Source organism: Phocoena phocoena, chromosome 8, assembly GCF_963924675.1.
Source record: "Phocoena phocoena chromosome 8, mPhoPho1.1, whole genome shotgun sequence".
Lineage (NCBI taxonomy): Eukaryota > Metazoa > Chordata > Mammalia > Artiodactyla > Phocoenidae > Phocoena > Phocoena phocoena.
In genome coordinates, this window is record NC_089226.1 from 63,022,900 (window position 1) to 63,094,988 (window position 72,089).

General features: G+C 41.6%; 1 protein-coding gene across 1 annotated transcript; it reads right to left on the reverse strand.

Annotated features, from left to right (window-relative positions):
* Positions 1 to 2,819: 2,819 nt before the first annotated feature.
* RIC3 (RIC3 acetylcholine receptor chaperone) lies at positions 2,820 to 50,478 on the reverse strand. The gene is made up of 6 exons (XM_065882620.1): positions 50,355 to 50,478; positions 21,643 to 21,869; positions 20,368 to 20,443; positions 18,408 to 18,501; positions 9,078 to 9,223; positions 2,820 to 3,226 (listed from the first exon to the last, which is right to left on the reverse strand). Exons 1-6 carry the CDS (start codon positions 50,476 to 50,478, stop codon positions 2,820 to 2,822), a joined length of 1,074 nt encoding a protein of 357 aa, XP_065738692.1.
* Positions 50,479 to 72,089: the final 21,611 nt, after the last annotated feature.

A 72,089-nucleotide genomic window follows, 5' to 3' on the forward strand; every position in this document is an offset into this window, starting at 1 on the left:
TGGAGAAATGAAGACCAGGAGGAAAGAGACAGCAGGCATGACAACAAAAGCCAGTCCCATGCTTCTGGTCCTCCTGGATCGTATATACAAATATAACTGTCATCCCTGAAGAATAACATAATTCTGAAAAATCCAAAAAGGACCGCCTAATCTGAAATTATTGAAAAGTACATTAAAATTTTTGAAGTATAAATACATAAATATATTCCTGCTATACAAACCCACCAAGATCCAGGGCAGCAAGAGCTATCATGAGGTCTTAGTACTTCCAGCAGGAACTATTTCCGTAAGCCAATTTCCCCCAAAGATTAACATTCCAAAAAAAAGAGTTGGTTATGTGACACCTTACATACCAGCCTCATCAAAATACCTGAACATCGTCCTTTTACTTTCACACCCCACTGCTCTAACACCACTCTTTCTGCCAAGAATGTCCTTTCTCTTCCTTGCACAGCTGGAGTTCTTAGCACCCCTCAAGACCCACCTCCTCTGTGAAGTTTCTTGAAGTACTTTAGCAAAAATGATCTTTTTTTGTGCTCCTATAGATTTGGGTCCGTATCTCAGATACGGCATAAAACCTTGTACAATAAAAGTAAAGTGGCTACCGCTTATTGAGTGGTTATCCTGTATGAGATAGGATAGTGCTGTTTTACAGGCACTGATGATTTCATTTAATCCTCATAACTACCCTGTAAGACCTGGATTTTGACCCGCCAGCTTTAGAATGAGAAAGCCAAGGTTCTTGGGGTTAAGGAACTGGCCAGATTCTACAACTAGAATAGACAAGGATGGAATTGTGACCAACATTTCTCTGCCTGCAGAATTCTCGATCTTGAGCCCTTTTATAGTTCACAGTTCATTTTAAAAAATAAATTGGATACGGCTCCCACATTCAACTGAGTTTTTTGAAAGGTAGGAATTGAGCCTTCTGTTTCCACTGCCTAGCGAGCAGTGTCTGCTGAATGAATGAGTGAATAAGCCAGAAGGAAACAAATACATACCTCTAATCAGGGAATCATATCCTAAGGCAAAAAAGAAACTCGAAACAGGCTCCCGGAACTCTTCTCATAAATCAACCCCTCATTGTGAATGAAGAGAAACAACACGAAAAATAATTTATCGAAACAGCAAAGAGCACCTACATTATTTTTTACCTTCAGCATTACATTACATCTAGACTGTTTTCAGTCCATTTTAAACTGTACTCTTTACAAGGGAACCAAATGTTCCACACACAGACAGACAATATGCTTTCTATAGACTCAGTCTTCAGTGACTCTTCTCTGTAGTCATTAACTGACATTCACAGCAGCAGCTGATACACTCTTAATACGATCCTGCACCTGTGACAGCAGCGTGTCTGCTCATGTAACTTAACAGTGATTGAACTGTCTTCCTGGCCGCTTGCTCGTGCCAGGCACAATGGAACTCTAAAAGCCAAGGCTACCTTTACGTGACTTCTTAATTTTCAAGTCTTCTGCATTTCATGACTGGGAATATCCTCAGGAATGTGTCCTCTTTAAACTCTTAGGTCTTACCTGTGAACTGAATTCACCCATCCTTACTAGACAGAATACATCTTACCTCAAGGAGACGCATGACAGATCGCAGCTCAGAGATAGGCTTTTGGTTTGGTCACGATCCTTCCAGTCCTAACCTACCTCCTACTTTGCCCAGCTTTCTCAACAGACTCAGATATCCACATATGGAACAAATGGTCTCTTCCCGGGCACTGCTACGTTGGGTCCCTGCAACTTCCCTGCTGGGCTGGCCCTTGGTCTACAGGCTCAGTCCTCCTCGTTTCTGTTTCAATTGAATTTGTTGTGAGAACAAACTTCCCAGAGGGTATAACATTCAGAAACAGCATCTAAGCAAGGACTGCCTATAAGCGCATGGGTTCTCTCCCCATCACCGGCTCCCTGGCCTCCTGAGCATCTCACGGCAGGACCACCACCCTTCGGCAGGCTTTCCTGAAGCCTCAAACCTTGGCTCTGCAGGGCAAGGACTAAAGTCTCTAACTCAAGTTTCCTCTGGCCACTGAAGACCAGAGGTACAAAGGTACTTATGCATTTGGCAGTTCTGTTAAGCAGAACAGGGATAAAGGAAGCTAGAGATCCAGGCAATAGTAGAGCAAAACCATCCCCCAATAAGCCTCTAGGTTCATTCTCAGGTCAGTGGGAGTCTTCTACTCTGGAGAAAAGTGGAGATCTGAGGCAGCCTGGGTGCCCCTAAAAAGGGCCTTGCTGTGAGAAAGGGGCTTCAGTTAAGACGGCAGAGTCTTACCCTGCTCTGGCCCCACCATCCCCACTAGCAGAAGGTTTTCTTCCTGAGCTCAGCGTACTACTAACCTGCTCAAGGCCCACAGAATAAGGTATTTTGGACTCTGAAATCTTCACTCTTACAACCTTAAGTCCTCATCACGTATAAACTGATGTTTGTTCACAGGTAAACCATCTGTTACTCCTAACACGAAGAGTCAGACCTCTGCCCTGAGTGGTCCCATCTGTAATTACAATAGATAGAAAATTACTCAGTGGATCAACTCTCTGCTGGAGGAAAGGCAGGAAGAGAGAGAGGGAAGCTGTCTTGTGTTCATACTGGTTACTGTGATGTTTTACAGGTGACAGGTGTGTAAGCACCAGGAAGGACACATGATCTCCATGGCAGTGGCCTGATTGTCTATGATATTTAAACACAGAGAATGAAATACAGGGCACAGGGCCAAGGATGAAATCAGAGAGGAGAGAAAGGTCACCTTGGGACTAGAGTAATGGGCACCTCACCAAACTGGCACTCTAAACGGTGGGGGTCCCGCTTCCTCAGCACGCCCCCTCATCTGCTTTATCAGCACTGGCGCCTGGCCCTTCATCTCTCGAGTCGCGGGGCCACATTTCTTCGGTGGTCTCCTTTTGCTCACGGTAACTGTCTGCACCAAATCCAGCATTCTCTGCCAAGACAGCGGGATCCTCTTCTTCATGAAAACAGCAGGAACGTGTTTCTGCCTCTGGGTCACATGAGGTAACAGAATTATCTTCCTGAGCTCTGGGGTCAGTAGGCATTTCCCACCCCGAATGGCCTGATCCTTCTTCTTCTATCACTCCCATTCTTTCAGCTATTTCCTCGGCAGAGGGCTCTTCTGGGTCAGGGTAATCCACCAGGATTGTTTCTTGCCTATGCTTGATGCAATCTGAAAGGTCATAAATTGGATAGGTCTCTTCAGGGTAACCTAGAGAAAAAAGCAGTACAAAGTCTTACAAAGAATGTCTCTTCCAAATAAAGTGTTAGGCTCAAAAAGGCTTCTCAAGCAGCAGCCATCCTATCCCAACAAATCCATTCAAGAAATCTCTAAGAAGATTCTAACGGTTCTCAAGTTTCACTTGAGCAAATTCTTGGCGATCTGGCTGACTGTACCCCAGCTCTTTGAAATACAAATCAATTCAGTTGAAAATCCCTTCTTAAGTGCAGGGTGCTTGGGGCAGAGTGTTAAGTCTCACTCCTCAAGCTTCTGCAGTAGTGATGAAGATTAAACAAACAACATGAGCCTCAGTTTAAAAAAAATGTACCAAACACCAGATGGAGAGAGCATAGCTCAAGGCTAATGTTTATAATTTCTATTTGGAACCGTTTCCAAATCTTCCCGGGGTGGGGGGGGGGGAGGAGGGAGGAGGAAAGGAATGCTGAGCTCTTTGAAAAATACACGACAAAGCCTTCTACTAATCAAAACAATCGAAATGGCTTGCAAATGTCAGAAAGAGAGCATTTTAGCAATACATGTCCAAGATCCCGAAGGACAAGGACTGCATTTTCAGAAGGCAGAATTTCCATTGTTGGCTTCTTCCTCTTCACAAAAGGGAACAAAAGAAAACAACAAACTGGTAAACAAAATGAATCCCAGCAAGGATAATGAGAAAAGAGAAAATGTTGCCAAATTGAAGAACAAAATGAAATACATCTGTGTCAGCCAAGCCGCGCCTGAGCGGCAGATGGGCCATGCTGGAGCTCATATGCCAGTGCTGGCAACAGCAGCCATGCTCAGCACACAATGGGAAAGCTGGAGGATTTGGAATCCATTTGCACATTATGATAATTGGCAAATTGAACCCTGACATAAACCATCTTTTTGCCTACAAATTCTGAAAAGCAGGGGTCTTTTTTGGTGCCATGTAGAGTGTGGAGAGACATTTTTACAACATTTATAATTAGGGGAAAAAAACAGTCACACGGACTCATTTGTAGAAAATTTGAAAAACACAGACAAGTTTTAAAAAGAAAACACAAATCACCTAGAATCCCACCACTGACAACAATGTGTTGTGTTACCTCTGGCCTTTTTATCACATATAAACATATATCCTTCTCTTTTTTTAACAAAGAGGGATCATACTGTATATAAAATGTTGTACCCAGATTTTTTTCCTTCAACATTGTATCATGAGCCCTTCTCCATGTTATTAGGCATTTTAAAGTTGGCTGCAAAGTATCCCATCATACAGCTACGTAACTGACGTGATTTACCATGCCTCCTCTATAAGACATTTAGATTCTTTCCAATTTTCCATTATAAGTTTCATATTAGTTAAGATCCCTGAATATAAATCTATGTCCACTTCCCTGTTTCTTTAAGACAGACTTCTAGAAATATGAAAACTAGACCAAAGGGAATGGACATTTTAAAAGCCTTTTTTACACTCTGCCAAATTACTTTCCAGAAGAATGGTATAAATTTTTAGTCCTACCAGTGATGTAAAAAACTGTCCATCTTATCACATCCTCACCAGCACTAACAGTAGTATGTCAAGAATCTTGCCAATGCAGTTTTAGTTCCCAGGCTCATAGGTAAACTGGAGCTTTGCTACCCAAGGCCCTCACAGTCTCCTTTCAAGGGCAGAGGCTGGGGAAGTCCATTTGCTAGTTAGCTCCTAGCCACTGCATGCCTAAGAGAAGTCCATCCTCTGGCATGTTCCTGCCTTGTCCCCACCAGGAACAAAGCTTGCCGCTGGAATTCCATGACTGTCTGCTTTGGTTTACGAGGGGGAAGCCTGCTGAGGAGAATCAAATAGTGACTCACATAACTACTTCGGTAGCCCGTATCAGCCAAGGCACTGGTTACCCAAAACTTCATTAGAAACGAGCAAGCAACAAAAACTCACTGGTCCTACGAGGAAATCAGCAGCTCACAACAGGAACCAAACTAAGCAAACTATGTAAATAGCCCCTGAAAAAAGTCAGTGCAGGAAACAAGAGTTAATGTCAATCAGCTTATAACTGATGTTCCCGGTAATATTCAACAGGTGTTGAATGTATAAAACCAGCCAGGCTTCAATATAAAAAAGGGAGCAAACACAATGTAATAGAGAGCTGTTAGAAACTCATCATTACAAAAAAAATTTAAACTTATAGAGGAAGAAAAGAGTACGTTGAAATAAACATGACTGAGAACCAAATTAATATATTAGAAGTTCAAGGTGAGGAATTCTCCCAGGACAAAGATAAATATGGCAAAGAAACGGAAATCATGAGAAAAAAGATAAGCTGTGCAGAAGACCCATCCAAGACGGAATCTCAGAATTACTAGAATTCTACAATGAGAGGGCAGAACAGGTTAAATGGAAGCAATAAAATTACAAGAAAATATCCTTTAGTTGAAAAAATAACTCGTCTTCAGATGGATAAATGCTAGGTAAAAATACCTTGAAAAATCCATACAGAGACATATGCTGATGAACCTGTACAAATTCAAATTTTTTGTGGGGGGAGGGACTTAAGGAAGTATTCTGACAGATACAAAAATTAATCAAAAATTTAAATTCAAGAAAGAAGATACTGTATACAAGTGGTAAAAAATGAAATCAATTATCAATGTAAAATAATCATTGACAATGTGGTTAGAAATTTAATGCCATTGTTAAGAAATACTTAAAAGAGAAAAGGCTGTAAAAGCTAACATCACTTGTAGCTAAAATTCTACCTAATTTCAACAAAACCTAAGCAGTAAGTGGAAAATAAATATGATAAAAACTTTACCTTATTTGGGAACAAGGTTATATAATGAAGATTTGCAATTTGCAAGAAAAATGGAATTCCAATTTTCATTTCATTGATTACTAGTGAGAATGGAATAATTTTTCTTCTGTTTTGTAGCCAGTTGCACTGTTTTCTTTTGTGTACTGCATATCTAGGCAGATATCAGTGTTTTCTAAATTAGTCGTAGAACTTTTTGTATATGAAAGATATCAGCTTCTTTGCTGATATCATATTTGTTACGAATCTTTTTCCAGTTTAGTGCTGGCTTTGAAAACTTTATGACATTCTCTGATCTACAGAAAAGGTTTATGTGCACTATGTAAAACACTATCCTTTCCCTTATAATTTCTTGCATTGCTTTTCTAAACTAATTTTTTATTTTGTGTTAATTGTAGATTCACATCTGGTTATAAGAAATAATACAGAAATCCCATGTACCCTTTACCTAGTTTCTTCTAATGGTAACACCTTGCAAAACTATATGCTACAATATCACAACAAGGATATTAATACTGATACAGTCAATATACAGAGGTTTTCTATCACCACAAGGATCCCTTATGTCGCCCTTTTCTGGCCACACCCATTCCCTCCTGCTCCCACTCCCTCCTTAACCTCTGGCAACTACTAGTTTGTTCTCCATGTCTATCATTTTGCCATTTCAAGAATGTTATATAAATAGAAACACATCATATAACCTTTTGGAATTAGCTTTTTTTCATTCGGCACAGTCATCTGGAAATTCATGCAAGTTGCTGCAGGTATCAACAGTCCATTCCTTTTTACTGCTGAGTAGTACTTCACAGTATGTACGTACCAACACAGTGTTCAACTTCACCTGTTGAAGGACGTTTGGGTTGTTTGCAGTTTGGGGCTATGACAAATAAAGCTGCTATAAATATTTACATACAAGCTTTATCTGAACATAAAACTTTCCATTTCCCTGGGATAACTGTCCAGAAGTACAACTGCAAGGCTGTGTAGTAGCTACATATTTAGTTTTTTAGGAAACTGCCAAACTTTTTCCCAGTGTGGGTGTATTTTACATCCCCACCAGCAACATAAGAGTGAATCCAACTTCTTGCCAATTAAAATCCCATCAGGCTTTTTTTTTGTGTGTAGAAAGTGACACGCTGATTCTAAATTTATATGAAAATGTGAAGTGCCTAGAATTACCAAAATAATTTTGGAAAAAAACATAGTTGAAGAACTTGGGCTACCTGACTTCAAGACAATATAAAGACACAGTGATAAAGACATTATGGCACTGGTGTTAAGTATAGACACATAGATCAGTGAAACAGAATAGTAAGTCCAGGGGCTTCCCTGGTGGCGCAGTGGTTAAGAATACGCGTGCCAACGCAGGGGACACGGGTTCGATCCCTGGCCCGGGAAGATCCCACATGCTGTGGAGCAACTAAGCCCGTGTGCCACAACTGCTGAGCCTGCGCTCTAGAGCCTGTGAGCCCCAACTACTGAGCCCGTGTGCCACAACTACTGAAGCCCGCGCGCCTAGAGCCCATGCTCCGCAACAGGGGAAGCCACCGCAATGAGAAGCCCATGCACCGCAATGAAGAGTGAGTGGCTCCTGCTCGCCACAACTAGAGAAAGCCCGCGTGCAGCAACGAAGACCCAACGCAGCCAAAAATAAATAAATAAAATAAATAAATTTATATAAAAAAATAGTAAGTCCAGAATACACCCACACATACATGGTCAAATGATTTTCCATTTTCCAAAAGGGGAAGGGTTGGTTGATTTCCAACCAACACACCAAGGTAATTAAATGTAACAAAATAAACTGGAACAATAGGATATCAATATGGAAAAATATTAACCTCAGTCCTGATACCTCACACCATATATAAATAACTAAAAATAGATCACACGCCTAAATGTAAGAGCTAAAACCATACAATTTATAGAAGAAATCAGAGGAGTTAGGCAAACTTTGAGTTAGGTAAAGATTTCTTAAATGCACACAAAGAAAGTGAGTCATAAAAGAGAAAATGATAAACTGGACTTCATCAAAATGAAAAAAACTTCTGTTTGAAAAGATGTCACTAAGAAAAAGGCAAGCCACAGATTAGGAGGAAATATTTGCAAAATTCATAACTGACAACTTACATCCAGACTATAGAAGGAACCCTTGCAACTAGAACACAAACGACTCAATAAAGAAAGTGGCAAACAATGTGAAGAAACACTTCACCAAAGATATACAGATGGCAAATAAGTGTGTGAAAAAATGTTCAACATCGTTAGTCATTGGGGAGATGCATACTAAAGTCACAAGCTATATACCATTTATACACTCACTTGAATAGCTAAAATTAAAAAGACTGACGATACCAAGTGTTACCAAGGATGTGGAGGACTGCAATTCTCATACATATCCAGTGGGAAGGCAAAATGGCAGAGCCACTCTGGAAAGCAGACTGACAGTTTCTAACAAAGCTGAACATACACGTATAAAACGCCAAAACCTCATTCCTAGAGATATACACAAATACATGTTCCAACAAAAACACGTACACAAAAGTTCATAGTAGATTGCTTCATAATAGCTCAGAGCTGGCACCCAAACGTTCCTGAACTGGTGAATGGAGAAACAAACGATATCCAGACAACAGAAGACTACTCAGCAATCAGAAGAGAGCGAGAACCACTAATACACTCAACACGTGAAGCTCAAAAGCGTTATAAGTCAACAAAGCCAGAAACAAAAGAGCGTGTGCAGTATGATCCATTCACGTAGAAAAGGTAAAACTCCAGGGACAGAAAGCAGTTCAGCTGTTGCCAGAGCGGGAGGGGATTAGCAGCAAAGTGGGTGGGAACTTTCTGAGATGATGGAAATATCATGACTAAATCATCGCTATGGTATGATTATATAACTCTACACATTTGTCAAAACTTACCCAACCACACACTTAAAATTGGTGAACTGTACTGTATCTACATTGTACCTCCGTAATAAAGCTGACTTCTAAAAATTTTGCAAGATCTCTTTTCTGGGCTGATGGTTAACAAAGAGATAAGAAGACGCTGTTTACCTTCCCAGTCCTCCATGTAGGGGGCCTCCTCAGCCTCTTTCTCTGGCGTGGGTCTGTCAATGAATTTTCCTTCTTTCATGACCCTGGTGATTTCTCGGAGCTGATGCAGCAATCGTTTTTCTTGGTCAGAAGTCACAGCCTGTGCTCTGCTTAGAAACAGCAGACAATCCGGCCAGTTAGTGGTAAATACTCCTAGGCAAGGAACATAAACATCACTGCGATCTGTCTGGACTCCAGGAAGTTCAACAGCAACAGATAATTACTCTGGGAACTGATACTGGAACTGCAGAGCTGGGAACTAGAGATGTCAGTTCAATGTTTTGATTTTATAAATGGGAAAACTAAGGCCCAGAATAGATCAAGTGACTGTCCAAGGTCCCAGAATGATTTAATGTCAATACTGGGACAAGACCCCAGATGTCTAAGCCTTCAGTTCAGTGTTCTTTCATTACACCTCACTGCCCTGATTCTCTAATCTCAAGCAATTTCACCATTACTTATATCACTCCATTTACAAACAAGCCACTTTTCTCTGAAGTAATGTCATCAAAAGAAAATGTGCTCGACCATTTGCCTCAACTAGGGAAAAATATGCTACTAGGCCAACCCTGGAATTACCAGCCTGAATCTGTTTGTGCAGAAATGAAGATATATCCTAAAATTTCAGAGCTGGATCATTCTGACAAATCACCTAAACCAGAGAAATTGGGGAAACTGAGGCCCATGGAGGGTAAACTATACATCATCACACTGTTAGTTAATGTCAGTTCTAAAAGTAAAGTCTCCTGACTTCTGACAGCATTCTGGTGCAATTCTTTTTTTTTTTTTTTGCGGTATGCGGGCCTCTAACTGCTGTGGCCTCTCCCGTTGCGGAGCACAGGCTCCGGACGCGCAGGCTCAGCGGCCATGGCTCACGGGCCCCGCCGCTCCGCGGCATGTGGGATCCTCCCGGACCGGGGCACGAACCCGTGTCCCCTGCCTCGGCAGGCGGACTCCCAACCACTGCGCCACCAGGGAAGCCTCTGGTGCAATTCTTGACGCACAGTGCTCAAGCTGCACAGTTCAGAAAACCTGGGTGTGACCCCTAACTTAGCTGTGTGGCTCTGGGGAAATGTCTACACAAGTAAGATGAGGCTTCAAGGATAATGGTGTGACTCTTTGAGAGGGAAGCGCTGCATCGAACTGGCAGGCAAGCAAGGCCCTACTCAGAAGACTGAGAACTGTCTGCTTTGGGACCCGTTTTACCTAGTGGCAGGATTTAACAGAGGGTACTTATGCTCCTCTTAAACACCCAGAGCACCCGAGGTCACTGTAACACTCATGAAGAAGAAATGATACACTCTGTACCAGCCTCATGGAGGTGCCACCAGTCTTTCTAATAGTCCAGCCCCGAGCCTACGTTTCTTTTTACATTTAACCTACATTACGTTACCCTTAATGACTAATAGGGAAGAAGAAAAAACTGCTTCTCCCGCCAACATTAAGATGGCAACTAAGGAAAATGGAGATGCAACATTTCTACAGACCTCAGTGGGAGGAAAACAAAAGCCCCATGAGCTCCACTTTTTCTACAATAAATGGCCTCAAAGACATGAACTGAAGAAGCCTGTCTGTTCTACATGCAGCTGAACAGCTGCTTTACTCCTTCCCATCAGTACAGGAGTGCTGACTCACCCTAACTACTCATGTATTCTACAATCCCTAATTCTTACTGTTACAACAGCTCACTCTGTGGGAGGCTTCTGGGGCAGCTAGGTCACCCCTAGCTAAATGAGCCTATGTGATTATCACAACATCCTGCACACGTTACTTCTCTGGACTGGACTTGGTACATTCTGATTTTTACTGAAGGAAACAGTCTTAACTTTGTTTCCTAACTCATGGAAAATCGGAACCTTTAAACAAAAGGGGGATGGGTAGGCTAAAGAAGCAGAAACAGACAAGAGAAGCTTTCTTAGAGCATTCCAAACTAGAGTGTCTTCAGGGGTACTCAGTGTCCATATCATACATTAGGCAATTAATCATGGTCCACCTTACATCTTCTGATTTTATTGCAATGAAGACTTTCATGGATTTCTCATTGTCTCAACTTGGTTTGATACTCCTGGAGGGCAGTGATAAGCTCACAACAGGCACAGTGCCATGAACATTCTAAGTGCTCAATAAATGTGTTGGTTTGATTGGTCCCCATTTCTTCTACCTTCCTGAAATCTGGCTTCCACTCCTTCATTTTGCCAAAACTTGTGAAAATCAATGATCAGTGACCACTCTACGTTTTTTTTTTTTTTGCTGTGCAGCAAGTGGGATCTTAGTTCACCGACCAGGGATCGAACCCATACCCCCTGCAGTGGAAGCACAGAGTTGTAACCATTGGCCTGCCCAGGGAATTCCCCAATGACCACTTTAAAGTCCAAAAGTCTTTTTTCTCACATTTCATTCTTCTTGACTTTTCTGTACTATGGACCATCCTCTCCTTGAAATGTCCTCCTCCCTTGGCATGTGTGTTCCTCCCACTTACCTAACCATTCCTTGTATCTTTGATCCTGGCTCACTTTCCTACTCCCACATCCTAAAACATGGTTTTCCTGAAGGCTCAATCCTAGGACTCTTGTTTCTCCACTCCTACAGGCATGCCCTCAGGAAGCTGACCCAATTACACAGATTAAACCATCACCTCTACACAGACGATGCCTAATCTCTACCTCTAATCTTGACTTTACACACAAAGGCCAGTCTCCTAACTCCAGTTACCTCCTGGGCATTTCTACTTGGAGGCCTTGTCACTATAATAAAGTTAAACTTAAATTCACGCTTCAAAACCACGTCCTAGTTGGCCCAGGATCGTGAGCAGCTGCGAGAACAGGTAAGCTAGGTGAGGTTGGCTATGGCCGATTCCAAGATGCTAGAAAAATAAAACGTCAAGTTGGGAGATAACTCAGACTTTTGAATGCTACTGCTGTAAATCCAGAGGCATCATCAAGTTCTGAGTCCAAGAGTTTTTAAACACAGAGTGAAGAATGAAACAGTGTCTTCCAACACCATTCATGATGAGAACGGAAACCAGACCAGCAAAAGAATGCTGGCGACTGCCACACAGTAATTATATGCCTCAAGGATTTGGGGATCTCATCTTTCCCGCATGGCCCTTACCTCTTACTCCCAGCCAAGTGACTTCCGAACTTGTGTCCTCTGTTCTGACCTCAATACCCAAATTTCCTATTGTTGTTGCTTATCATACGTGGATGCTCTGATGGCACTTCAACCATATTCAAAGCTGAACTTATGATCCCTATTCCAAAGCCTTATCTTCATTCTTCTGTGTTTTTATTTTGGTTGATGCCATAATCTTCCTCTCAGTTTGGGCTGTAAGTCTCCAAATCATCCATCTCCTCTCCTTCATTTCTCTTATCTAGTCAGTTTTCCTTTGGAAAACCAATCCCTCTCCTGCTCACAGTGCAGAGGTTGAGGCCATCCATCCCCTCACTTCTTCTTCTAGAGTGGCCACGTGGCCCATGGCCTATCATCACACTCCACCCCCTTGGCTGCAGTGACTGATTCAGTGATATATACAGTTGGGCCAACTATACTTTCTCCTAAAACTGGATCTTGAACACAGTGAAGCCTGAACTGAAAATTTTTCATGTTAATTCACCCCGGCAGCAGTCCTTGAAGAGACTGTCTATTTGCTCCTGCTCCTAAATCCCGACAGCTGCTCTGGTTCCCACTCTTCCTGAAACTTAGATCTTCAGCTGTTCTTTTGATACTGTAAGCAACCCCATACTCTTCCAATAAATTCGGCCGCACCCCCCAAAAAACAAATTTTTGCTACCCAGAGTTGTCTGCCTGCAACCAAGGAATCCTGATACAGCCTGTGATTCTCTTTTCCTCCCTGAAGTCCCCTTAATCTGCCCCCCACCTCTTTTCTTCTCTCACTGGCCTATGTATCACTTTTGCTAGACCCTTTTCAATGTCCTAGCATACAGCCACCCTAGACTAGAACCTTTTCAATATCCTAGCATACAGCCACCCTAGACTAGAACCTTTTCAATATCCTAGCATACAGCCACCCTAGACTAGAACCTTTTCAATGTCCTAGCATACAGCCACCCTAGACTAGACCCTTTTCAATATCCTAGCATACAGCCACCATAGACTAGAACCTTTTCAATGTCCTTGTATACAGCCACCCTAGACTAGAACCTTTTCAATGTCCTAGCATACAGCCACCCTAGACTAGACCCTTTTCAATGTCCTAGCATATAGCCACCCTAGACTAGACCCTTTTCAATGTCCTAGCATACAGCCACCCTAGACATGAGTTATTTTTCTAAAGCACAGCAGATTATGCCATTTCTTTTCAAAAGCCGCCAGAGGCCCTCCACTGTAAAGACAATAAATGCCAACTTCTCAGCCTACCGTCCAGGGCCTTCCAGTCTGCCCCCAGTTTACTTTTCTAGTTCTTCCTCCCATGAGTTACCTCCCTAACCATTTACCACAGCCCTGGTGTACCCTACTCCCGTTACTTCGAACTACTTGCTATTCCAAAAAACGTGCCTGACCTCTCACCTTGTTTGCTGCTTGTGCCACCCTCTCCCTCTGGAACATTCTTCCCCTAACTCTGCCAGAGGGAATCCTTCCATCCTGTAAGGCTTATTTAAATTCTCTCTTTTTCTTGAGACCTTCTGTGGTAGGCAGAATAATGTCTCCTCACCACCCCCCAAATATGTCCACATCCTAGTCCCTGGAACCTATAATGATGTTACCTTATACATAAGGGGACTTCAGGTTGCAAATGGAATAAAGGTCGCAGATCAGCTGGCCTTAAAAAAGATTATCCTGGATTATCTGGGAGGACACAATGTATTTATGAGGGTCCTTAAAAGTAGAAGGGGGAGGCAGAAGAGGCCAAAGTAATAATGTAACGTACGAAAGTCTCAACCCACTGTTGCTGGCTTTGAAAGTGGAGGAAAGGGTCCATGAGCCAAGGAATTGTGGGCAGCTTCTAAAATCTGAAAAAGGCAAGGAAACAGATTTCACCCTGGAGCCTCCAGAAGGGAACGCAGTCTGGCAAACACCTTGATTTTAGCTCAGTGTAGGACTTCTAACATAGAGACCTATAAGATAACAACGTGTATTGTTTTAAGACATCAAGTTCGGGATAATTTGTTATAGCAGCCACAGAAAACTAATACACGTTCCCAGAGCACACTTTTTCTCTCTGAGATGCAGTTCCTTAAAGAGAAAATAATTGCTACTGACAACCATAGAGGGCTGTGCAGAACAAATCAAAATAGGTACCAATGATATTCTTATTATTGCTGAAAATGCCTGCTTTAAACTACTTTCTTTACATCTACCTCATTCATTCTTTCAACATGTACAGACACTGTCGATGTGCCAGCACTAGGTACGAAATTTGAACAATGAGCCAGCTCTAGGAATGCAAGTTTGAACAATGAAAATTCCCTGTCCTCAATAAGGTTACAGGGCATTAGGGAAGACAGAAAAGTTAACAGAAGATAAGGAAGTAATACGATGCTTACGTTATCCAGCAAACAGAGGTGGCCAAGGGAGGATATGGGAGGAACACCTAACCAAGTTGTGGGTTCAGGGAAAGACTCTCAGAGGAAAATGATGTCTAAGCTGAGACCTCTAAGACAAGCAAGAGTTAAAGTAAGTGTGTGTGGGGAGGCGGTCGGGGGCAACATCCAAGCAAAGGAAAAAAGTATATGCAAAATCCTAGAAGCGAAAGTGCCCAGGTACTTCAGAGGAACAGCAAGCAGTGTAGCTGGACCACAGACAGAGAGAGAGAGTAACGGAGAAAGGTAAAGCAATTGAGGTATGCAGAGCCACGTCACCTAGGACCATGTAAGTCATGTTAAAGATTCTACTCTTTATCAAGAGCAACAGGGACCTACTGAAGGATTAAAATAAAAGACGCAATCCACTGGTTTGGAAAGCAGAAAGTGAATGGAAAGGAGGCAAATTAGAGGAAAAGAAACCACATGAGACAGTTCTGACCTATGTCAAAAATAAAGGCATACTCTACTCACTCACTTACTCATTCTTCCATTTCAATTAATACTTTTCTAAAGCCTACTACTGGCTTGTGCTAGGCTCTGGGAATCAGAAGGAGAATCCCTGCCCTAGTAGAGTTTAGAGTGTTTTACAGGGAGACAGACTTATTAATTAGGAAGAAATGACAAGACATGGTGATTCATGAGATATGGGAAGTGAAGGAAAAGGTGAATCAAAGATGACATCTAATTTCTGCTTTGGGCAACTAAGTAGATGGAGGAGCCATTTGCTGAGATGGGGAACATTAAAGGTAGAATAGGTTCATCTGGGGGTAGATGATGAGTTCCACTTTGGATGTCCATTCACTCAGGGGACATTTACTGTTTGATGAGGATAAGAGTAGCTATCTATCTATGAGACATGGTCAGTAGGACCCTGAATATAGAGCTCAGCAAATGAAGAGAAGGATCTCAACAGGGAATGGCCATGATTTACTCTTCTATCATGGTAGTAAGTACAGATACTTGCATCAAAAGTGAATATCTACTCTTTTCCAATGGTATTTACTTAGCACCTACTATGTGAACACAGTGAACAAAAGAGACTAAGCCTGTCCTCAGACTTTACACCCCCACAACACCTGCCAGAAATCTGTGGCCCCACATAATGCTCAACATGCCTGCCAAGGCGTTTGCTGCCCGAGGCTGTACCCTCATTTCTCCTCTTGGGCCATTCCATGCTTCTAGGTAAATAATTACAGTGGGACATGCTGCTCCAGGAAGGAACTTGCACTGATCACAAGGACAAAAATGAGGACACCTCGATTCGGATTCCTAGATCCTTTCCTTAGTCTTTGTGTCCTTGGGCTAGAGAGTCTGCTTAATGTCAGACATAACATGGCACAATACCAACCTTCCAGGAGGCTTAATTATTTAAAAATGTGTGCAGACTTATATCGCTCACAGGTGAAAGCTGTCTGAAAAGTTTTGTTAGAAAGTATTAAAAACCTTTCCCATATCTTGATTCTTACATAAGCATTAAGATGAAGTATCAGAAAGAGCATATTTTGGGAATTTTAAGCAAAATCTTACAGTTACGGAGTGATATTATATAAAAGGACTTAGAAGGCTGCAAATGAACATGGCTTCTTTGTCTTAAATCCTCTCCTTGACCTCCAGAAGCCTGGCAATGTGATAAAATCTTATCTGACAGAAAAAATACTGGGGTATTTTGGGCTCTTCTAATAATCCTAGAAGCACAGACCTGTAAAAGAACAAATGCCACAGAAACTAAGGTTAAAGGCTTTAAGTATAAAAAGGAAAAGAATGTAAAACATGCAGCTACCTAGCCCTTGCAGTTTTGAAGGTGGAAGTCCCATAGGGCCTACCTGTAAGGATAAAAGGTTTTAGATTAAGGAGTTTCAGAGAGAAGGTCACCCTCCTTATAGACTGGAAAATGAGACATCTGGGAAAGAGAGACACAAGCTATGCTCTCTTGAGGGGAAGGAGAGCTGCTCCTTGGTTCCTGAGAGGTACTGTGGAAAATATTTTACACAATCATTGCCATGCGGCAGTGGCCTCAGCATGTTCTCAAAGAGCCCATGCTCCAGCAACTTACTGGGAATATATAACCTGAGCTAGGACCCGCTGTCCCAGAAACAATGAGATGGCGCAGCTCCAGGGGCAGTGGCGGTCGTGGCACGCAACTCCTCTGCCTTCGCACATAAAACGTGGAGCAGCAACCCTAGCTGGCACAAGGAGGACAGACAGTAGTTAGGGGTCACAGTACTGCACCCCTGGCTTCGGCAGTGGACAAATGGTATGCGTGGTGGGGTCATCTGGTTTGAGCTAAGGGAGTCTGAATAGCAGTGAATAGTGAGAAAATATCTTCACATGGTTTCTCAGCCCAAAGCCCAGGGTTGGATCTCCCAGGTGGGAGGCCCTGCCCACAGATACTCACCTATAGTTTTCCTGACACTTAGGTGTGGCCTAGTGCTTCAAACAGACCAGGGCACAGATATTTTCTGAGGCACAAGGGTCTATAGAAGTCTGGTACTTCCCCACCCAGACTGTGAATGGTACAGGATAAGGGCAGAAAATGCCAGGAAAGTATAGCTGCACAAATTGGTTTAGTCACACTCATACAAAACAGTCAAACATTAGATAATGTATATAAAGCATTAGCTTGGAGCTCTGTTCTTAGTAAGTGCTCAATAATGCCAAATAGTATTATCCACTCACAGAGATATACTCATGTATAGATATGTACACCTATCTCTACCACTGTGGAGAAGTCCAGATAGTCACTCTGCTTTCTGGACCAAAAGAAGGTCAACGGTCATGGGCCCAGATAGGCAAGGTTCACCCTCATAAATGTCATTTCAGCAGCAATGTAGACTTTGCAGGGAAAAGCCAAGCCAAGGGACTTCAATTCGAGGATGTTTACTCTTCTCCTACCTGGCCAAAGATGGGCAAGGCAGGAGCCAGGAAGCAGGGGAAACAGTATGGGGCACTGGTAGCACAAGGATGGCAAACAGAAGAGGCTAAGGTAGAGCAGTTTTCTGGGGCAAAGACTCCACACTGAGCCCACGGGGCTATAGTAGGGACCTTTCAATACATCCTCCTGCATGGGATTTTGCCGCTCACCCCCAGTGCTTCCTCCATTCTTGTCAGAAGGCCTAGTGCGAACCGAATCCCTCTTTGTTCTCAATCTCACATTCTGGTTTCTCCTCCCTGGCCTTCCTACACCCACGTTTTCTTAGTTGATGCCCACTTCCATCAATGCCCTGAAGCCACCTTTTCAGATCCTCAGCCAGCCCTGTAGCAAGAGGAGTGTGTTTTCGCTGCAGAGCATCCTAAAGGGCTAGTTTGGCTCCTGACACCTACTTCACACGTCTAGTTCTGCTCTGGAATAGTCAACACAAAACAAACGTGTACTCTGATCGTACTTGCTCTCTTCTCTCATTTTGCCTCAAACAGAAACCACAATATTTAATAATCTGGTTTTACTTAAAATTCTGCCTTTTTTTAGACAGCTAGGATATTGTCTTCCTTAAAACCCAGTTATTTTAGCCTGTAGTATCTGCTCACAAATTTACTCACTCTCACGATAATGTTGCACACCACGGAACATATACTCTTGAAAATGAAACTGCTTGAAAGTGTGAAAATGGACATGTTCAGTGAAAAATAATATGTAAGTGACAAATATGATAACAACGAAAGCAAGGGGGCCAGAAATCAAAGAAAAACAAAATTTTGAATTGACTCTCTAAATGGGAAACAGTCTGATCTCTGTTATGCGAAAACGTACCTCTCACCATTAGGCCCCACTCTGTTGATTAGTTTTTCCATGGCTTCCTCTGTCTCCTTCAGTTTTTCTTGTAGTTGAACGAGCTCAAAATTGGCTGAAAAATAAGCGTCAATCTAAGAACCATCACGTACAACTCCCTAAGCCCTTTTCTGAAACATGGCTGGCTGTGATGCTCTACAATAATCCAGGCTGGTCCTGAGATTCAGCTAATCCAATCAGGACACAAAGGGTACTAAGGTCTAGACACCAAGATCTAAAGGATACACATTTAGAAAGTGATGAATAAATCACTCTCTCACACACAGAAATATAGCAGGACCAGCCAAAGAAAATACCTAGGAGTGAAAAACATAGCCCTACACAGTCAGCCAAGAAGGAATGAAGATAACTCCTTTCTAATTCAAATGATACTTGAGGATGAAGTACCAAATCTGGTAAAGGACTTCAGAAAAGGTGTTAAGACCCTGAAATGAACAATATTTCACCTGTCCCTAGGATCTGAAAACTTATATGGAAGATAACAGTATAAAAGTTACTCTTCTTCAACAGAAGAAGTCTTGAACTAGGGCTGAGACCTTCCTGCCCAAGGTTTTCTACTTCAGTCATCTGGGGTGAGTGGTATAACCCTATCTCCCAGAAGCAGCTTCCTCAACAAGGGTCAGACAGGACCACAACTACTGAAAGTAATGTTAAGACCCTAAAAGTAGAACATAAAAAATCAATCACTCAATCAGTACATGAAATGAACTTTAAGGTAATAGGAAAATAAAATGTTGCTCATTATGTAGATAATCTAGTTATTCTGTTTCACACCCGAGTATCATTGTACACAGATATATTTAGAGAGTCACTATAAAATGTCATATTTCAAAGGCTTTTTAGTACTTGTACAACAAATTCTTATGCATGCAATTAACATCTGTGCCACAAAAATGCTTAGGTTATTTTTATTTTCTGTATGATTCAAAATTGAAGCGTAAGAAGTTGATATAATTGCTACTACATTATCTTTCTGTTTTAAATGCATCATGTGACAGGATACAGAATTTGCTACTCTTTAGTTCACAAGTCTTTAAAAACAATTTCATGATGCATTTACAATCACTTTCGGTATGACACTATTTCAATTAAGAATACAAAAATTCAAAAAAAAAAAAAAGAATACAGCAGGGATCACAGTCATTTTGCTGATGTCTTTCTTTTAAAAAACTCCGATGTGGCTTCAGTATCCACAAGATAGTTTGGCCTTCAACAACACAGCTTATCCTGCCTACTCTTCATGCCTTCTTTCCCACAGCTGCCCTCTGTCAGACTGAGTCTTACTCAAGCACCCTATCAAATAGGCCCTCCTTCATACACAGCTAGGTGCGATTTCCCAGAAGGCTTTCGCCAAGTCCCTTCCTTCTAGGTAGTAAATTTTCACAAGTTATTTTTCCCTGACATTCATCCTAGACTATAAATTCTCAGAGGGAAGAGCCATGCCATATATATTTCATTTTTCCAGAGAGCACAGAATATTCTAATTGGTCGGTAAACACTGGATGGTCATGTTTCAAGAGTCAGAAGTGTTAAACTCTGTCCCTAGATCTAAGAACTGACTCTGACAATGACTTGATCTCACTGCCTCAGTTTTCCTCTATGTGAAATAAAGAAATTTGCTATCAATATTCTGAAGTCTAGAGATGAGAAGTAACCCATTCCGAGTGTAAAATATTAATCTGCTAATATATAAAAAAGGGAACTGGTGGCTGTGTACTTTTTATAACTATCTTTCCCTCAAAAGCCCAACATCAATATGGAAACTTGAGAATTCCCAGAGCTAAGGTAAAAATCGGCATCAGATTAATCTGGGGCAACTTTTGAGAAATGCTTTTAAGACATATCCACAGATTGTCCCTCTGGCTGTATTACAGCTGTCTGACTCAATGAAACTTATAAATATACTGAAAGGGGCACTTACTAATTTTCCTGTGGGTGCTTCCAGGTGTGGCAGTAGAGCACTTCCGATCCTCTGCAGTACTTTTCCCCTTTGAGAGCTGAGAATTGAAGGAGGTACAGTACATCAACAGCAGCTCAGAACCTCAAAGTCATGGAACCCCTCATATTAAATGGAAAAAAAAAGGTTGGGAGAAAATCAAATCAAATAGCAACATTAGAGAAACATCTCAAAAAAAAAAAAAAAAGCCAACAGAAGGTTTCCAAGTAAAAAATTATCAAGGTCAAGGCACAAGAAAAAAATCTCTTCACAACCCATCTGCCTTGCCCATGCTCATCCAAGACTCAACCTGGGCTGCCTGCAGAATTCCTAGGCGAGAATGAAGTCACCTCTTACTCTAGCTAGGAGGGCAGCCTCCTGTTTCTACTTACAGTGCCCGGGCCCAAGCCCATGGCTGGCCAAAGTCTGCCTGGAGGTAGAACTTAACTGGGAGTCTACTTTTGAAAGGACCCAAATCGGGCTTCCCTGGTGGCACAGTGGTTGAGAGTCCGCCTGCCGATGCAGGGTGGTCTGGGAAGATCCCACATGCTGCGGAGCAGCTAGGCCCGTGAGCCATGGCCGCTGAGCCTGTGCTCCGCAACGGGCGAGGCCACAACAGTGAGAGGCCTGCGTACCGCAAAAAAAATAAAATAAAATAAAAGGACCCAAATCGTATCTCCCCAGAGCTGGGAAATATCAGGCTTAGTTTCAGGACGTGGCAGTTCTGTTTCAGGAGAAATTACTACAACTGATGTTAAAAACAGCACCTCACGCTCCTGCGGGTGAAAGGAGGAAAAAGTGGTGTTGGTACAGTCATGATTTGGCCTCACAGTGGCAACCTCGAAATCATTATGCCAATCTTCATGATAAAGTTCTTCTTGGAACACCTTTATGCCTTTACAGTTTGCAAAAATGCCCAATCAAGAAAAAGTTGGGGCAGGGTCGGGGGAGGGTAGGCTTTGAACTTTATTGCTCAGTGGATCAGGAACTAGAAGATTCAGGTTCAAGTGTTGGTTCTGCATTTTTAGTTGTGAATTCTGGGGCAAATTGTTCAGGTTCTGAGTGAAGACTTTCTCATCTGTAAAACTGAGATACGTGACAGCTATCCTAGGTACCTCATAAAGAGGAGGCAAGATTTAAAGAGATGATAGATTTGAAAAAGGGTTATGAACCATAAAGGGTTTTCATGCTGACAATGATTTTTATGATGATGATACTGGATTTTCACTGATGTAATACGATCAGGATGACTCCACTTACCTTAAATAAAATGTAGAGTATATACAAAAAAATCCCAAAACCGTAGATTGGAATAATCTGCCCCATCAGGCCTCTTCCACTACCTCCTCCTCCAGTGCCTCCACCTGGTCCTTTAGCCTTTGCAAAGGCCTCTGCAAGGTGAGACCTCTGGAAGCGAGCCCCAGAGGTCTGGCCATCTGAGGGTGCCTGGTGATGATGCATCATAGGCGGAAATCGACCCAACTTCCCTGAGAAAATAAGTTCATCAGTCTTTATTACTTCTACTATTTTCAATATGGCTATTAGGAAAACACCTCACGCACTGAGATACGTAACAGAAGTCAACTCAAACAAGTTCAAGAAAAAACGGGAACTTGATAAGGATATAGAGGCATCACAAGAGTATCACACATATAATAAATATGATGTGGCAATCTCTAGCTGTTCACCAAACCCATTTTCTCTTCCTTTTGGGTCCACAGGTGGATAACATTTTTCAGCTTCCCATACACTTAAATGTGGCCATGTGACTGAGTTCCAGACAAAGCAATGTGAATGACAGGTGCTAGTTCAAGGCCTGGCCTATACAACGCCCCACGTATTGAACTCCATGTTCACTTCCTTTCTGCAGGCTGGATGCTAACACCTACGGAGACATTGGAAGTCATGTGTTGAAAATGGCAGAGCTTCCATCAACCCGAGTTCCTGAGTAACTGTGGCACAGAGCCGTCCGCTGCCACCACCTCACCAACTTAGAACCATCTGGACCTGTTTATGTGAGTGAGAAATAAACTTCTGTTGTGCTAGGGCCATTGTACACTTTGGAGTTTATCTGTTAGAGTAGTCAGCCATCCCTAACTAATACACATAAGGAAATGCAATCTGATCTCAGAAGAGAACACAATCAGAAACTGGAAAGCCATCAGGATACCAGACAGCTACTCTCACATTCTACTTCAATCGTTCTCCCTCTCTGTGGGGCCAGAGGGCTTTTTTCTCTGCTCCTCTGTGCCTATCTTCCTCATTCTCATTTCTCCGCCAGCATTTCTCTAGCTTCTCTGTGAACATAAAGGAAGATGTTCACCCCCAAACCCCTCAATCTGCATGTCCTTCAAGGGGCCAGCAGAGACTGGTCATAATTCCAAATTCCCTGCATACCTTCTCAGCTTGGGTAGGTATGCAGCACTTTTTAATCAGCTGTAGCTGAGCAGACAGGGTTCATGTAGTACAAACAGGGTCACAGGGGCTCAGTCCTGTGAGTGGAAGTGCAGGGCTTAGAGAAAGGAGCGTGCATCAGTTTTCTCACATTTTTTTCCTCCATCAGGGGCAGCCAAACATTAACAGCGTCAAGCCTCCTCCAAGTCACAGGTGAGAAAGAAAGGAAAGACTTCTCTTCAAAAGGCCATGTAAACAGGCTTGTGTGGATAATCCACTGACAGAAAACACTAAGGAGCAGAGAGATCTCCCGACTCAGGCTCTAAAAATACAAACTACACAGTAAAAACTGTTGGATTTGACTTCGATAAAATTATGGATTCCTGTTCAATAAAGAATAGCATAACGGGGTTAAGATAGATGACAGGCAAGGAAAAGCTTCTGCAATGTCTAAAATTGACAACGGATTAAATCTCTAGCATAGACGAGGAATTCCTACAATTTGATATGAACATCAGAGGAAACCCAATAGAAAAATGGCCAAAAGATATGAGTAGGAAACTCACAGAAAGAGAAGTTCAAATGGTTAACAAGTACGTAAAGAGATGATCAAAATAAAACCAACAAGAAAAATGCTAATTAAAACAATGAGCTAGCACTTATACCTATAAGAAGGGCAAAAATTAGAATGGCGGGTAATAGTAGGTACTGTCAAAGATGTGGGGAGGCAAGAACTCTCATGCATTATGGGTAAGAGTGTAAACGGAAACAGCTAATCTGCTAAGTGATCTGGCTGCACTGAGTGACATTAAAGCTACGCCCTATTATCCAGTGACTCTATACTGGTGGGTAAATTCCAGAGAAATTCTCAAATAAGGCTGTCTGTATCCGAATTCAAACTATAGACTCTATAGACCTGTGTGAGAATGTTCACTGTGATGATGATGTAGCAGGGAGCCTGAAGTAACTTTGATCTCTGTAACTGTTAGAATGTAGAATCAAAATGGAGTAGATACAAATATGAAATTCCACGTAGCTTTTAGAAAACACTTCAGATATACCTACAGCAATATGAACATATCTTAAAAAGCAAAGCATTGAGAAAAATAAGCAAATACCACATGTAAGCTAAAGACACACTATAATGACACTACATATCTTTCAAGCAAATATGTAGGTATAAGGACATAAAACAAACACATTAGAGTGGGTGCACATGAACGGAGAAAGGAATGGGCATGTGGAGTGAAGGTAAAGCGTTAAAAAGAAAGTAACGAAATAATAAAGCAAACTTGCACTGGTGATGTTAATCAGGGGCTATGAACTGAGGACTATCTTCAAGTCAAGTCTCTGCTCCTGAGGTGAGAGAGATGGTGGGTGGGCAGGCAAGGAGTGAGACAGGCAGCCACTGGGCCTGGGGGCTGCCCTCTGCCTGTATCCTCTCTCGGCCGGGCTCCACCCCAACAATCCTTCTTTCCCTCTTGATACTGACTTCGGGTGACACGGAAGTTAGAAGAAATGCTTCTTTTTAAGAGGAGGCCAGCAACAGAAGCACAACTTCAGACGGCAGAAGCAACCTTATTCCGGGTACTGGTGACTATTTTGCTACTAAACTGGCAAGGATCTTAATATCTTAAATGGTCCTAGCTTTAAGGCTATAACGTACTTTGAACAAATGCCTAGCCAGCATCTAAGAAGCTAACGTTTCCCTTGAGAGAATCTGACACATCAGGTGGTTACTGCTCAATAAACTAGATTTAATATCTGTAGTGACACGTTGCTGAACTTCATTTAACTGAGAACTGAGAAGGCATAAAACAAAATATAAAAAATTAAAACCAAATAATGGCACAAAAGGCATTATTGTGCATTTCTGAAACTGAAAAATGATGATGCTAAACATCACACATCTGACCCCAAAACTTTTATAGATCTGTCAGCCAAGAAGATTTACTGGACCACTATTATGTTCAGGACTCTGTGCTGTAGGTAGGAAAGGAAGAGAACCATAAATGAAACGGAAACAATGGTTCCCACGTGAAACAATGCTTTTAAAAAGTAGTATATCCAAAACAAACAGCAAAAAAGGAACAGGGTACTATGGATCTTATTACTAGACAAACTAAATGTCTAAGTATTGAAAGAATGCAAAAAAAAAAAAGGGAGAGGAGTCAGATGGGATCAATCATTGAAGGGAGTGAGATTCAGAATAGAAGAGAAGCAAAGGCACACTAGGAGAAAAGAGGACTGTGTGCAATGAGAAAAAGATGAGAACAAAGAAATAAGAACAAAGAATAAATAAGGTTAACTACCAAATCCAATAAGGGAAGTAACAAGAGATAAGGAGAGGAAATTAGCGGTGGGTTAAATGTTAACTTGTGTCATATAAATTTAATACTGTGGATCTAGGATCAGGGAAATGATTTAATCAGAAGGGTGTCTGAGGAGGATTATTCCAGCAGTTGAGTAAGGACCTAAAAGAGAGAAACTAGGGTCTGGGAAATCAGCCAGAAGACAGCTATAGCTATAGAAAGGAAAGGATGGGTCCAAGGGCTTTTACCATGTAATGATCAGCAACATTTAATAATGAATGGGGAGTGGGGGGTTGGAAAACTCGAAGGTTGGTTTAAGATACTAAGAGAAGACAATGAGGAAAACTGGGAGGGCTTATGGTTAGGGGAAGACTGAACACCTATTTTTCACATGTTAAATTCTAGGCGTTGTTGGCATATTCAGAGGAAATTTTTATCAGACTGTAGTTAGGCTTGAGAAGAAACTCTGAGCTACCTAAATGACAAAGCTAATTAAAATTGCATGAACAGTTCCCATACCCCAAAAAATGGAGGGATATGTGTACTTATGTGCAAAAATAGGAAGAAAAGAAAACTGCGCTGGTCAAAGAAGACCAGAAGCAAACCAGTATCATAAAAGTCAAAGGAGGATAGACTTTAAAGCAACTGAGAAATCTAGAACAAACTGATAAAAGACTAATGGCTATCCCTGTTTTTAGACACAATGTATTCTTGGGAAAAGGATGGCCATCATATGTAATCTTGACTGTCCACCTATTTGGACAATAACAGAAACCAATGTACTACAAAGCATCATAGAATCTTCAGAGTCAGAAGGAGCCTTAAAAGTCATCCAGCCTCTCAACAAATGCTATGGGGACAAGACATTCACGCGCAAAAGAATGAAGTTAGACCCCTACCTCACACCATATTAAATTTCTAAAAACTAACTGAAAATAGATTGGAGACCTAAATTTAAGAGCCAAAACCATAAAAGTCTTAGAAAAATGATAAACATAAATCCTACAAAAAAACCCCCAATACATAAATCCTTGTGACCTTAGATTAGGCACTGTTTTCTTAGATAGGACACCAAAAGCACAAGCAACCAAAGGAAAAATAAGTGGACTTCATCACTGCAAAGACACCATCAAGAAAGTGAAGACAATCCACTGAATGAAAGAAAATATCATATATCTGATAAAGGTTGAATATCCAAAATATATAAAGAACTCTTACCACTCAACAAAAAGACAATCCAATTAAAAATGAACAAAATATCTTAATAGACATTTTTCCAAAGAAGATATATAATGGCCAACATGCACATGAAAAGATGTTCAACATCACTAGCAATCAAAGAAATGTAAATTAAACCCACAATGAGATAGAACTTTACACCCACAGGATGCTATAAACAAAAAGACATAATCGATGGGCCATCCCTGGTGGCGCAGTGGTTAAGAATCCACCTGCCAATGCAGGGGACACGAGTTCAAGCCCTTGCCCGGGAAGATCCCACATGCCGCAGAGCAACTACGCCCATGAGCCACAACTACTGAGCCCGCGTGCCACAACTACTGAAGCCCAAGTGCCTAGAGACCATGCTCCGCAACAAGAGGAGTCACCAAAAAGAGAAGCCCGCGCACTGCAACAAAGAGTAGCCCCCCCCTTGCCACAACTAGAGAAAGCCCGTGTGCAGCAATGAAGACCCAACACAGCCAAAAAATTAATTAATTAAAAAAAAAAGACATAATCTAAAGTGTTGGTGAGGATGTGGAGAAAATGGAACTACTGTACTCTGCTGGTGGGAATGTAAAATAGTGCAGTTGCTTTGAAAAACAGTCTGGCAGTTCCTCAAAGAGGTAAACAAAGTTTCCATATGACCCAGCAATTCTGCCCTTAGGTATATACCCAAGAAGAATATGTTCACACAAAAACTTATGTACAAAAAAGATCTTACTGTGATTTATGTCAAAGAGTGTTCTTCCTATGTTTTCCTGTAAGAGTTTTATAGTGTTCGGTCTTACATTTAGGTCTTTTTTTTTTTTTCTTGCCGTACGCGGGCCTCTCACTGTTGTGGCCTCTCCTGTTGCGGAGCACAGGCTCTGGACGCGCAGGCTCAGCGGCCATGGCTCACGTGCCCAGCGGCTCCGCGGCATGTGGGATCTTCCCGGACCGGGGCACGAACCCGTGTGCCCTGCATCGGCAGGCGGACTCTCAACCACTGCGCCACCAGGGAAGCCCCCTATGTTTAGGTCTTTAATCCATTTTAAGTTTTTGTGTATGGTGTTTCATATATATATACACGCATGTATGTGGAATCTAGAAAAATGGTACAGATGACCTATTTACGGGGCAGGAATAGAGATGCAGATATAGGGAACAGACGTGTGGACATGGTGGGGGTTGGGGAGGGAGGGTGGGATGAACTGGGAGACTGGGATTGACGTCTGTGCATTGCCATGTGTGAAACAGATAGCTAGTGGGAACCTGCGGTATAGCGCAGGGAGCTCTCAGCTCGGTGCTCTGTGGTGATCTAGATGGATGCGATGGGGGGGGGGGTGGGAGAGAGGTCCAAGAGGGAGGGGATATATGTATACATACAGCTGATCCACTTTGTTATACAGCAGAAAGTAACACAACATTGTAAAGCAACTATACCCCAATTAAAAAAAAAAAACTTGTACAAATGTTTAAAGCAGATGGCCAGATGTTCATCAGGTGACAAATAAAAATGTGCTGTATCCATACAATGGAACAGTATTTGGCCACAAGAGAGGAAGGAAGTGCAGACACATGCTACAGTATGGATGAACTTCGAAATCATAATCCTAAGTGAAGAAAAGCCAGTCATGCAAGACTCCATATTATATGATTCCATTAATATGAAGTGTTCAGAACAGGCAAGTCCATAGAGACGGAGAGTAGCTCTGTGGTTGCTTGCTGGGGGGAGGGAGGGAGGGTGGAGAGGGGGCAGAGGAGAGCGACCGCTAATGGGTATGGGTTTTTTTTTCTTGAGGGGTGACGATTCTGATGATGGCTGTACAACTTGGTGACTATATTAAAAGCCACTGACTGTGCACTTTAAACAGGTAAATTGCACGATATGTTATTTATCTCTCAATAAATTGGAAATTTTTTAGAAGAGTCATCTAGTGGTGGTCTTGACTCTGCTGAATACCATCAAACAGGAAACTCAGTATCTCTCCCCACAGGAAGCCCATGCCACGTCTGTACAGCTCTGATTGTTAGAACTGTCTTCTTTGTATTGAGTTAAGGGGTGAGCAATGGGAGTAAGAAAGGAGTGTGATATAGGGTTTCAAAAAGCAATACTAAATGAATGGTGATGTGGCAAGAAGTAGAGAAACATTAAAGTTGATTTTAAAAGAGATTATTGATAAAGAGATTGGAGACTAGAATCAAAGAAGCACTGAAATAGTAGAGAATCCTACTTTCAAAGGTAGGAGGGGGAACTGAGAGCAATGGAAGAGACAGGCTAGATGGTAAAAATATGTTTTCTATCCTAGGAGAAATCTGTGCATTTTATATTCAATGTAATAGTCCACATATTTACTACTGAACACTTAACAACATGCCAGGTACTGTGTCAGACACTGAGATTAAAATGATAAATAGACCAATTCCTGTATTTAAAGAGTTTATGAATAAGAAGTATAGTTACAACATGGTAACTGTACTGTAACCATCAAATCCAATGGCTTTTACTCAGCTCTCACTCTTAAGACTCCTCTACTACACAAGAAAGCGATTACCACAAGCCTTTCAATGAATATTGGATTAATCTGAACAAATTCTTGTCAAACTTTCCTGCCTTAATATCTGTGGCACATCACTCTCCTGATTTCTTCTTTCCCCACTGACTAGTCCTTCAACCTATTTCTTCCCATCTCTTTTACTGGTTCTTCTTTAATCCTCTCTCCCCAATGTTTTGTTTCAACCTTTGTTCTTTCCTTATTCTTCTTCCTTTGGTAAACTCATTCATTCTCAAGGCATACACTGTAATGTCCAAAATGTATAGCTCTAGTTCTGACCTTTCCTCTAAGCTCTTATCTCTAAATCCCATTAATATATATGTCCTTTTGTGTGTCTATCAACTCAAACCTAAAAGTGAAACTAATTTTCACCTTCCAAAACCTGCTCTCCTCCTGTATTTCTTCTTTGTAGAGTCACTCTCTCAGACCTTTAGGCTTCAGACCTATAACCTCCTGCCACCTGTGACCAAGGGTACACTTGAGATGGCAGGCTAGGGTCAGAATGCTGAATTTGGAACAGATTTTTCTCTTCACAAAGTTAACTGTTCTCAATAGGGAGCAACCTCACCTCTTGGATCTTGGTATCACCATGTTTCTTAGAACTGAACAGCCCAGAATGCCTAAAAAGTCAATGGCTAGCGAACACCTGGAGATGTCTAGCTGAAATGATTTTTTAAGAAAAAAATTTTAAAGAAAATACTCCAAGGGTACAAAAAACTACAGATGATAATACATGAGCACCTGTATACCTACCTACCACACAGATATAACTGGAGCCCCTTATGTCTCTTCCTCCCACCCTCACTGAAATAGCCACAACTCCGAATTTGGTTATTATTAGAATATGTGCTTTTAGACTTTACTATGTAAGTATACATCCATGAACAATATACAATATTGACTGAGTATTTTAAAACTTTATATTATGAATGGATGGTGGTGATGGTTGTATACCAGTGTGAATGTACTTAATGCCTCTGAACTGTATATCTAATGGTTGAAATGATGTTATATTTTAACCACAATTTTAAAAAACCTTTATATTACAGTATCACACTGTACTGATGTTTCTGCAACTTCCTTTTTGCCTTTTTCTGGCAAAATGTATACAGTTAATACATGCAACTCTAGTTCATCCACTCAAACTGCTATATAACATCTCCTTGTATATCTATATCACAATTTTTCACTATTACAAATGTTCTACTTTATAGCTACATTACAAAAAGGATTTCTGGGGTTTTAACTGAAGTATAGTTGGTTTACAATGTCACGTTAGTTTCAGGTGTACAGCACAGTGACTCAGTTTTTTTTTTTTTTGGCTGCGTTGGGTCTTTGTTGCTGCGTGCAGCAGCTACTCTGTTGTGGTGCGCAGGCTTCTCACTGCGGTGGTTTCTCTTGTTGCAGAGCACGGGCTCTAGGCACACGGGCTTCAGCAGTTGTGGCTCGTGAGCTCAGTAGTTGTGGCTTGTGGGCTCTAGAGCACAGGCTCAGTAGTTGTGGCACACAGGCTTAGTTGCTCTGCGGCATGTGGGATCTTCCTGGACCAGGGCTCAAACCCGTGTCCCCTGTACTGGTAGGCGGATTCTTGTTTTTTTTTTTGCGGTACGCGGGCCTCTCACTGCTGTGGCCTCTCCCGTCGCGGAGCACAGGCTCCGGACGTGCAGGCTCAGCGGCCGTGGCTCACGGGCCCAGCCCCTCCGCGGCACGTGGGATCCTCCCGGACCGGGGCACGAACCCACGCCCCCTGCATCGGCAGGCGGACTCTCAACCACTGTGCCACCAGGGAAGCCCTGGTAGGCGGATTCTTAACCACTGCACCCAGGCGAAGTCCTGAGTGATTCAGTTTTATATGTATACATACATACATACACACACACATATACACACACACTTTTTCAGATTCTTTGCCCTTAGAGGTTATTACAAAATATTGAGTATAGGTCTCTGTGCTACACAGTAGGTCCTTGTTGGTTAATCTGTTTTCCATATAGTAGCGTGTATATGTTAATCCCATACATATGGTAATATATACACAATGAAATATTACTCAGCCATAAAAAAGAATAAAATAATGCCATCTGCAGCAACATGGACAGCCCTAGAGATTAGCATACTAAGTGAAGTAAGCTAGACAGAGAAAGACAAATATCACAGGATATCACTTATATGTAGAATTTTAAAAAAAGATACAAATGAACTTATTTACAAAACAGAAACTCACAGACATAGAAAAATGTATGGTTACCAAAGGGGAAAGCGGGGAGGGGTGGGATAAATTAGGAGGTTGGGATTTGTGAGTTTGTTTTTTAATTGCTTTAAGACAAACAACTAAAGAGATCAGAACATTAAAGATATTAGAACATTAAAACTGCAGACTTTCCAAAATAGACAACAGCTGTGTTCCCTATCTCTATATGTACTTAAGTATTCTATTAAATGGACTTGACTAAATCCCAATTGTTTATTGAAAGCTTTCCCCATATTTAGGTTTATTTAATTATTAAAATTTCACTTAGCAAATCATTTAAGCTTGACTAAAAACTTAATGGATTTTACAGAGTGCAGTTCTGCTTTCCCTTGTTAATAACCATCCCTATTGCTAAAAACAGAAACTCTAGCACTGTTAACAAAAGAGCTTTCTGAGAGCAACATTAAACCATTTGCAGCATTTCATTCTTAGGGCAAATAAATCAATAAAGAACTAGATTACCACAGAACAAGAAAGGTCTTAATGTAGCCAGTCCTTTAAGATACGAAAGCGTCTCCCTAAATACTGAGGAAGTTCTTGAGGTCATATTTAATTCAGTATTACTTAAAGTGGAGGCTCCGACAACAGCTGACTGTTTCTTCCTCACCAGTCTCCTCCAAGGGCCCAGCTTATCCCATTCCCCTCCTACCTAACTCTACTTTGCTGACCACTGCTTTAATGTTTTCTGCTTGTCTGATCAGATTTTTTCTTCATCTTTTACCAACCTCCCCACTCCCAATTCACCCTACATGTTATTATCATTTTTGCAGTGCACGGGCCTCTCCCGTTGCGGCCTCGCCCGTTGCGGAGCACAGGCCTCTCAACCGCTGCGCCACCAGGGAAGCCCCAACATGTTATTAAAGGAGATACTTGTGTGTCTAAGTTGCTTAGCACGGGGCCTAGTCCATACATTCAACACATGTTAACTGTCTGTTACCAGAGTAATCCTCCTAAAGCATAATTCTAACTGGTCTTGCCATTCCTTTGATCAAAAGCTTTCAACGGTTCCCATGATGACAAGAGACTGCATCACACAGGAGACAGCAGAGGGAAGTATCAATAAAGTAAGTACCACCTTTTCAGTCAGAGTTATTAAGATCCTCGCTGTGTGTCCAACTATTTAAGTGGAGGTTAAATTAACCTTACTAGAGCTCATTTTCATCATCTATAAAATGGCTATCATGAGACCTACTTCTCAGGGTTGTTACAAGGGTTACAGATTAAATAACATATACAGAGCTCCCAGCACACACAGTAGGTATTTAGCAAATTCTGATCTTTTCCCTCCCTACAAAGTGAACTCCTAAACAACTGAATTCCATAATCTAGCCCAAAAGTACCTCTTCATGCTTCTTTCTCATTACATACTCCTGATTCAGCCAAACTAGACTTCTCACCATGCTTTGAGCCTGCCTTGTGATTTCTTACCTCTCAGCCTTTGCTTACTCTAATGGTTTTGCTTTTCCCTCCAACTCCACATATCTAAATTCAGCCTATCCTAAGCCCAGGCCAAATACTGCCCTTGTCCCTGAAGCATTTTCTCTTATCATCCCCATTGCTTAGAATACACTGTCTGAACCTCTTTAATTGCACTTATCACACCAGGCCTTATTCAAGAGTTCTATTTATGTGTCTTACATCCTCTATTTGAATGGATTGGAACAGAAACGGGTAACATCTTCCACTAAGTACCATTTCTACCCAATTTTAGCTAGTGCTGATTAAAACCTACAAATCATACCTGAGAATAAGAAAAGCAGCCTCTGATACCCAGGAGCTGGTCTGGTGTTGCTATGAGCTAGCCTGGCACTCACAGTTAGGTCTTGGTGTTCTCCTCTTACACATAAGCAATTTCAGACATGAACATCAGACAAGACCATTCTGTGACCATGATAGATCAAGACAAAAATAAGAACATTGTGTAATCTGTCTGAGCACACACAAAACATGAACACTGCCCAAACCAAAAAAATATCAAATAGCCCCTATTCCTGGATGATAAGTGACTGCTGCTTCTTTGCCAATTATAGCTATAGCTTTTCTTTAGACTGCTCTCTCTTGACATAAACTCTACTAAGATACCCAGTCATAGAATGTGCCCCACTTTCTGACAGCACCCGATCCACAGCAAAGCCCGACATCCTTAAACCTTCCTCAAAATCACCTAACATGGGGGCTTCCCTGGTGGCGCAGTGGTTGAGGGTCTGCCTGCTGATGCAGGGGACACGGGTTCGTGCCCTGGACAGGGAGGATCCCACGTTCCGCGGAGCGGCTGGGCTCGTGAGCCGTGGCTGCTGGGCCTGCGCGTCCGGAGCCTGTGCTCCGCAACGGGAGAGGCCACAGCAGTGAGAGGCCCCCGTACCGCAAAACAAACAAACAAACAAACAAAAAAAACACCTAACACAAGCCTAAATCCTATAGTAAGCCTTTTCTAACACTCTTACTGATGCTGCGTGCTTCCTCATGGTGTGCATCCTCCTTTGCTGCAACAAGCAATAAACCCAAGTTATTCAACTGTAGGTGCATCCCTGGTGCTCTGTGGCTGAAGGACAAACTATGAGCTTCTTTGATAGAAGCCTAGTATTTTCTTTACGCTTACAGGGCATGCTCTGGGTCTTGCAATGCTATACACTTTGCTGAACTGATCTGAATGACTTACACTAGGCCTGTGGGCCTTGCTGTAATCTGAAGACCCAGCCTAGTCACTCTCAGACCTAAAAATAGTTTTTTACTTCATTATCCTGAGTGTTTTCAATTTCACAGTTTTGAGAACAGAAAATGGCAGTCAGACTGATCGAGGTGCCCCACACCCTCCCACCTCTGAGTTTCTGAAATTGAAAATGTGTCTAATTTACATTCATTCACAGACTCTCAAATTGTCTCTGCTCCTCTTGGCACACTTCCAGAGTAGATGTCTGATGTTTCATTAAGAGAAAAGGTAAAGGACCAAAATAATCCATTTGTCTCAGGCACCTACATACCAACACATAAAGAGCTAATTTAAGATAACAAAGAATTACGTATATGTGTGTGTTACCTATGCACGTATAAATATGTATACACACATATACACATATATGTGTGTATGTATTTTCACATCTTGGAGAGCTTCAGACTCAGTGAGCAGGACTCACTTGAGGAGAATATGGTGACAAAAGGAGTCTGAACTATTCCAGAGGAACAGGGTTACTGGGGAGGGGCTGGTAAGGAACCCTGTTTACAGGCATTCAAAGTGAGACGCTCAATGGAAAACACAGGTGGGCAGGGTCAGCAGGAGAGATGCCAAACGTAACATTACGGTAGGAGTCCCCTAGGCCCCAGCCAACGGAGATGGAAGGTAGGACTCTCTTGAAGCCAATTCTAGCATAGAAGCAGCACACTGTCACCTTGGAGGGCTTCAGCTACTCTGGAACCTGTTCAAAGTCCCAGTCAGCTAACCAGGAACAACTGACAAGTTCCTGACCTAGTATGCTGACATCTTCACCTTCCACACGTACATAAGGTGAGTCAGGGAATGGTTACTCTGGCCAAAGAAGAAACCTGTTGGTGAAATCAAATGAGAACCATAGGAGAAAGAGATTACGCCATCTTAGAATTTGTGGCAAAAAGGTAGGGGGTGTGTGGCACAGGCTCTAGGAAGGCAGAATTAACAAGTCCTGAGAACAGAGACACGTGGTTCCATTTCATGAGACTCTAAGAAGAAAGCTCTTAAAATGCATTTTTGCTTGGGCATTTAAAAAATTCTTAAGCAGGTGGGGAAGGCAGAGGAGTAGATGTACTGGTAGCTATTCTAAAAGAACAGACAAAAAATGAACAGAAGAGCACATCAGCAATCAGCATGAAAGAGTAGCAAGACTTGGAAGAACCACATGAGGAGGCCAAGGTCCAAAACAAATTAAGGTTTACAAAAAGGCTAGCAAGGGCTTCCCTGGTGGCGCAGTGGTTGAGAGTCCGCCTGCCGATGCAGGGGACACGGGTCTGTGCCCCGGTCCGGGAGGATCCCACATGCCGCGGAGCGGCTGGGCCCGTGAGCCATGGCCGCTGGGCCTGTGCGTCCGGAGCCTGTGCTCCACATCGGGAGGGGCCATGGCAGTGAGAGGCCTGTGTACCGCAAAAAAAAAAAAAAAAAAAAAAAAAGGCGAGCAAAAGCAAAAAGGGTATTTTTATAGTGAAAAGGCAATTTGCTTGATGATAAAATGTAATGCTGAGAAAGCAGAATTTCTCAACCTCTATTTTGCTTCCATATTCTCTATCAAAGGGTATTAATTTGGGGTTAAATGGGACAGAATTAACAATCCTAGAGGGAAAAAAAGTCCCAGATGGGTGAGGAGGATAAGACCAAGTCTGTTCACTAACTTCTACCAGGAAAACTGGTAAAACTTGCACATAAGGTCACCGAACTAAAGAAAATTTTAAGAAATTATATTGATAAAAAGAGAAATCTTGAACAAATGGAGACAGATAATTATTGTTCCAGTTTGCAAAAAGCAAAAGGTGGATAGTGGACTTTTCAACTATAGAGAAGTGAATGCTTCTTGGATTCAATTCTAAAAAGGATTCTTCCTTTTTTTTTTTTTTTTTTTTGATGGAGTGGACATGGAAGGGAAGAAACTTTTTTTCTGGTTATATAAGAAAAAAAATGCATACCTATAGAAAATTGAGAAAGTAGAGAAAAGTATAAATAACAACCACCCATGTTTCCATGACCCAGAAATAACCACTGTTAAGATGATGACCTACTTCTTCCTAGTGAATACATCTTTACTTTTCATTTATAGTATACAATTTTCCCATATTATTTGGAACTCTTCATGAGGAGAAGAAAGAGAAAAGGAGATCCAAAATGTATTAAAAGAGATTATGGCTGAAAAATTCCCAAACCTAAAAAAGGAAACAGATATCCAGATACAGAAAGCACAGAGGGTCCCAAACAGGTAAACCCAAACAGACCTACACCAAGACATATTATAATAAAAATAGCAAAAGTTAAAGAGAGGATTCTAAAGGCAGCAAGAGAAAAACAAAGAGTTAATTACATAGGCTCCCCCATAAGGCCATCAGCTGATTTCTCTGCAGAAATGCTGCAGGCCAGAAGGGAGTGGCAAGATATAGTCAAAGTCCTGAAAGGGAAAAATTTGCAACCTAAGGTACTCTACCAAGCAAGATTATCATTTAGAATAGAAGGAGAGACAAAGAATTTTTCAGACAAGCCAAAACTAAAAGAATACAGCAATACTAAAATTATCCCCTAAAAGGAAATATTGAAAGATCTTCTCTAAATAGAAGAATATATAGAAAAGAGAAAATCACAACTGGAAAGCAAATCACCTAAATAAACCAGTACACAGATTTTTAAAAAATCAAAAAATTTCTGTGAAAGTGATGATAACCACAATGAACAGCAAAACGATGAACATGAAGATGTAAAAGAGGACACCAAAATCATAAAATGTGACGGAGGAGAGTAAGAAAATGTAGATTTTTAAAATTTCCTTGAGTGTATTTGAGCCTATATGACTACTAGTCTAAGGCAAGTAGATATGCAATGGGGTTAACATACTTGAAAAACAGGGTTATCACAAATCAAAAACATAAAATAGACTCACAAAAACCAAAAAGAAGAGAACGTAAGTATAATACAAAAGAAAATCATCAAACCACAAAAGGAAAAACAACAAGAAAAAGGGACAAAGAAGAAATATAAAATCAACAGGAAAATAATGTTTAAAATGGCAATAAATACATATCTGTCAATAATTACCTTAAACATCAATGGACTAAAATGCTCCAATAAAAAGACAGAGTGGCAGATTAGATTAAAAAACAAAAGCCTACAAGATGCTGCCTACAAGAGACCCACTTTAGGGCAAAGGACACACACAGACTGAAAGTGAGGGGACGGAAAAAGATATTTCACGTAAATGGAAATGACAAGAAAGCGGGGGTCACAATACTCATATCAGACAAAATAGACTTAAAACGAAGGCCATAAAGAAAGATAAAGGACACTATATAATGATAAAAGGTTCAATACAAGAAGAGGATTTTACGCTCATCAACATATATGCACCTAATATAGGAGCATCCAAATACATAAAACAAATACTAACAGACATAAAGGGAGAAAATGACAGGAATACAATAATAGTATGAGACTTTAACACCCCACTGACATCAATGGACAGATCTTCTCTGGACAGATCTTCTAGACAGAAAATCAGTAAGGCAACAGAGATCCTAGATGATACAATAGAACAGTTCACATTTTCAGGAAATTACATCCAAAGAACCAGAATACACATTCTTTTCAAGTGCACATGGAACATTCTTTAGGACTGACCACATACTAGGACACAAAACAAGCCTCAACAAATTTAAGAGTATAGAAATTATCAAAAGCATCTTTTCTGACCACAATGGCATGAAACTAGAAATCAACCACAGAAAAAAGAAATGAGAAAAAAGCAATTACATGGAGACTAAACAACACGCTACTAAAAAACCAAACAAACAATGGGTCAATGATGAAATCAAACAGGAAATTTAAAAATACCTTGAGACAAATGACAATGAAAACACAACCATACAAAATTTATGTGATGCAGCAAAAGCAGTTCTTAGAGGGAAGTTCATAGTGATACAGGCCTTCCTCGAAAAGCAATAAAAACTTAAATAAACAACCTAACCTACCACTTAAGAGAATCAGAAAAAGAACAAACAAAACCTAGAGTCAGCAGAAGGAAGAAAACAATAAAGATCAGAGAGGAAATAAATAAAATAGAGACTAAAAAACAATAGAGGGCTTCCCTGGTGGCAAGGTGGTTAAGAATCTGCCTGCCAATGCAGGGGACACCAGGGTTTGAGCCCTGGTCTGGGAAGATCCCACATGCAGCAGAACAACTAAGCCTGTGTGCCACAACTACTGAGCCTGTGCTCTAGAGCCTGTAAGCCACAACTAGTGAGCTCACGAGCCACAACTACTGAAGTCCACGTGCCTAGAGCCCGTGATCCACAACAAGAGAAGCCACCACAATGAGAAGCCCGTGCACGGCAACAAAGAGTAGCCCCTACTCACTGCAACTGGAGAAAGCCCACGTGCAGCACGAAGACCCAACGCAGCCGAAAATAAACTAAGAAAAAAACAATAGAAAGAAAAATCAATAAAATCAAGAGCTGGTTCTTTGAAAGGGTAAACAAGATTGACAAACCTCTGGCCAGGCTCACCAAGAACAAAATAAACAAAGTAAGAATTGAAAAAGGAGACATAACAACCGATACCTGCAGAAACACAGGAAACCATAAGGTGAACAATTATATGCCAACAAATTTGATAACCTAGAAGAAATGGACAAGTTTCTAGAAACATATAGCCCACCAAAACTGAATCAAGAAGAAACAGCTAATTTGAACAGACCAATCACTAGAAGTGAAATAGAATTTGTAATCTTAAAACTCCCTACAAACAAAATTATAGGACCAGATGGCTTCACAGGAGAATTTTACCAAACATACAAAGAGGAACTTATACTGATCCTTCTCAAACCCATTGGGAACATTCCCAAAGACATTCTATGAAGCCACCATCACCCTGATACCCAAACCAGACAAAGACATCACCAAAAAAGAAAATTACAGGCCAATATCTTTGATAAATATAGATGCAAAAATTCTCAACAAAATATTAGCAAACCAAATTCAACAACACATAAAAAAAATCATATGCCACAACCAAGTGGGATACATCCCAAGTTCACAAGGATTGTTCAACACACGCAAATCAATCAATGTGATACACCACATAAACAAGAAAAGACAAAAACCACATGGTCATCTCAGTAGATGCAAAAGAAGCATTTCACAAAATTTAACATCCATTCATGATAAAAACTCTTACCAAAGTGGGTATAGAGAGAACATATCTCAACATAATAAAAGCTATTTATGACAAACCCACAGCCAATGTAATACTCAATGGTGAAAAGCTGAAAGCCTTCCCACCAAATTCTGGAACAAGACAAGGATGCCCACTCTTACCACTTCTATTCAACATGATATTGGAAGTTCTACCCACAACAGTCAGACAAGAAAAAGAAATAAAAGGTATCCAAATGAAGGGAAGAGGTAAAATTGTCATTATATGCAGATGACATGATACTATATACACAGAAAACCCTAAGGACTCCGCACAAAAACTACTAGAAATGATAAATGAATTCATCAAGGTAGCAGGATATAAGATTAACATACAGAAATTGGTTGCATTTCTTTACACTAACAGTGAAATATCAGAAAGGGAATGTAAAAAAACAATACCTTTCAAAATCACACACCCCAAAATACAATACTTAAGAATAAACCGAACCAATGAGGTGAGAGTTGTATGCTAAAAATTATAAAACATTAATAAAAGAAATTGAAGAAGACTCAAAGAAATAGAAAGATATCCCATGCTCTTGGATTGGAAGAATTAATATTGTTAAAATGAGCACACTACCCAAAGCAATCTACAGATTTAATGCTATCCCTATCAAATTATCCATGACATTTTTCACAGAACTAGAATAATCCTAAAATTTATTTATTTATAAATAATCCTAAATTCTGGGTCCATAAAGGACCCAGAATTGCCAAAGCAATCTCAGAGAAAAAGAACAAAGAAGGAGGCATACACCTCCCAGACTTCAGACAATACTACAAAGCTAAAGTAATCAAAACAGCATGATACTGGCACAAAAACAGACATATGGATCAATGGAACAGAACAGAGAGCCCAGAAATAAACCCATACACGTATGGTCAATTAAGCTTCGATAAAGGAGGCAAGAATATACAACAGGGAAAAGACAGTCTCTTCAGCAAGTGGTGTTGGGAAAGTTGGACAGCTTACACCATACACAAAAATAAACTCAAAATGGCTAAAGATTTAAACATAAGACATGACACCATAAAGCTCCTAAAAGAGATCACAGGCAAAACATTCTCTGACATAAATAGTACCATTGTTTTCTTAGGTCAGTCTCCTAAGGCAATATAAATAAAAACAAAAATAAACAAATGGGACCTAATCAAATTTACAAGCTTTTGCACATCAAAGGAAACCATAAACAAAACAAAAAGACAACCTACAGAATGGGAGAAAATATCTGCAAATGATGCTACTGACAAGGGCTTAATTTCCAAAATATACAAACAGCTCATACAACTTAAACAAAAAACCCAAGTGAAAAATGGGCAAAGACCTAGACATTTCTCCAAAGAAGACATACAAATGGCCAACAGGCACATGAAAAGATGCTTAACATCACTAATTATTAGAGAAATGCAAATCAAAAGTACAATGAGGTACCACCTCACACTGGTCAGAATGGCCGTCATTAAAAAGTATACAAATAACAAATGCTGGAGAGGATGTGGAGAAAAAGGAACCCTCCTACACTGTTGGTGGGAATGTAAGTTGGTGTAGCCACTATGGAAAACAGTATGGAGGTTCCTCATTAAACTAAAAATACAATTACCATATGATCCAGAAATCCCACTCCTGGGCACATATCCAGACAAAACTATAATCCAAAAAAGATACATGCACCCCTATGTTCATAGCAGCACTATTCACAGTAGCCAAGACATGGAACAACCTAAATGTCCATCAACAGATGAATGGATAAAGAAGATGTGGTACATATATAGAATGGAATATTACCCAGCCATAAAATAGAATGAAATAGTGCCATTTGTAGCAACATGGATGGACCTAGAGATTGTCATACTGAGTGAAGTCAGAAAGAAAGACAAATACCGTATGATATCACTTATATGTGGAATCTAAAAAATAGGACACAAATGAACTTATCTACAAAACAGAAATAGACTCAGATATAGAGAACAGACTTGTGGTTGTTGCGGGGGGCATGTTGCGGGAGTGATGGAGTGGGAGTGTGGGGTTAGCAGATGCAGACTAGTATATACAGAATGGATAAACAACAAGGTCCTACTGTATAGCACAGGGAACTATATTCAATCTCCTGTGATACACCATAATGGAAAAGAATATGAAAAAGAATGTATATGTATGTATAACTGAATCACTCTGCTATACAGCAGAAATTAACACAGCATTGTAAATCAACTACAGTTAAAAAAAAGAAAGTCCCTCAAAAAAAATAGGTATGGTACACAGTATCAGATTTCAAGTTCAGGTATAATTAATACTGTATTTGTATTGTCTACCCTGTTTATAAATCCACAGTGATCCCAGACAAACTGGTATTTTTTCCCCTTTGATTTCAAAGAAAAAGAAAACTGACCACCAAAACAGACAAAAACCAAAAAAACTCCAACCCCTCATGAATATAATTTATTAGATTCATAATAGTCTATCATATGGATGCATGATAATTTATGTAACCATAAATAACAGTAATAATAATAGTAATAATAAAGTAATGGCTTATAAATGCTAATAGAGGAAACCATGATCCCTGGGAGCCAGCATTCATTAATTCACCCAATTCACTAATTCCTTTATTCATGAATACTGATTTTCTACAATGTGCAGGCCTGGTCTAAAGTTGGAGATACAGCAGTGAACAAAACAAACAAAAATCCTTACCCTCATGGAACCTCCTTTCTAAATGGGAAAAGAGATAATACACAAGATAATGATAAATACTAAAGAGAAAAAATGAAGCAGGCAAAGAGGATAGGATGTGTTGGGGGGAAATAAAGATTTTAGCTGGAGTATCCAGAGAAGGCTCAGGAGACGAAGACCTAAAGAAGATAAAGGAAAGGCACATGGCTATCCAAGGAAGAGCATTTTAGGCAGGGGAAACAACAAATGCAAAGGCCCTGAGGTGGGAGTACACCTGGCATGTTCCAGCAACAGTGAGAAAGCCAGCGTGGTCAAAGCAAAATGAGAAAGAAAGGAAAAGGAGAAGGAAATGGGGAAGAGGATTAAGTAGGTCATGTACAGACTTTGTCTTTTCATCTGAGTCAGGAAGCCACTGGAGGGTTTTATGGAGGGAGAAACTTATGCTTTAAAAGGATCAGTATGGATGCTATGTTGAGAACAGACTGAAGGGAGAAGGGAGGAAGGTGGACCACAGTCTAAAACAGACAGAATAAGATGGAGTAAAGTAATCAAATGACCAACTGGTTTAATGACTCTACACAAAAGGTTTCAGTGAATAGACTGGGGTGACCTGAAGAGCAGTTTCAAATGACTGATAGATTTTAAAAAATAATTTGAATGGTCAAGAAGGCATGCTAATCAAAAGCAAGGGTGAAATTGTGAAAAGAAATTATGAGGCAGTCAGAGACATCTGAATGCCGACTGGATATTTAATGACATTAAGGAATTATTGATTTTTTAGGTGTGATAATGATATTGCGGCTATTTTAAGAAGAATTCTTATTTTTTAGAGATGTATACAAAATTATTTACGGATGAAATGACCCAATGTCCGGGATTTGCTTCAAAATAATTGAGTGTATGGGGGGAAAAGTAAGTGGGGATATACATGATCCAAGATGATGAAGCAGGGTGATGTGGATTCATCTTACTACTCTCTTTACTTTTGCTTATGTTTGAAAATGTCTAACAAAAAAGTTTTTTAAAAAAATCAAGAATGGTATATAGCTGAGAGAGATGGTAAAACAAATACACTGAATGGAACGATAAATATTCTGAAAAAATGTCAAGAGGCTGGAATTCTGGACCAATAGATAAAATGCAACAGGAAAGGCTAGAAACTGCTATATTTGGTTCCAAAACATCAAGTGAATGTACAAAATAGACAAAACCTAGATGAGTAGCTCCTATTTAAAAAAAAAAAAGTTTAAGATTCTAATATACAGCAAGGTCAGCAAGTAAAATGCCAAAAATCTAAAGCAATCCCCAAGATGCATTAATAGAAGTAAAGAATTTTTAAAAGGGGGGTGGGGGGGTGTTCTTCCATGAGCTAACTGGCTTACACTTGCTATTGTTTGCCATCTAAGAGGGCTATGTTTAGATACTTGCAACTATGTCATATGAGGAATGGATGAGGCAGCTAGGGATGTCAACTTAGGAAAAAAGATGGAAGAAGGGGACGTGATACTAGTCTGCAAATTCCTGAACTCATCATCTTTCCCCTTTAATCTACTTTGCTTCATTACTATTTTGGTAAAGGGTGTTACCATCTATGTATTCACCTAAGCCAATAAACTGAGAATAATTCAAGATGCCTCCCTCTCTCTCACACTCCACGTCTATTTAAAAATGTCTCTTAACATTGTTTTCTTCCTTCCTATCCAACTTGATGCCTCCCCTGCTCCATTTACTCCTTCTTCCTGTACCCCTATTTCCCTTTGGGAATCACTCTCAACTCCACAGTGGTCAATCAGTATACTCTTTCTACCCACAGCACTGCAAATAGCTTAACTCAAGCTATTAAGATGGGAGGATGTGTTAGCTGGAACTACTGGGAAAGAATAGGTGTGGGAGGAGGGGGAGGGGATAAGAGTAAGATGGGAGTGAAGGAAGAGTTCAAAAGAACAGAAACATTCTTTCTCTGGACAATTAAGTGTGAGGAGGTGATATCTGGAACTGTTGCAACTATTTTTGCTACCCTGAGAAGTCAACAGACAGAGTCAACTTGAGAAGGAACCCAGAAGTGAAAAGGACACAGAAAATCAGATTGTGAATCTCTAGATCAAACCACACAGGAGGTCAATTCTAACACAGGGTCTTTTCATTTGGACTAATCAATACAGTCTCTTTTTGACTTAAGACAGTTCAGCTGAATTTCCTGTGACTTATCATGAGAATCCTAACTGAAGAGCCCAAAGACACTCGCTTAATGATGCTCATGTCTCAACTGGACTACTGCAACAATATTCTCCCTGAAACAATCCTCACGATACAGACTTTATACTGTTGCCAAGGTGTCCTTTCAGACTGTATGTTTCTCTTCTACTCATAAACTTACAATGGCCTCCTCTACCTTTAGAATACTATCCAAACTCCTTAAGTATGGCAGAAAAAAAAAAATCTTTACAATTTGGCCCCAAGTCTCATCTCTTACAACTCTAAAGCTATTTCAAGGCTCCGGGTGTTGTTTTTGCTCTGTGTTCCCTCTTCCTGGAATGTTCTTCTTAATCTGGCTAATAAAAACACTTTAGAATTACCTCCTCAATTTAGCCAAGGAATGCAAGGTTGGTTTAACACCCCAAAATCAATTATGTAATGCATCATATCCACAGAACGTAAGACAAAAACCCCATTATCGCTTCACTAGACACAGAAAAAGCATTTGACAAAATTCAACACCCCTTCATAACAAAAATACTCAACAAACTAGGAATAGAAGGGAACTCCCTCAAAGGGCATCTTTAAAAAAATCCACAGCTAGCATTACCCTTAATGGTATGAAAGCTTTCTTAAGATTAGGAACGATCAAGGATGTTCCCTCTTCATTGCTTCTATTCAACATTGTACTAGAGGTTCTAGCCCAGGCAGTTAGGCAAAAAAAAAAAAAAAAAAGAAAGAAAGAAAAGGCATGTAGATTGGAAAGAAAGAAGTAAAACAATCTCTGTTCGCAGAGAACAAGATCATGTATTGGAGCTAATAAACAATTCAGCAAGTTTGCAGAATACAATATTAATACACAAAAACTGTGTTTCTAAAAAATAGCAAACAATTTGAAAATAAAATTAATAAAATAATTCAATTTACAATAACATCAAAAAGAATAAAATACTCAGGAATATATTTAACAAAATAAGACTTGTATACTGAAAACTACAAAGTTCTTTGAAATCAATTAAAGACCTAAATAAATAAAAAGAAATCCTGTGTTCCTAGATGGAAAGACTTAATATTGTTAAGATGGCAATACTCTCCAAATCGCTCTACAGATTCCACACAATCAAAAATCCCAGCTGGCTTCTGCAGAAACTGATAAGCTGATCCTAAAATGTGTATGGAAATGCTGGGCCACAAGACTCAGAAATTAATCTTGAAAAAAGAACACAGTTGGAAGACTTAATGCTTCATGACCTCAAAACTACAAAGCTACAGTAATCAAGACAGTGTGGTACTGGCATAAGGATGGGTATATATGATATTTGTATCAATGGAACAGAATTGACAGTCCAGAAATAAACTCTCACACTTACAGTCAATTGAATTTCAGCAAGGGTGTCAAAACAATTCAATGTAAACAGAATAGTGTTTTCAAAAATAATGCTGGGATAAATGTACATCCACATGAAGTTGGACTTCTACATCACACCATATATAAAAATTAACTCAAAATGGATCAAAGACTTAAATATAAGAGTAAATACTATAAAACTTGAAACATGAGCATAAATCTTCATGACCTTGGATCTGGCAATTATGTTTTTAGATATGACACCAAGAGCAGAAGAGAAGAAAGTAAGTCAGACGTCATCAAAATTAAAACTTTTCTTAAAAGGACACCATCGAGAAAGTGAAGACAACTAAGTGGAAGAAAACATTTGCAAATCATATATCTGATAATGAACTTGTACCTAAAATACATAAAGAACTCGTACAACAATAAGAAACCCAATTTAAAGATGTGCAAAAGTCTGAATACACATTTCTCCAAAGAAGATACACAAAAAGCCTATAAAAGATGTCAATGTTGTTAGTCATCATGGAAATACAAAAAAAAAAAAAATCACAGTAAGATACCACTTCACACCCATTAGGATGGCTATAATCAAAAAGGTAAGCAATAACAAATGTCGGTGAGGATATGGAGAAAGTGGAACCCTCACACTAATGGTGGGAACGTAAAATGATGCAGCCACTTTGGAAAACAATCTAGCAGCTCCTCAAAACTGCTGAGAGTAATCATATGAGCCAGAGATTCCACTCTTAGTTCCAGCCACACTAAAATGCTTACATGTCCCAAATGCATATACCCAAGAGAAACCAAAGCATGTATCCATACAGAAATCTGTACACAGATGTTAGCAGCAGTGTTATTCTTAATAATCAAAACCCAAAATGCCCTTCAACTGTTGAATGAATAAAATGTGGATGGAATATTCCACACAATGGAACATTATTCAGCCATAAAAAGTAATGAAGTACTCGGGCTTCCCTGGTGGCGCAGTGGTTGGGAGTCCGCCTGCCGGTGCAGAGGACGCGGGTTCGTGCCCTGGTCCGGGAGGATCCCACATGCCGCGGAACGGCTGGACCCGTGAGCCATGGCCGCTGAGCCTGCGCGTCCGGAGCCTGTGCTCCGCAGTGGGAGAGGCCACAACAGTGAGAGGCCCGCGTACCGCAAAAAAAAAAAAAAAAAAAAAAAAAAAAAAAGGAATGAAGTACTGATAAATGCTACAACATGGATGAACCCTGAAAACATGCTATATGAAAGAAACCAGTCACAAAAGATCACATATTGTATGATTCCATTTATACGAAATGCCCATAACAGGCAAATCTATAAAGACAGTAGATTAATGGTTGCCTAGGGCTGAAGGGGTTGGGGAGTGTTGAAGGGTGATGGCTAAATAGTATGGGTTTTGGGGGGGGGGAAATGATGAAATGTTCTAAAGATTGATTGTGCTAATGGTTGCAAAACTCTGTGGCCATGCTAAAAACCATTCAGCTACACACTTTAAATGGATGAATTGCACAGTACGTGATTTATATCTCAAGAAAGCTATTACCAAAAAAAAAAGGCTCTCCTTCTCCATGACACCTTTCTTGAGCCACCAATAAAACTGACCATTCTGGGCTTCCCTGATGGCGCAGTGGTTGAGAGTCTGCCTGCCAATGCAGGGGACATGGGTTCGTGCCCTGTTCCGGGAAGATCCTACATGCCGCGGAGTGGCTGGGCCCGTGAGCCATGGCCGCTGAGCCTGCGCGTCCGGAGCCTGTGCTCCGCAGTGGGAGAGGCCACAACAGTGAGAGGCCCGTGTACCGCAAAAAAAAAAAAAAAAAAAAAAAAAACAAAAAAACTGACCATTCTAACATGTGTCTCCCCACTTCCCTGCAAGGATTTGAGTACCTGTAATTGACACTTTTTTGCACTTATTTAATGTCTGTTTCCCTCTACTAAACTGTGGATTCCTTAAGGCAGGGATTTGGCTCATTTTTTCATGGAATTAACAATATTTATATGTTGTGTGTAAACTATGTAAAAGTATACATCATAAATATTTGCTAAAAGACTATCCTAACAGTTGTTACATGGAAAAGGGACTGTGCTTGTTTCACATATATGCCAATGGGCAGAAATGGAAACTATTGATATAATGGCACAAATTTTAGGAATTTTCAAATAATCAGGGCTGTCCCTTTATTCAAAACAGGGGTTTCTGGGTTCTGTGGATTCTCTGAGTTGATTCTCAAATTCTGAATGTATGTATAAAAAGCATGTGCATTCTTCCTGGGAAAAAAATCCATAACTTTCATCAGATTCTCAAAGGGGTATATAACCCAATAATGGTTAGGATTCACTGTTTTTAAAATGTCAGTGTACCAGGGCAGGGATTTTAGTTAGCAAATTTCAGTTACTGGAATACATCATTCAAGGTAGGTTTTTGCCTAGATTATACTACTTTGGTAATTAATGCAAAAAGAGAACTCACAATATTAGTATCTTCATAATCTTATTCATTTAAAAGTATTTATTGACTATCCATTATATTGTCCATTATATGCCAACTGCTGAAGAAATAACAGTAAACAAGACAAAGTGCCTGCCCTCAGGAGCTTACATTCTAGAAGGTGGAGACAAAAAAAGAGTAAATAAATAAGAAAATCATATAGTAATGCCTTCAACAGAGAAAATAAAACATGATGAAATAGGGAATGAGAGGAGTGTAAAGAGTTATTTTAGGAGCAGGAGGCTTTTTAGGACATAAGCCACTGTGTCTCCTTGCATGGCCTCGCAATAAACCTTTCTCTGCTCCAAACGCCGACGCTTCGTCGGGCACATGAACTTGCATTAATATTTGTGCCTGTTCAAACGACAGACGGTGCAACTTTTCAGTGACTCCTTCATCTCCTATGTTCACCCAGCGGTTCTTTCTAAGAATCATCTCTTAATCTCTCCCTTCTCCCTCCTCTCTTCCTGCACTGTCCTTACCCTCAAGGGTCTCTCAGTCACCAACATTTACAGTCTAGGCCTCGTATGTGATAGGATGAAGTTAAGTGCAGCACATGTGTGGGACACCTGGGGTCAGGAGGTGGCCAGGAACGACTTCCCAGAGGAGGTATATTTTGTCTCCAGACCTGAAATGTTGTGTAAGTCATGTGGGGTGTGGTGAAGATGGAACTTGGGGTTTTCTAGCACAGGAATAACAAAGAGGCATAAAATAGATGAATTCATAAATAGAATGTGAACTTGGTTAATTGCATGTTATTGGGTCCGGCTTCTAACCTTTTATTTCCCTCGCTTTGGCATTAACCTCTAGAAAACATAATTATTTTTAAAGCCCCTCATTATCCTCCCCACTTCTAGGCACTTTTCGTATTCAAGTTTTCTTCTGCATCTGCCAAACTAAATCTTCTCTAAGCTTGGCTTCTTAGTTTCTCTGAACTACTGAAAAACCTGGAAAGACTTGATATTGAGCAGGACACTGTGGGGCTCCTGGGCACAAAATTCTGTGTCCCTCATTACTCGATTACAGAAAATTGGCTTCATTCCCCAGAGTTCCAACTAGCAGGTTCAAACAGTTGCTAATTAGGGAAGGGAGGGGATGCGGAGACAAGGGAGGAACAGTGAAAAGAAACGGTAGTGTCAGAAGTTCCTTAATGGTCCAGTGGATAGGACTCAGTGCTTTCACTGCAGTGGCCTGGGGTTCAATCCCAGGTTCCCCTGGTCTGGGAACTAAGATCCCGCAAGCCACGCAGTGTGGCCAAAAAAAAGTTATTTTAGCTAGGGTCATCAGGGAAAGTCTCTCTGAGGAGATCACATTTGAGCTGAAACGTGAGCAATGAGAAGGAAGCCGAGGAAAGAACACTTCAAGAATGAAGAGAACAGAAAGTGCATAGATTCTAAGATGAGAACATTGATTATTACCACCTGCATTAAGAGAAAAAGCCATGTCTAAACGCCTCTCTATACAACATTCAGAAGAGTGTCTCCCACTCACAATGAATAGAACTTATTCAAGATAATTCAGCATAATGAAAATTCTCTGTGATAAGAGACTATTCTAGACAAATCTTTACTGCTTAGGGTCATCACAAATTTACTCTTCTTCAATGCAGACAATATCATTAGACAAAGTGAGTAAAACCTTTGGGGTTTTGTAATAAAACAGAAAGAAGAAAAAAAAAACACCATGTACTTTTTTTTTTTTTAAGAAGTCTCTCCCAGGTAGATAGTTTTACAAACAAAGATTACCAAGCAAACTCTATAAACAATTATGAGTTCGATCTGCTCTCCATCCCTAGAGCTTGGTGCTTTGCATTTGTAGTATTTATTATCTGTGAGGTACAAGAGGGTGGAGTTACAGCCAGTGTATACAAATTAGAGGGAAATGAGTTTCAGTTCAAAAGCAGCTGTCCAACAATCAACAGGTTGAATATCAGTGTAAGTGTGGAGACTGTAAAACCATGACTCAAGTTAGCATAACTTCATGACCTACAAAGAACTGTTCCAGTTCTTTCTCCCAGCCTTGACATCCCTGTCGTGTTACACTCACCCATAAAGCCCCAGAATGCAAACCAAAGAGTGGATTTTTAACTACCACATACATCATGCCAATAACAAAAGATTAACAAATACTTGTTCAGGTAAGGGGAACGCAGAGCTTTGTTCATCTCAGCAGTTTAAATTCTTATTATTAAAACCTTCAAGTTATATTTACAAAGGCACAAAAAAAGCCTGAAGCAGTGAGCACCCAACACCAAACTGAAAGTACACAATGAATTAAGGTTAACAGTACCAATTCCAACTATTTCATTCAAATGCACGACAGAAAGCATACGGAAGCCCTGAAGAGGGGAATCCAAGAGGGAGCCCTCCTGACTCAGAGCACCTGAGCAGACGGTGACTAGTCTGCTAGGCCAGTGAGGGGAAGGGGCTGCCAGCAACCGGGGAGTGTGCCCAGGCTTGTCTGCGTGCGCTCCTGGTCCTGCCTGCGGTGGAAGGTCAGGAGGGACCCGCTCGGGCAGCTGCCCGCTGGTGTCAAAAGAACCCAGGGGCTTGGCACCTCCCACACGCCGCCGGGTCCGCCTTCTCTAGCGGGGACGGAGATTCCCGGAGCCGCCCTCCCTGTAGCATCGCTTACCTTCGGTGAGCGGCGGTGGCTCCTGCCGCTTTCCGCGGGACAAAAAGGCCTTGGGCAGAAGCAACGACACAGCCAGGACGAGCCCCGAGGCCAGGGCCACCCTCTGCACGGTGGAGTACGCCATGGCCACCCGCCCTCGCCGCAGGTGAGCTCCAACCGGAACCGGAACCAGAAGTGGAACCGCAAAGCCCGCGGCCTCCTTCGACCCCACCGAGAGCTGCGCAGACGGCGCCGCGCGAGGGACAAGTCACCAGGCGCCTCCGGCTCCGCGGCGGAGGGCTGACCTGCTCCCCCCGCGCGGTCACCTGGTGCAATGAGTGGTACCCGCGCCCTCTCATTTGTACCGACTAGACGCGCCTTCCACGCCCACCTGGGCGTTCTACCGTCGAAACAACCGATGGTCATCCCTCCTCTACATCCCGCTCACCACACTGCTCACTCCCCGCCCCAGACCGCCCATTAATTTCCTCGTTCAGGCGCCGCACCTCCATTGTCCATCTGCATACCGGGGTGATGATACTACAACGCAGCTGTAATGCGTTTTAAGCTTTCCATAGCTTCAGATCTTTCAAAAACTCCTCTTTATCCTCATAGAAAGGTCAAACTGCTTTCTATGACCTCAAGGCCCTGCGTGGTCCGGTCTTACCAACGCTCCGTGCAAACTAGATCATTTGCTATTTCCCCAGCATATTTCTTGCCTTCAGGGAATCTCTGCTTATCGTGTTACCTCTGCCTGGAAAATTACTAACGCATCTCCACCTGTTAAAAACTTCTCTGAAGAACAGCTGAAAAGTACTACCCTCATGAAACTTTTTTAGTCAGCCTCTCCTTCCTCTGTATCCCCACAGTTCTTCGTTACTGTCTTTATGGCTTTATTTAACAAACATTCTTTTGGTTCTTACTATGTATCAGACCCTGAAATGGCACTACAGAATCTGATGAATAAGATGGCTTCCGTAGATAGTTACAGAAACAAGAAAATGCAGGAAAAATTATGGACTCTGGAGCAGTCAGCTCAACTGGAAGGAGGAGGAATGAGGACAAAACTCCTGAGAGTAGGTGAAATCTGAGTATTTGAAGAATGAGTAAGTTACTAGGCAGACAGGTGGGAGGAGTTAGAACGGTATACCAGGGAAAGGATGCAAAGAAAGCAAAGGCGTAAACTCGAAGCTTCCTTACGTGTTCTGAAAACTATTAGTAATTCATTTTAGCTGGGCCATGGGATTGGTGACAGGACATAAAGTGATAAGGCAATATAAGCAGGAACTAGGTTATGAGAAACCTGGATATAATTTCCAGTTAAACATGGCAGACGGAGCACACCCACTTATCTTTGTTTTCCCCAGACACCTCACAATAATGAAAATAAAAAGAGTGGATCAACTAAAAGACTAGAGAGAATGGGAGAAAACATGACAGCAGACAACAAATGTCAACATTTTATAAGATGCAACGTTATCCAATAGAAATATAAGGCCAGTCACATGTGAATTTAAAATTTTCTAGTAGCCTCATTTAAAAGTGAAAATAAACAGGTGAAGTTAATAATATACTTATTTAACCCCAAATATGATCACTTCCACATGTGTAGCACTAGTCAGTCACATTTCAATGGCTTAATAACCACGTGCCTAGTGGCTACCATATCGGACCGTGCATGTTTACAGCATAAAAAGTTGAAGTGCCTACAGAGAGAAAGACTCTAAGAAGCAAACAAATTTGGCCTTCAGAACCTATAAAGTATTAGGAATTGGAAGCACTGAGTTCCTTTAAAGGCAGAAATGTGGAGTGGGACGGAATAAAGAAGGATTGGTTGAAAGTCTGTCAAGAAGCAGTTGATATCCTCCAAATCTGGCTCCTCAATTATTGCAGCCAGGTGGTTGCCCCTACTGGCATCACTCAGGCATCATCATCATTGATATCATCAACAGCACTGAAAGTTATTGAGCACGTCCTATGTTCCAGGTGTTTTCCATATCATAACAATTGATTCTCCTAACAACTTTATGAAGAAATATTACGATGTACCCACTTTACAGATGAGAAAACTAAGGAACAGAAAGCCTAAGTAACTTGACAACAACTACACAATATACATTGGAAGTTATTGTTTGAATCCAGGCATGCTTACTCCAAGACTTGCTCTCTTAACCACCAGTTTTACTTTCTGGAACCAGAGATGCTCTGGACTCACAGACAGCAGGTTCAGCTTAGGAAGGTGAAGACTGATGGGATAGTCTAAGAGGTGCAGAGGAATCCCAGGTCACCCCCAAATTCTCACTCGGGTGACTGGATAGACATTGATTCCATATAACAAGATTTTGAGAACGGAAGAATCAGATCTGTGAGAAAGATGAGTTCAGATTTTGACGAGTTGAGTTTGAGGTTCCATGAAATGTCCATGCAGAGCTGTCCAGTTGGGTATACGGGTCCAAAGCTCAGAAGAGACGTTTGGGCTGGAAACAAATATGGAAGTGATCAGCCCACCAATAGTAAATGGAGTCTGGGAGAAGATAACATTAGCAAGAACGCTCATGTAACTGATAAGAGGCCACAGTGGAAACTTAGGTTACACCCTTATGTTGAAATTCCCAAGTATGAGGACAGAAATGCAGTGGAAAAGAAGATACAGATCCAGGTGCTAAAATCTTGAATGAATGAGAAGTTACTGGAAGGATGAAAGGTGACAGGGACAGAGGGTGTAATAAGCAATCAGATGACACGCTCTTCTAAGAGTTGTAGTTTGTTTTCATAGTTGTAGCCGTGGCAGCAGCAGTCACTCGGAGGCATACTTCTAAGTGCTTTACATACACAAATCCTTTGATGATTATACAAAACTTCCTGAATAAATACCAGCTCTTACTAGTAACTATTTGGTCTATTTTTTATGGTTCTACACTCAGAACAAACCTCTTTTCCTTTCACTTGCAGTCTCACTGTCATGGAACTTGAAAATTACTCCCTAGCAGCTTCTCCTGTGTTGCTGGCATTCTTATCCCTGTGATAATCGCCTTCCCAATTCTCCTGATTTAGCTCCTTTCTGCTTTCTTAACACCCAATTTCAGCACAGAAGCAAACTGCTCATAGGCCACAAGATCCAGGGAAGAGAACCTACCTTCCTCTGATGTGCAGTAAGCGGTCGAGAGGGGCTCTCTCAGCCTTAGGCCCAAAGAGAGGGGACCTCTGTTTGCCTCCTTCTCCTTGGAATCTATTTCCATTCTGCCTTGTGATGACCGGCGGGGCTCCCTGATGAGGCCCTTGAGGCACTGCAGCTAGAGCAACTTAACTGCAGCTGCTTCCAACTGAGACTGCCTACGGGCCCCGAACTGTCCCTCCATGAGAGACATTGGAAAGTCACTCAGTGTAAAGTTGTCATATTCATAGTCATTGATCATAGTCTAACCTTTAGCCCTCTGTCAAACAGGCTGTTGACTTACTTCTATGACTTGTATTAATGATTTTCAAACTTGACGTTTTTCTGATGACAGATCTTGAATCCAGAAAGCACGGTAAGCAGAAGGCTTGGGACGTCAAGGGGAGGAGACAGAGTCAGAGTAAAATACGTACTGAGCAGTATCCAGTTGTTTCTGTTTCTCTGGGGAACTCTAACACAGTCACTTTAGCTATTTCCGAAAATGTATTTCCTCCTGTTATTGAGGCTTCTCCATCCCAGAGGAGATTCCAAGGATGTACCTTGGCCTCTGAAAACAATTTTAAAGAGCCTATAAGGAACCATAGCAGCTCCACTGTAGAGTCACAGACCCTTATTAAAGGCAGGAATCAGGGTGGTGAGCAGGGAAGTGAGACCCAAATATCCAGAAAACTGAGCAAGGCCTGTAACTTCAAAGCCCAGAATGAAAAAGCTAAAGGAGGCAAGCAGGAGATGGGACAGGATACACCCAAGAGGGTGTGTTGGACCAGGGCCTTGAGAGATGGATGGGATTTCTATCAGGGATAAGGGGGATGTGATAAACACCTGCCAGTTGTGGTTGTCCACAATCTTTTAAATAGCCTTTCTTTGTCAGATGTTAGACACATTGAGAACCTCACTTTCTCAATGTAGAATCCAACAAACTATATTTCCCCTGGCCACTGGGGTGCAGATACATAACTCTGTTTCCCCAGTCAGATGTACCCATGCCTGATTTCGGTTTGGAAGTTATCTAGGAGAGGAAACATCGATGCCTGGGCTGCCTTTTTTGACGGCCATAGGTGGTAGCAGAAACGGAAGCTCCCGCAGTTGGTGGCGGCCACAAGTAGCTTCCTAAAGGCAGAGCAGAGGCCACGCAGGTCTGGGGTCAGTGGTGGCAGAGTTCCCTTACTAGGCTAGTTCTGTGGAGTTTTCCCAAGGTAGTTCTGGGGGTTATTCCAAGCTCCAGAGCCCCAGTTTTCTCACCTGTGAAATGGAGACTATACCACCCCCTTCCCCTCCCTCCCTCCCTCCCTCCCTCCCGTGAGCTAGCAAATGTGATGGAGCCTGGAAGGCAATTGTGTGTGAGACCAAAACAGCAGCAGAAGCTGCAGCTCAAAGCATGTCCAATGAAAGGAAATTGGAATCCGAAAAGGGAAGATGGTTTCAGAGGAAAACCTACAGGGAGGAAGCCTCTAGAAGGCCCATATTCCTCACCCTAAAGCTCTACCCAACTGGGACTGTGTGAGTAAAGGTGAATGGCATGAGGACCCAGATTTCCTGGTGGCGAGGTGAGAATACCCTTACTGCTTTGCTACCAACACTCCTCGCTGGCCCCTGCCCCTGGTGACACAGAACAGAGAGAAGTCACAGTTGGATACCTTGGGCCTTTCTGCCTTCAATGAGAAGAAATAGTCTTTGGCTCCAATTAATTAAGCAAACTGATAGAAATTCCCTGCTTAAGTCACACTTTGCATATCCATAATCTCTGCACTACATTTTCTGTATACTTTGCCCCTGGGTAAAAAATGGTGAGCATTTAAATGCTTGCTCACATAATCTTGCTAAAGCACACTCCTGCCTATAAATATTCATGCCACTGCCGAAACATTTGCAAGCTTCCCCCAAAGGTGAAATGTGTGTAATGTACTTTGTCTTCTGGGTATAAATATTATCCAATACATTCTAGTTAATATGAATACACTAATTATTCCTGTAACCCTTTTAAAAAGGGTCATCTTCATGATGTGAATTTTTTAAAAGATGTAATTACAGTAATTGGATACTTAATCTAATTAAAATTTGCTTTATCTTTAATGGGAATTTTTCTAAAGAGGCTGAATGACAATTGGCCTTTTGATAATGACTGTTTTCTTTCTGCAGGGAGATCAAGTTGGTGAAAACTGGAGAACCAGGCAGTTTTGTGTCCATCAGTGCCTTTCTCCTTACGACTCAGTCCTTCTGTAGTGAATATGGGTTTGGGTAACTAAAGAGGGTAGAGGAAAGGACCAAGGGAATCTTTCCCATTCCAACAGTTGAAGCTACTCCCCTTCCTAGGAAGCAGTCCTCTGCTCCCCTGGACTAATGACTGGTCCACTCATGATTGGGCATGTGACCTAAGCCTGCTAGATCAGGGTTCCTCACAGGGCTTGCTGGAACTGGAGCTGGAAAAGCAGCAGCTCCACGCTGCTTTGGGGGCCATGGGGCTGGAAGGAGTTGTTGTGGATGTTATAGGTGCTCCAGTGTATCCCATTGGTCCACCCTTGAGGTCACCTGCTGACAGTTCCTACACAGAATTTGGGGTCCTGTGTCTCTCTGCATAAGGCCATTCTCTGGCTGGGGGAGCAAGGTAGGCCTGCTGGAGAGCTCCCATCCCCAGAGCAACTCTCAAACAATGAGAGAGGGGACCTGGGAGATAAATACCTCAGCTTCCTTGCTCCAGGTGGACAACCGGAGGGATTCTCCGCACACTCGTTCTGAGGCATCCCAGTGGAATTGGGCTCTACCTGCTCCAGATGTGACTGCTCATCCACACGCCCATTTTGGGGCTTCCTCCCCTCCCTTGTCTCACTTCCCCACTCCCTCATCATGCTTCTTGAGATCATCTCCCAAATAGAGCAGTGCACCCAAACTCTTGCCTTGGAGTCTGCTTTCAGGGAGCCCAAACTAAGACAGATACACAGCTGGGGATTCCAGATAACTGTTTTCTCCACCATGGGGAATAGGCCTGTCCGAAGGAGGAGAGTGAAGCCAGAAGAAACGAGCAGAAAAGAGGCGGATGGAGAGCGAGCCTGGTGGTGTTGAATCCTGGTTCCACCCCCAAGACTCTCCTTGCTCCTGATGCTTCCTTGATTCCTTGAGCTGCCCTGAATCTACCCCAGCTACGTGAGCCAACACATTCCTCCCATTTTTGGGGTGTGCATTAAGCTTACTTGAGTTGGACTTCTATCGCTTGCAACTGAAAGTATCATGACTCTTGCAACAAATAAGTGAATTTGCGCACAAAGCATTTAGAAGAGAGCTTGCCTCAGAGTAAATGCTACTACCATCACTGCTACTACTATTATTAAGTGCACATCGTTATTATTCAATGTCTAACCTGCTTCCAGAAAGGACTAGGGATCAAGGACCTAGAGCCTAGAGAAGAGTCATAAAGAAGTCAGTTTAATTCTAGCTAATTTCCTCCCTTTGGGCTTTTTTCATAACTTGATTGGGTTGATGCCCACTTTCTCTCTCGCTGGGAGATATTCATGCAATCAGTAACTATAGCTTTACTGTCTTCTTATTGATCACTAACAACGAGCAATTAAATATTATTCTATTTTGTTTAAGGGTCACATTGGTTTTGCTGTAATTTTGTTACCGAATCTGAGTGGCATAGACACTACTGCTCAGCATGAATGCCCAGTCAGGTTCAAGTCATGGCAGCTCTGACTGGCTGCAGGGTCACAGTAGGAATGTCATGAGCCCCATCCTCCAAAAAACACATTGAAAATTATATTTTATGACTGCCCTGCTATAAAGACATCTATGTTAATATTATATATTAAGACACTTTCTACCTAAAAATCCTTCTTTCCTTCTGACTTTCAGAGAAATTAAAGCATTTTAGTAACGTGGCTGCTTTCTGTTTTCCATGACACATAACAGTTTTTAATTGTATCAAGCATCATATAAGTAAAACGTTGCCATTTTTAGAAAAGTTGCCAGCAGACGTGTTTGCATTCTAGGCATGATGAAATTGATCTTGGCAGAGGGAAAATGCGTCCAGAAATCTTCTGGTTAGGCAAAGGCAAGGTCCAGAGGGTCATCTGGACTGAGTTGAGACAAGACAAAGGGGCTTCTCAGAATAAATTCAAGTGATGTTTTCCTTCAATGAGATATTGTTATATTGCAAAATCTGGGGCTACTTCTGGTGACCCAGGACAGGAATTTGACAGCCTAGGGTCTGGGGAAGAGAAGGCAGGGTTTGAAGGCTGGTGATTTGTGGAGGAGCTTGGGCTAATAGAGAGTCAGCCAGGAAAGAGCTCCCTGGGATGGGCAGTACCTGGTGGCCTACGGATTTAATGCAGTGATATCCAGATTTTCCTCTTGCACTGATTCCTCTTATGATTTCTTCAAACCTTTAGAAAAGTCTGACACAACATGTGTCATTGGTGCTAGGGAATAAGGGAGGGGACTGTTCTCCACTCGGAGCAAGGAACTGTCATCTTGTAAGGCCAGGGCGGAGGCAGCAGCATTGAATCAGTAGAGAATGCTAATCCCAACAGTCAAGGTGAATGGAGGGCTGTGGGTCGGCCCAGTGAATGCAGAGAAGTAGGCTGCAGTGTATCCGGTCAAGAATGCACCTGAGGCAAAGCCTATTTCTCCCAAATGTACTGGAAGACAGTGATCCTTCAAGCGAAAGGGGCAGAGACAGGGGTTGGATCCTGCTATGAAGTTAGGGGGTCCCAGGCAGCCAGGGTTCGTAAATATCCTCACCTCTCTGAGTACGTCTCCCGGGATATCTCTTCCAGCTCCAGCCACACTGGCCTCCTTGCTGTCACTCACACGTGCCTGGGCAGTGCCACCCTGAGCCCTTACACTGTGCTCTCTGTTGGGATGGTCTTACCCCAACCATCTGCATGGCTTGACCCCTCGAGACCTCCTTTAAGTCTTTGCTCAAATGTCACTTTTCTCAGTGAGATCTTCCTTGGCCAACGTTTTTAAGGTAAAACACCCCTTAGCCCCCCTGTTCTGCTTTATTTTCTTCCATGGCACTTGTCTTAGTCTGTTCGGGCTGCTGTAAGAAAGTTCCACAGACTTAGAGACAGCAGATCTTTATTTCTCAGAGCTCTGGAGACTGTAAGTCTGAGATCAGGGTGTTGGCAGATTTGGTGTCTAGTGAGAGCCTGCTTCCTGGTTCATGGATGACCGTCTTCTCTGTGTTCTCACAGGGTGGAAGAGGCAAGGGAGCTCTTTGGGGTCTCTTTTATAAAGGCACTAATCTCACTAATGAGATTGACTTAATCACCTCCCAAAGTCTCCACCTCCAAGTACCATCACATTGGGGGTTAGGTTTCAGAGGGATGCAAACATTAAGTCTACAGCAGCAACTTATCACCTTCTGCTGCTTATTACTTTCATTTCTCTCCTGCCCCTCTCCTCTAGACTATAAGCTGCATGAGGGCAAGGAGTTTGCTTGTTTTTGCATACCCAGTGCCTAGAGCAGTGCCTGGTACATGGTAAATTTCAATAATATTTGGATGAACGAATGAAGATGATAATGTCTAGATTCTACAGACAAAGTGCTTTGGAAAAACTAAACTGATTGGAAATCAGTTTACATGCCTATTATATAACAGCTGAAAACCACAATTGGGTAAATAAAGTGGGAACAGGTTTACATTGAATGATTGATCATCCACATTCTTATGTTTGGCTTAGATGGTGTTTACCATGCTGTGGCTGGGTGGTTTTTAAATGGTGTTCTGTAGAAATTCAGGTGCTGCGGGGCTTCCTTTGATGTTTGTTCTTAATTTTATTTTCAAATATATTTTTAACTATTTTGAGAATAGAACACGTACTCGAGTGCAGTATATATTAAATTTGAATATATTGACAATTTCTGTTGTATTAACGAGCACTGTCAGGTTAACTCATTTTAAAAAAACTACAGCCTAAGGATAAAGATTCTTCTGCCATTTATATAAATATATTTGGATTTCTTATAAATTGTGTTCATAAAAGGTGATAAGTTTGGAGTTCTTCATTTGTGACACTTTATTCAATAAGGAATGCAAACAGATAACTCTGGTGATTCTCTATTGGAAAATAAAAGTTTTCTACTGTTTACTTTCAAGCTTCTGAAACAGGTTAATTGAAGATTATCCTGAGGTTGAAAGGCAAACTTAAAATATGTTGCCGTCTTCACTACATTCCTCTAGCATTAGAATATTCTCAGTACTATGCGATCAAAACAAAAGGCAGAAATAAATTGGGTGGCAAAACTGGTAAGTAGCAGAAACTCTCCTCAATAGCCCTTGTTTTCAATATGTTTTGAAATGGTAATTATTTGGGTGGTCTTCTTTTAATTTTGTTTTTCCTACGAAACTGATGCAGCTATGTGAATAAATAGTGTCACCACAAGGATACAGTCGCATGTTTTCATAAAGTTTTGGCACCTTATAGATCTTTACACTCTCCCTCACTTTCTGGGTTGATACAGCTGTTCATTCACATCAGCGTTTTGAATGTGGAAAGTTGAATCACTGGGGATTTTTAAAAAAATTTTTAAACTGACAAATGTAAAATTCACCTTTTTTCCTATGAGTTTTATAGATACATAGATTCTTATAACCACCACCTCAGGATACAGAACAATTCCAACAACCCAGAGAATCCCCATGTGCTGCATCTTTGTCTTCAGATCCTCCCCCTACACCTTCTCCTGGCAACTACTTATCTATTTTCTGTTTCTATGTTTTTGCCTTTTTCAGAATGTCTTGTAAGTGGAGTAATATAGTATGTGATATTTTGAGACCGAATTCTCTTACTTAGCAAAATGCATTTGAGATTCATCCAAGTTGGTGTGTGTATCAGTAGTTCATTGCTTTTTGTTGCTGAGTGGTATTCTATTGTGTGGATACAGCAGAGTTTATTCATCCGTTGAAGGACATTTGAGTTGTTTTCTGTTTTTACCAATTAAGAAATGTTGCTATAAACATGTGTGTACAGGTTTTTGTACACAAATGTTTTGTACATAGAGAAATGGCTTTCACTTCTCTAAGATAAATACAAAGAAATGGGATTCTGGGGACGTAGGTAACTGTGTGTTTCACTTTTTTTTTTTTTTTTTTTTTTTTTTTTTGCGGTACGCGGGCCTCTCGCTGCTGTGGCCTCTTCCGTTGTGGAGCACAGGCTCCGGACGCGCAGGCTCAGCGGCCATGGCTCACGGGCCCAGCCGCTCCGCGGCATGTGGGATCTTCCCAGACCGGGGCACGAACCCGCGTCCCCTGAATCTGCAGGCGGACTCTCAACCACTGCGCCACCAGGGAAGCCCTGTGTTTCACTTTTAAAGAAACTGCCACACTATGTTTTCCAGAACGCTGTATTATTTTGTTTTTCTACCAGGACTGTATGAGAGTTCCAGTTGCTCCACATCCTCATCAGCACTAGATATTGTCAGTTTTTGTTTTTTAATTTTATCCATTCTAATCTATGTATACCAGAATGTCACAATATTTTTAACTTATATTTATCTAATGACTAGTGTTGTTGAGCATTTTTCATGTGCTTATTTGGTAAAGTGTCTATTTAAAACTTTTGCCGTTTAAACAATTGGGCTGTTTTCTTTTTGTTGAGTTTCAGAATTCTTTTCATATTCTGGGTACAAGCCATTTATCTGGTATATGATTTGCAAATATTTTCTGCCAATCTGTGGCTGATATTTTTCTTCTTTTAACAGTATCCTTCAAAGAGCAAAAGTTTCTAATTTTGATAAGGTCCAATTTATCAATATTTTCTCTTTTGGATTGTGCTTTTGATGTCATATCTAGGAACACTTTGCCTAACCCAAGGTCAAGAAGATTTTTTCCTACATTTTCTTCTGTGAGTTTTATATTTTTACATTTAGGTCTATTACCAATTTTGAGTTAATTTTTTATATGGTTGCTTTTAATGCTTGACATTTCAAAATAATTGGTTGTTTTAATTATTTGATTTCCTTTTTTAAAGATAGTGATTTTGTTTTTATAAAACTAATACATGTCTATTAAAAGAAACAATACAGGATACAAACAAGAAAGCTAATATCCACTCTGCTACCTGGAAGTAACCAGATTTTGTCAAAGAGGAGATTTTGCCTTGTTAATAGCCTGATTTATTAGCCTTTCCTATAAGGCTTTGGGGTTGTATTCTTAAGAAAGCTTTCCTTACTTTAAGAATTTGAAAAGCATCCATCCATATATTCTCTTGGTACTTTTATGGTTCTGTTCTCCACATTTATATTAGATCCATCTGGAATTTACTTTGTTAAATGAGTGAGGCAGGAATGCAGCTTCTTCCTCCCATCCTCCTCCTGCCCCCAATTCCCAAAAAAGACTAGCTGTGAATGAGTACTATTTATTGAATAACACAACACTTTAATCATTGATTCAAAATGCTACTATTATAGTAAATTTATATATGTTTTGACTTCTGTCTGGACTCTCCATTCTGTGCCAATGATTATCTATTATGCCAGTAGTATACTGTTTTATTTACCAAAGCTTTATAATATATTTTATTACCTACAAGAGCTGATTAATTATCATTTCTCTTCCTATCCAGAGTTTTACTGCCTATTCTTACAAATATATTTTTTCAGATTAACTTTAGAATCATTTTCTAAACTGATTGGTAGGATTGGTATCATAATTAATGTATCAATCCATTTATTGATGTTACCATCTTTATAAAATTGAGTTTTGCCAGCCAAACACCAGTTGTATCTTCATTTATTCTAGTCTTTTAATTCCTCAGCTGAAGTTTATAGTTTCTGAATATATTTCTCTTAAATATATTTCTGTTTTTGTTGCTATTTGAGTGTGAATCTTTTTCTTATATTATTCTTTAACTTGTTATTTTTCATATAGGAAAATTCTGATTTTATATATCAGTTTTCTAATTGTCATTTACCATTTGTTGTTTTCATTGAATTGTTTGGATTTTTCATATCATTTAAAAATAATCATAATTTTACCTCTTCTTTCCAATTTCATCTTGTATTTATTTCTCTTGGCTATCTGTATTGGTTGATTCTGGCCCCAAAAGATGGTGGAGTAGAGGGAACTTGGGATCACCTCCTCTCACAAGCACACCAGGGACACAACTAACTGCTGAACAGCCATTGATGGAAAGGACTGGAGCCTACCAAAAAAGATGTTCTGCATCCAAGGATATAAAGAAGAAACCACAGTGGGACGGTAGAACAGGGACGCTTGCAATATGGTGAAATCCCATACCCCCCAGGTGGGCAATCCACAGGCTGGAGAATAATCATATTGTAGAAGTTCTCTCACAGGAGTGAGAGTTCTAAGCCCCACATCAGGCTCCCTGGCCTGGGGGGTCTGGCATGGGGGAGGGGAGGAGCCCCCAGGGCATTTGGCTTTGAAGGTCAGCAGGGCTTGATTGCAGGAGCTCCACGGGACTGGGAGAAGCAGAGACTCCACTCTTGGAAGGCACACACAGGGTCTTTCACGTGCTGGGACCCAGGGCAAACTCAGTGAATATATAGGAGCCTGAGCTGGACCTACCTGCTGGTCTTGGAGGGTCTCCTGGGGAGGTGGGGTGTGGCTGTGGCTATCCCTGGGAGCGTGGACACTGGTGGTGGAGAGTTTTGGGAGTGTTCAGCTACATGAACTCTCAAGGTGGCAGACATCTGGCTTGGGTCATCAGCACCAAGACCTGGCCCCACCCAAAAGCCTGTAGGCTCCAGTGCTGGGACACCTCAGGCCAAACAAATAACAGGGTGGGAACACAGGCCCACCCATCAGCAGACAGGCTGCCTAAAGACTTCCTGAGCCATCTCTAGACACCCCTTGACACGGCTCTGCCCACCAGAGGGCCAAGACACAGCTCCATCCACCAGTGGACAGGCACACGCCCCTCCTGCCAGGAAACTTGCACAATCCTTTAAACCAGCCTCAACCACCAGGTGGCAGACACCAGAAGCAAGAAAACTACAGTTCCCCAATGCAGGCCAGACCCTACCCTGGGACCAGCTGGGCCCCGGCCTTTGCCCACTAGCAGGTCAACGCAACCTTCAGGACAACCCAGGCCCCATACCCAACAGTGTCAGGAACCACCCCCCACCCCCCATCAACAATCTGAAATGAACCCTGGGATCCTTGTACCCTACAGCCAGACTCCAGGAACCAGGTCTGCCTGCCAGTAGACCGGGGCTAACCCCAGGACCTGGCTTCACCTGCCAGTGGGTGAAGAAAAGCCCCAGGGTCTTTGGGATCCTGACTCTGCCCACCAGTGAGCCAGCAAGCACTAGCCCCAGGTAAAAGGTAAAAACCTACAAGACCAAATAAATGAAGATCAAATAGGCAACTTACCTGAAAAAGAATTCAGAACAATGATAGTAAAGATGATCCAAAATCTCAGAAACAGGATGGAGAAAATACAAGAAACATTTAACAAGGATACGGAAGAACTAAAGAGCAAACAAACAGTGATGGACAACACAATTACTGAAATTAAAAATACTTTAGAAGGAATCAATAGCAGAATAACTGAGGCAGAAGAATGGATAAGTGAGCTGGAAGATAAAATGGTGGAAATAACTTCCAGGGAGCAGAATAAAGAAAAAAGAATGAAAAGAATTGAGGACAGTCTCAGAGACCTCTGGGACAACATTAAACACACCAACATTCGAACTGTACGGGTCCCAGAAGAAGAAGAGAAAAAGAAGGGGTCTGAGAAAATATTTGAAGAGTTATAGTTGAAAACTTCCCTAACATGGGAAAGGAAATAGTCAATCAAGTCCAGGAAGCACAGAGAGTCCCATACAGGATAAATCCAAAGAGAAACACGCCGAGATGCATATTAATCAAACTACCAAAAATTAAACACAAAGAAAAAATATTAAAAGCAGCAAGGGAAAAGCAACAAATAACATACAAGGGAATCCCCATAAGGTTAACAGCTGATCTTTCAGCAGAAACTCTGCAAGCCAGAAGGGAGTGGTAGGACATATTTAAAGTGATGAAAGGGAAACACCTACAACCAAGATTACTCTACCCAGCAAGGATCTCATTCAGATTCGATGGAGAAATTAAAACCTTTACAGATAAGCAAAAGTTAAGAGAATTCAGTACCAGCAAACCAGCTTTACAACAAATGCTAAAGGAACTTCTCTAGGCAGGAAACACAAGAGAAGGAAAAGATCTACAAAAACAAACCCAAAACAATTAAGAAATGGTAATAGGTACATACATATCGATAATTACCATAAATGTAAATAGATTAAATGCTCCAACCAAAAGACATAGACTGGCTGAATGGATACAAAAACAAGACCTGTACATATGCTGTCAACAAGAGACCCACTTCAGACCTAGGGACACATACAGACTGAAAGTGAGGGGATGGAAAAAGATATTCCATGCAAATGGAAATCAAAAGAAAGCTGGAGTAGCAATTCTCATATTAGACAAAATAGACTTTAAAATAAAGACTATACAAGAGACAAAGAAGGACACCACATAATGATCAAGGGATCAATCCAAGAAGAAGACATAACAATGGTAAATATTTAGGCACCCAACATAGGAGCACCTCAATACATAATAAGGCAAATGCTAACAGCCATAAAAGGGGAAGTCGACAGTAACACAATCAGAGTAGGGGATTTTAACACCCCACTTTCACCAATGGACAGATCATCCAAAATGAAAATAAATAAGGAAACACAAGCTTTAAATGACATTAAACAAGATGGACTTAATTGATATTTATAGGACATTCCATCCAAAAACAACAGAATACACTTTCTTCTCAAGTGCTCATGGAACATTCTCCAGGATAGACCATATCTTGGGTCACCAATCAAGTCTTGGTAAATTTAAGAAAATTGAAATTGTATCAAGTATCTTTTCTGACCACAATGCTATGAGACTAGGTATCAATTACAGGAAAATATCTATAAAAAGTACAAACACATGGAGGCTAAACAATACACTACTAAATAACCAAGAGATCACTGAAGAGATCAAAGAGGAAATTAAAAAATACCTAGAAACAAATGACAGTGAAAACACAATGACCCAAAACCTATGGGATGCAGCAAAAGCAGTTCTAAGAGGGAAGTTTATAGCAATACAATCCTACCTCAAGAAACAAGAAACATCTCAAATAAACAACCTAACCTTACACTCAAAGCAATTAGAGAAAGAAAAACAACAAAAAAATCAAAGTTAGCAGAAGGAAAGAAATCATAAAGATCAGATCAGAAATAAATGAACAGAAATGAAGGAAACAATAGCAAAGATCAATAAAACTAAAAGCTGCTTCTTTGAGAAGATAAACAAAATTGATAAACCATTAGCCAGACTCATCAAGAAAAAAAGGGAGAAGACTCAAATCAACAGAACTAGAAATGAAAAAGGAGAAGTAACAACTGACACTGCAGAAATACAGAGGATCATGAGAGATTACTACAAGCAACTATATGCCAATAAAATGGACAACCTGGAAGAAATGGACAAATTCTTAGAAAAGCACAACCTTCCAAGACTGAACCAGGAAGAAATAGAAAATATAAACAGACAAATCACAAGCACTGAAACTGAGACTGTGATTAAAAATCTCCAACAAACAAAAGCCCACGACCAGATGGCTTCACAGGCGAATTCTATCAAACATTTAGAGAAGAGCTAACACCTATCTTTCTCAAACTCTTCCAAAATATAGCAGAGGGAGGAAAAATCCCAAACTCACTCTACGAGGCCACCATCACCCTGATAAGAAAACCAGACAAAGATGTCACAAAAAAAGAAAACTATAGGCCAATATCTGTGATGAACATAGATGCAAAAATCCTCAACAAAATACTAGCAAACAGAATCCAACAGCACATTAAAAGGATCATACATCGTGATCAAGTTGGGTTTATCCCAGGAATGCAAGGATTCTTCAATATATGCAAGTAAATCAGTGTAATATACCATATTAATGAACTGAAGGGTAAAAACCATATGATCATCTCAATAGATGCAGAAAAAGCTTTTGACAAAATTCAACACCCATTTATGATAAAAACTCTCCAGAAAGTAGGCAAAGAGGGAACCTACCTCAACATAATAAAGGCCATATATGACAAACCCACAGCCAACATCGTTCTCAATGGTGAAAAACTGAAACCATTTCCTCTAAGATCAGGAACAAGACAAGGTTGCCCCCTCTCAGTGCTATTATTCAACATAGTTTTGGCAGTTTTAGCCACAGCAATCAGAGAAAATAAAGAAATAAAAGGAATCCAAATCAGAAAAGAAAAAGTAGAACTGTCAATGTTTGCAGATGACATGATACTATACATAGAGAATCCTAAAGATGCCACCAGAACACTACTAGAGCTAATCAATGAATTTGGTAAAGTGGCAGGATACAAAATTAATGCACAGAAATCTCTTGCATTCCTATACACTAATGATGAAAAATCTGAAAGAGAAATCAAGGAAACATGTCCATGTACCATTGCAACAAAAGAATAAAATACCTAGGAATAAACCTACCTAAGGAGACAAAAGACCTGTATGCATAAAACTATAAGACACTGATGAAAGAAATTAAAGATGATACAAACAGATGGAGAGATACACCATGTTCTTGGATTGGAAGAATCAACCTTGTGAAAATGACTATACTACCCAAAGCAATCTACAGACCAATGCAATACCTATCAACTACCAATGGCATTTTTCACGGCACTAGAATAAAAAATTTCACAATTTGCATGGAAACACAAAAGACCCCGAATAGCCAAAGCAATCTTGAGAAAGAAAAACGGAGCTGGAGGAATCAGGCTCCCTGACTTCAGACTATACTACAAAGCTACAGTCATCAAGACAGTATTGCACTGGCACAAAAACAGAAATATAGATCAATGGAACAGGATAGAAAGCCCTGAGATAAACCCACGCACATATGGTCATCTTTGATAAAGGAGGCAAGAGTATACAATGGAGAAAAGACAGCCTCTTCAATAAGTGGTGCTGGGAAAACTGGACAGCTACACATGTAAAAGAATGAAATTAGAACACACCCTAACACCATACACAAAAATAAACTCAAAATGGATTAAAGATCTAAATGTAAGGCCAGACACTATAAAACTCTTAAGAGGAAAACATAGGCAGAATACTCTATGACATCACAGCAAGATCCTTTTTGACCCACCTCCTAGAGAAATGGAAATAAAAACAAAAATAAGCAAATGAGACCTAATGAAACTTAAAAGCTTTTGCACAGCAAAGGAAACCATAAACAAGACGAAAAGACAACCCTTAGAATGGGAGAAAATATTTGCAAACGAAGCAACTGACAGAGGATTAATCTCCAAAATCTGCAGGCAGCTCATGCAGCTCAGTATCAAAAAAACAAACAACCCAATCCAAAAATGGGCAGAAGACCTTAATAGACATTTCTCCAAAGAAGATATGCAGATTGCCAACAAACACATGAAAAGATGCTCAACATCACTAATATTTAGCGAAATGCAAATCAAAACTACAATGAGGTATCACCTCACACCAGTCAGAGTGGCCATGATCAAAAAATCTACAAACAATAAATGCTGGAGAGGGTGTGGAGAAAAGGGAACCCTCTTGCACTGTTGGTGGGAATAGAAATTGATACAGCCACTATGGGGAACAGTATGGAGGTTCCTTACAAAACTAAAAATAGAACTACCATATGACCCAGCAATCCCACTACTGGGCATATACCCTGAGAAAACCATAATTCAAAAATGTACCACAGTGTTCATTGCAGCTCTATGTACAGTAGGCAGGACATGGAAGCAACCTAAGTGTCCATCGACAGATGAATGGATAAAGAAGATGTGGCACATATATACAATGGAGTATTAGCCATAAAAGGAAACAAAACTGAGTTATTTGTAGTGAGGTGGATGGACCTAGAGTCTGTCATACAGAGTGAGGTCAGTCAGAAAGAGAAAAACAAATGCCGTATGCTAACATATATATATGGAATAAAAAAAAATGGTTCTGATGAACCTAGGGGCAGGACAAGAATAAAGACAGACATAGAGAATGGAATTGAGGACACGGGGAGGGGGAAGGGTAAGCTGGGATGAAGTGAGAGAGTGGCATGGACATATATACACTACCAAATGTAAAATAGATAGCTAGTGGGAAGCAGCCGCATAGCACAGGGAGATCGGCTCGGTGCTTTGCGACCACCTAGAGGGGTGGGATAGGGAGGGTGGGAGGGAGACACAAGAGGGAGGGGAGATGGGGATATACGTATGCATATAGCTGATTCACTTTGTTATACAGCAGGGACTAACACAACACTGTAAAGCAATTATACTCCAATAAAGATGTTAAAAAAAATAATGATTCTTTTTTTTCCTCCTCAGAGATATATGTAGCAGTTTCCACCTGCTCAGTCACACAGCTGCAGGACACGTCTGCTCAGCCTCGTTCTTCAAATCCCAGTCTGGCCAGAACTCTAGGCCCCCCTACTCCACTTCAGTCAGTTTATAAATGCAAAGTGCGATTGCCCACCAAGCCCCTCCTGGGCTTGCTGCTTCTGTTCGAATGCCATGCCCTGGTAGGTTACCAATTCTTGTCTCCATCTCTTCTTCACAAATCTGCTTCTTCTCCTTTGGTTTTGGCATTTCCAATCCATCTCTACGTTGACCTGAGGCTTTCCTGTAGGCTACGCTGGATTTGGCTCACTCCTTCAGATGGCTTCAGGCAGCTGGGACCCCAGTCCAGCCCTACCTGGTCAGCTCAGGAAGGAGGCGTGGGGGAAATGCCATCCTCAGGTTTCCCTGCAGACCCCCATGCACTCTCATTCCTCCTCCTCATGCTCTCTCTATCGGGAGCATGCTGCCCTGAGTGGGTGCTTGGGGAGGTCTAGGTGGTCTCAGCCCTCAGCTTGGTAGAATGAGGACTTTCTGCTGGGAGCCCCCAAGGGGGATGGAGATATGCTGCAGCTGCCACCTTTTTTTACAGCTTTTCAACAATCTGTACTCTTGGGCCTTTTCGTTAAGAGGGAGTGTGGGAATACATATGATTTACAACGTAAACAATATACACTGACATCATGGGAATGAATAAAAGATGAATAAATAAAAGTGCAGGAAAAAATAAGCCTCCTACCTTGGCCTTGCTCTGGGCAGCAAGGGGAACGGTGAGAACTCACAGCAGGACAGGGCAGTCGGTGACTGCTGCCTCCGCATTCTTCCTCACCAGAAGGCTAGGCGGCCTCCCTGCCCATCTCCTCTCCCAGAGCCCTCCTGCCTTCAAGCAGATCCTACATTAGGAGCTGACCTCTTCAAACTGGGGCAGGCTGGTGCATAGAAAAAGCACAGGACAGATACTAACTAGCATCACGACCTGGAACAGGTCAGCATCTCTCCCTCCTGCTACCCTCCAGGCCTTGCTTTCCCCATCCATAAGCGAAAGAATTAGACTAGATGTCCTCTGAGTCCTTCAAGAATGTGCTTTCATGGTTCCTCTTATCTGAAAGCTCAGTGTGATGCACCCTATTTCTGGGACTCAGTTTTCCCATCCATAAAGTGGGGTTGTGGTGGGAGGTCTCTTCCCTCTCTTCCCTGCTCTGCTACGTGGCTCTGACTCCCCTGACTTCCTTGCAGAGTTCACAAGCAGGGGCACACCCCACCCTGTCCCTCCCCTCCTGGCTTCAGGTGCAGCTAGCTCTGGAATGGGCCTGGACCTGTGGGCTGGCAGCCCTTGGGCTGACTGGAAGCAGCACATCCATGTAGCCTCCCCTCCAGACCTATGGCAGGTTGAGCCCTGTGGCCCTCTCTCCCTTGCCTGGCCTCGTCTGGCATACCAGAGGGGAGAGGCATCAGCTTCTGGAGGGGCCACGTGCCCCAAATCTCCTGCTCTGTGCCTGTACCTCCATGTTCGGGACTGAATCCATCCTCAGGGAGCAACTATATAAGGTAGGGAGTTGCAGGCGAGGAACCCAAGACAGAGAGGGATGGGTACCCAGAGCGGGTATGAGAGAGCGTTTGGGAGGTCAGAGGAAGAGAGGGAGACTGGGACCTTCTGGCTGGGACTAGCAGGAGAGAGGGGCTTTCCTTGGACGGCACTTCTGGCTTGGGCCCAAATGCAGGGCAGCCCCCGGATCACTCCTCCGTCCTCCCAGCAGATGGCACTGTGAGTATGGGAACCAAAGCAACAGTTTCTGGGATCACCAGCTGACAACTTTGCAGGCTAGAGAGCAGGAAGAGGACCACTGTCCCTCTTGTTCAAGAGCTGGATGACCAGATAAGGGGTCCTCTCTCTTGCTGAAGAGTCACCAACCCCCCTGGCGAGCTGCTAAGGGGAAGCTTGTCCAGGGGTGCTGGGCCCGATGATGGCATGTCCCTTCTCTCTTTCCCAGGGGTCAGACCTACCTGCCCCGCCAGGCGCTTAGGCTACTGTGGGCCTGGGTGGGGTCAGGATTCGCCACAGGCCCTCAGGACACCCCCACATGGGGGCAGCCACCCCTGTGTAGCTAGCTCTGCGGCCGTAGCTCGGCCCCAGCTCTCAGGTTAAAGTTGCTTCAGGCAGCTTTCCCCCGTCCATCCATTCCACCCCATCTCCTAGCCCTGCAGCACGATTGGGTCGTGGGCCCTGAGCCTGTCCTCAGGGGCCCCTTCCCTAGGCACAACCCTATATGTCCCCCATGGTGCCCTGAAGAATGGGGCCCAGAGAAGCAGATAACCGGCTCTTGTCATCCCACCCCTGGAACCCCACACTGGCTCCCAAGCCAGGACCAGAAAGAAGGTAATAGATGAATAGTGGTGGGGGGGGTCTACTTGACTTTGGCTCTGAGGCCTCAGGTGGTGGAGGATAACCTTCTGTCTTACTCAGGGGTCTTTGGTGGGCAAGGAACAGAGCATCCCAAGGAAGGGAGGCAAAAAAACAGGGAATCTGCATTTTCCAGCAACTCAAGGACAGGACCCTAACGATGCAAGGTGTCATGAGCCTGGGCTGGAAGGTTCCAGATCTTTTGTGGCTGGTCTTCATATTCCTCACTGCCATGCTCCATCACTAACCCTGCGAGTCTGCCCCTCCTCTCCCACACACCCTCTGTAGGCCTGTTGAGTTTCCAGCTCCCTTTAACTCATACTTTGTCAATTTCCGCTTGCCTTAACCCTCAATGGCCCTTCAGGACTCCTGACCACACACTCAACTGCAAGTCCTTTCTGGATGCATCTTTTTTACTTTCTTGCTCCTGCTACTAAGTGATTTTCTCCATATTTTATAATCCAGATTTCCAAACACAAGAATCTGATTTGCCAGCTCCTGGTCAGATACCAAAGTCTTGTCCAGTTGCCTGTGTCGGGGGATTTACATAGCACAACACTTGCTGCCTCGAGGGGGTGATATCAGACACTGGGATGGCGTGCAAGGGGGCTGCTTACAGTCGGGTGAGGGGTGCCCTGTACAAGGGTGTCTGGCTGAGGGGGTAAGTGGGGTTTAACGTTCCATCCACACTCTTTAGCAAGCCACACAGCTTTGTGTGGGGCTGCACCAACCTGGAGGAAGGGAGAAGAGGGCACCTCTAGCTGAAGAGAAGTAGCCCTGTGATGAGTC

Excerpts from the sequence above, each read along its gene's own strand:
- RIC3 (XM_065882620.1), bottom strand. The coding sequence starts at position 50,478 with ATGGCGTACTCCACCGTGCAGAGGGTGGCCCTGGCCTCGGGGCTCGTC. Across the intron at positions 20,444-21,642 it reads TACTCTACATTTTATTTAAG|CTCTCAAAGGGGAAAAGTAC; the intron begins GTAAGTGGAGTC and ends TTCAATTCTCAG. Across the intron at positions 9,224-18,407 it reads GTGGGGCCTAATGGTGAGAG|AGCACAGGCTGTGACTTCTG; the intron begins GTACGTTTTCGC and ends GTTTCTAAGCAG.